Here is a 69,671-nt window from a genome sequence, read left to right on the forward strand (position 1 = left end):
TCCACCGAGTTCAGCAGGTTTTTCCACTGCCTGGCTGATGGCCTCCTCCCAGCAGTAACTTAATTAGCTCTCTGTTTTCCAAACAGGCAGGCGTGACTCAGCACTTTTGCTGGGTCTAAATTTGTCAGGTGTCTTAGCTTGATCCTTGGGGAAATCAGATCACGGGATTAGAATGGGTTCGATGGGATTTCTAGAAGCTCTGGCTCCCAGGTAGGGTGGCAGGTCCCTGTCAGACAGTCCTCTCTCCTGGCCAGGTGGCTACCCTGGAGTCACAGATACTCCAGGGTTCCACCCAGAGTTTTTCCTTCCTCCTGCAGGGGGCGGGGGCTCAATCCCTAGTAGCTGCTGGAAGTTGAAAAGCAAGGTCACCGTTATGACACTATGGATCCAGCATCGGGGTCAGGCCTGAAATGCCCTGTGGAGCTTTGCCTGGGCTATTTGGGGCTTTGGGGCAGCTGTCCCTCTGTCCTGGCTGGGGCTTCACCAAAGAGTAGCCAGGGGTCAGAAGAGACCAGGAGTGCGGCCCCTGCGGCCTCTCCTCCATCAGTCCCTTCCCCTTCTCCCCCCCCCCCCCCCCCCGACTCCCCCTGAGCCAGGCCTTGGGCTGGGGCTGAGGCTGAGGCTGAGGCTGAGGACCTGAGCTGAAGGCCCAGCAGTAACCAACCTCTGGAGGCAAGGTGGAGGGGCCGTGGGGAGGAGCTGGGCCCACCCTCCACCACCCCAGCCCCCAGACTCAGCAGTGAGCCAAGTCCACCAGGGTCCCTCACGTGGGTGGTGTGCTCCAGGGTTGTTTGGATGATGACGGAGATCCCAACAGTAAGACCCGAACCCTGTGCCCCGTCCCCAACACACAGTCGGAGCACCTTCAACCCCTGCTGGTAGGAAGTGGGTGTGCCTCTGGCAGGAGGGGGAGCTCAGGTTTCCCTTCTGTGGGGAGCAGCCAAAGGCAGGGGTCTGAATAGGGGGCATTTTTGTGTCTCTGGACAGAGCCCACCTTCTCTCCCGCTTCCCTCCCCTGCCTCCCTCAATCCATCTCTCTCTGTGACCTCCCCCAGACCCGAGGGGGCAGCTGTAGGAGTATCCTATGGCTGCTGGAAAAAATTACACAATCTTGGTGGCTTAAAACAACACACGTTTATGCTCTTACAGTTCTGGAGGTCAGAAGTAAGTCCTGAAGTCAGTACATCAGCCGGGCTGGTCCCTTCTGGAGGCTGGTCCCCTCTGGAGGCTGGTCCCCTCTGGAGGCTGGCCCCTTCAGGAGGCTGGTCCCCTCTGGGCGGTGTCGTCCCCAGGACTAGAGCCTCACACTCCTGGGCTTGGGTCCTTCCCTCCAGTTTCACAGCAGCAGCGTCTTCTCTCCTCCGAACCTCCTCTGTCCTCACATCTCTCTGGCTCTGACCTCCTGCCTCTCTCTGTAAGGGCCCCTGTGATGGCATTGGGCCCGCCCGCATCGTCCAGGGTCACCTCCCATCTCAGAACCCTTAACTCGGTCACAAAGTCCCTATGGCCGTGTAAGGTCACGTAGTCACAGGTTCCGGGGACTAGGACACGGTGTCTTTGCGGGGCTGTTATTCTGCCCACCAGAGTCACAGGCCCCTCTGTCTGTGTGTGACCCAGCCTGACCCCCATCACCCCAGCTTCCGCGCGGCCTGAAAATAGCACATCTGGGCCCTGACTGACGCCCACCCGGCTGGGGCGCCAAGGCTGATCCTCATTAAGGCCTGAGGCACGTGGCAGCCGTCAGAGAAGCGGGAGGCGCTTTCGTTACTGGTTGCAAAACATAATTACAGATGCAGAATAAATTACATGTTAACACGGGCGATTACACCCTGCTTCTCCCGCCATCATTAAGCAACTAAGTAATGCGGCCAGATGCTCCGAAACGGGCTCCCGACGTCAGCGCCGGCACCGCCGCAGCCGCGATGAGGGACGAATCAGACGGTGACCGAGGCTTGTTGGTGCCCTTGGTCGGAGGTGTCTGGCTTCTTCCACAGGCGTCAGCTGGGGCAGGAGATGCCCACTGGGGTCTTCTGCCAGGGCCCCAGGTTGTCACCGTCCAGGTCTGAGCTCTGCCCTCCCCACCCGCCCCTCCTCACCCTGGTTCCGCCTCCTGAGAAAACCTGTTTGCTGTTGTCCAGAGAAAAAAAGTGGCATTGGTGCCCTCGCTCCTGCTGGCTGCTGCCACAGAGGCCCCAGCGTGAGCCCCTCCCCCTCCCTTCTTGGTTCGCTGCAGGGCAGGGGGGTAGCTGTGCCTGCGTTTGGGACGGCCAGTGCCAGGCCCTGCTGCTTCCCCAGGACAAGTGACATGCTCTGGGGCCCTGAGGCTCGGCGACACGCTGCACCCATGCTGGGGCCGTCCTGTGCCCTCTGGCAGCCCCGAGGACACCTGGACCCACGTCTCTTTCAGTTTAGAAGTGAACCATTTTACAACCGGAAAGGGAGGCCGAGAGTCCTTGTCACGTCCTGTCCCTGATTTATAAACTCAGCGGGCCCGGGAAGCTCTCTGGGCCAGTGTTTTATGCGGCCCTTTTACACGCACAATCCATTTTACAACTTGTGTGAGAAGCGACAGGAAAGTGCATACTTCACCCCAGAAGAGAATCCATGAGCCCAGCATCTCCAATCAATAAAATGATATTCTGCTGACTGAGACAGGCTGGAATGGCATCTTGGGGGGGGAGGCTCCGTCTGTGGGGAGCTGGGCGGGGCCGGCCAAGCAGGAGAGATTTCTCGGCCCCATGGCTGATGTATTGAAAACGGGTCCAAGCTGCACAGAGACAGAGGGTCCGGTGGGCCCGTTGCCTCCCAGCACAGCTGCTGCGGGCCACCCTCACGAAGCTGGGCAGAGGCTGCCCCGAGACTCAGAGTCACACACCACGGGGCTGGGAGGGACTCGGAGGTCACTCCATTGGTCCAGCCCCTCCCTTCATACTGGGGGCTGATCTGCTGACACCCCGCCACTCATTTCTTCCCCTGTGCTTGCATACCGCCAGTGCCGGGAAGCTCACCACCATGGGAAGGCTCTCCCTGCCTCAGCTGAGACCCGCCCCTCCCTGCACCTGCCCCCTTGGTGGTCCCGCCTCTTGAGGTGGAAGGAGGCTCATTTTTTCTTATCCAGGGGTGAGGCCAGTGACTGAGGCCAAGCGGAGACACCTAGCCTGGCCGGCCTCCCCCTTGGCTGCCTCCTTGAATTCTGTGTCCTCGGTGCCCCACTCACCTCTCTCAGGTCCTAGCCCTGTGCCTCGGTTCCCTCTGTCATACCCCACGTGGACTCCCGTGAACTCACCCCCGCCCCTCCCCGATTCTGCTAAGAAGCCCCTGAACCCACAGTTTGCCATGGGAAGATCTGACCCCCATCAGCCAACACCTCAAGGCCGTGGAATTACGGGCCCTCTGTGCAGACATCTGGGGGGAGCAGTCTTCGTGCTCCCCGCGGCTCTGGGTGAGGCCTTCCACGCAGCCCAGCAGGTACCCAGTGACCGGAACCCTGGGACGTCAGAATAGAAGGACCTTAGGGTGCTGAGCACAATGTTAAGGCTGCTCTGAGGGGACAGTGGGGGTGAAAGGCAAGGCCTTGCCCAGGCTCAGCAAGCCTGTCCGAGGAGGGTGACCCTGACCTACACCCCCAGCTCCTGGGCACACCCGTCTCCACATCTCATGCTTGGAGCCCTGGGGAGATTTTCCCAGGCACGAGGGCTGTGCTGCCTTGACGAGTAGAGTCATTGCCCACTTCCCCAGGGCCGGACCCAGTGGCCCTGCTGCCCTTCCGACAGGCTGGGAAAATTCGAGAACCCTGAGGCGTTTGCAGGGTTCGTTTGTTACCTAATGGTTTTAATATCTGTATAATCCCTATGCTCCCAATTTTACCACAGGGGTGCCCCTGACTCAGGGCAAAATGAGCCTTCGAAGCAAAGCATAAATGAGCAACGTCTTTGGGGACAGCCCTAAGCATGCTGCAGACCCCAAGCCAGCGGCACCCCATTAGGGATAATTTTATAGTAATGGGGACTGCATGATCGCAAGCTTGTGGCGATTTGCCTGGAGGCACGTTGCTGAGATCCTGGCTGGGGCCAGAGCAGGAGGGCAGAGGTCACAGCGCTGGCTTTTCCAGGGTCGGGGACATAGTCTGGGTCCAGGGTGGGATGTTCATGAGGGGCTCATGTGGGACAACTGGAAGTATGACTTAATCCAGGGTGATCCACTGGGCACCTATGATGCACCTCGAGGTGTGAGGCCTGGGGACCCGGTGGTGAGTGAGTCACAGGGTCTCTGCCCTCCAGGAGCTCTGGCGGTAAAGTGGGAGGGGGGAGGCGGACCTCAGCCAGCATTCCCAGAAAGCCTGCAGAGCAGCGAGGCCAAACCTTTTTGCAGGAAAACAATTTATGAGTATTGCTCTTGAAACAACTGGTTGTATCCAATGAAGCAATGTTTCCATAACTCACCCCTAATTTGTTTTCGAGATCAACCTGATGAGCGCTCTGGCTGGGATCTGCCGTCCGAGTCTGTCTCCGCACACACTGCCTCCATCCTTCATTTCATATTTCGGCTGCTCTGAATAATTCACACACAGAATTGCTCCTTGTGCCTACTGCCCGGACATTGGAGCAGACACTGCGCTCAGGGAGCCCTGGGGAGTCAGGAGAGGAGCCGGCTGGCTTCCTCCCTCCTTCCCCGGTCGGGGGCCTGGAGCGATTTCAAACAGAGCAAAAGCAAGGAGGATGTGTGACAGGCCCCCACATCCCCTAAGAGCTCAGGGTTTCCTGGGGTCCTCTCCTCCTTTCTGTGTCATGACCCAAATCTTAGTTTTGAGGAGCAGAGAAAAGATAAGCCGAGACTCACCCTGCGCATTACAGAGAATTGCAGCTGGACACCCCAAGGACCCCGGGGCCTGGACCCCAGGGCCCCAGTGCTTAAAGGGCCTCCCCAACGAGACCCATGTGCATGCAGGGGGGGGGAGCGAACACCTCTTCTTGTTCTCAGGGGCTCAGCGCACGGTGGGAACCTCCGAGGGGTCTACAAAGATTTGTGCCATCAGAATGGAGAACTGATTTGCGTTCCGAAGGTCTGTTCCCAGCACAAACCAGTGGTCTCCTCTAGGCTTTCCTGAGACCAGCTACACACGGTCATTCATTTATTCCGGAAATGTTTACTGAGCACCTACTCTGTGCAGGCACAGAGCTGGGCCCAGGGATGCAAGGTGAGCGTCTCCTTCAGAGCTGTCTTCCACAGGGGCCAGGACAGACAGATATTCACAGACGGGTTGATGGACACCCTCCTGTAGACGAGCTGACCAGCACTTGGCGAAGAAATCGGCCAGGCGAACCCCTGGGGCAAACATGCCAGTGCGAGCGTGTGAAGCTTCCGCTGTGTGCCATTGGTGGCAGCACCGGTGGACCCAACATGTACAGTTTCTTCTTGAGTGGGTGGGTGGCCTCGTGGCTCTGCAATGGGGTCATCACTCTGGTCGTCACTCTGTGGGACCTTGAAGCTGGTCCGTCAGCACAGCAAGATGATCGGCGCAGCCAACCGGCCCGCTGGAGGTCCCCTGGCCACTCCTAGCCTGGGCTTCCCAGCCTGTGCAACGGTGATTGCTGTGTTAACAAAATGATGGGGTGGCCTCCAGGGGCTCAGCCAGGAGCCTGGCACAGTGCACTCAGCCAGCAGGAGCCCCGAGGACCAGCTGGCCAGGCCAGGCGGCGCCCAGCACCCACGCTGCACGGCCCGCCATCCCCCCTCTGCGGCCCCCGGCCTCGTGCCCAGGTCTGGCCGCCTGGCCCCGTGCTTTCCATGGCTGGCTCAGGGGTTCCTCATGTGATCCTAGGGTGGGTCCTGTTCATGTCTCATTCTACAGCTTTGATATCAACGCCCCTCCAGGGTCACTGGAGTGACTGTCGCAGCACTGGCCGGTGCAGGAGCAGGGATTTAGCTGGGTCACGCTTACCTTCAGCATCTACCACCCTTCTCATTGTCAGGAGAGCAAGAGAAGGTGAGGGGTGGAGACCGGGGTGTTTCTTACAGAAAGTCACCTTTTAGATCTCTTTCAGCCTGTCTTTCGTGTCCACCTTCTGGAACTGTGTCTGTCTCTGCTGGACAGAGAGCCCCGAGGGCCGGTGTCACCTTTGGCCCTTCATGGACCTGGGCGCACGGTAAACATTTGCAGAACTGAATTGCAAAGCCACCTCCCAGGGCAGCTTTCACGCAGGTCTTTGGGGGACCATTGAGGATGGACATCCTTCTGGGAGGAAGGACAGTGGACGCTCCTGTTCTGGCCGTCGCCAGCCATTCTGAAGCCCCAGGAGTCAGGCCAGGCCTGCAGCTGCGCTGCTGGGCAACTTTAATTGGACGCCTCCTCTCCGGGCCCTGCCCGAGTTAACGGCAGGCAGCTCCTCCGACGGACCTGACTCGGGAGCCCGATTTTCGTCTTTATTACACCTGCCGCAGCCAATTTAGCGGGACAACGCGCCGGCGCGGAGACAAGCAGCGAGCGCTGGTCGGCTAATGAAAGGAGGCGGCTGCAGGGGCGAGGAGCCTGGAGGGGGGCAGGGGCGACGCCTGGGCCGGTGGGCACCTTTTGCTGTAATGTTGCCTAGGGGACCGCCGATGGGGTCTGTGCTCGAGTCGCTGGCGCAGAAGGAGCTTTCAGGAGACGTGGGCGAGCGAGCCATTGATGTCCTTGAAGTGAGAAGCTGCTGGAGAGAGAGGGACGTCCTCCAGGAATAACACAGGAATTCAATAAGCAAAATGAAACAACGAAGCACGCGGGCAACATCATTCTTGGCGACCTTATTTTCAAGCCCTTAGCGGGAAGGAGAAGATCAATAAGGAAATTACTGTTTCTTTTCACCGCGTCAGCTGCTGCTCCCTCCCTCCCTCCCTCCCTCCCTCCCTCCCTCCCTCCCTCCTTCCCTCCCTCCCTCCCTCCTTCCCTCCCTCCCTCCCTCCCGGGCCTGGCTGGGGAAGAAGAAACGCAGGGGTGGGGGAGCCGATCCAACCAGCAATTCTGGAAACTGGCCAAGTAGAAGACAGTTGTGACCATGGTGCCACTTTCTCCAATCAGGCCCTCCGGTCAGCGAGAGCCCTAGGTCCACCACTAACTAGCTGTGCTAACCTGTTCAGGCTTTAACTAGTCTCTCAGGGCCTCTCTGCCCTCACCTGTGGAATGCGGATAGCAATGGCTTTGAGGTGGAGAGAAGGGCCAGGGATCACCGGCTGAGGACACAGGACACCAAGCAGGAGGCTCGAGAGGGCCACAGGGCTCTTCACCTGAGGCTGGAACCCCCGAAGTCGTCCCATGTGAAGCCTGGTGCTCCCGCCAGCCTGGGCAGAGGTGTGGTAGAGCCGTGGCCAACAACGGGGGACATGTACCAGCATCACCGTAATGCGCCCAGCACCCCTCCCACAGGCCCGGGCCAGGGGAGGGAGCTGAGGCCAGGCGGGGAGTGGAGACAGAGTGAGAGCCCACAGCGGTGACTTCACTCCTGACTGTGCCCTGCCTCCCGCTGGGGCCTGGAAGGCCTGGTGGCCCAGGTCCTGCACGGTGAGGCTTTAAAGCAGCAGTCGCCCCTGAAGCAGGCCGGGCGATCACTGCTCCCATTTTGCAGGAAGGAGGCTAAACCCCAAAGGAGCATCGTCTGAGGCCACCTGCCTACCTGCTGCTGCTCTGCGTCTGGTTGGGGGCTTGGATGCAGCCTGTGTGTGCGCGCGTGTGCATGGGTGTGCACGTGTAAATGTGTGCACAGGCGTGTTGCTGCACTGCACTCATGTACGTGTGCACACCCGGCAGCGCAGCGGGATGGAGGGCACCCAGAGGACAGGTCAGCTCCCCCACCCGCCAGCCGCCCCCAGTCAGGGTGGAGCAGGCGCAGGCTCCAGCCCTTGGCCTCCCTCCACCGCCCGCTCAGCGCCCGCATCGGTGACTCACCAGCACCCGGGCTGCAGGACGAGCCCGCCTCCTTGCCGGGCACACCGTTCTAGCACCTTCCGCTGCCTGCTGTGTGATGAATAAGCGCCCGGTGACTCACCAGCTGGAGGACCCGCCGCGCGTGCCAGCAGGCCGGCAAGGCCGGGGAGGGCCGCGTGTGGGCTCAGGGCCGGCCTGCCGCTGACCAGTGGGCCCGGCTGCTGTGGGCCCTCCCCCGTGCACGTCCAGAACTGGGGATGATTTAGCACCGGGGGTCCCCCCGGAGATACCTCAGGGACAGGCCCTCGCCTGGCGAGTCCCTGCGGTCTTAGGGTTTCCGCACTGTTTAGAATAAAGAACTCTTCAGAGACACAGTATCCCCAAACCCCGGTCATCTCTGCTGATCCGACAAAATAGCCCAAAGCCAAAAGCCCACTGGGATTTGGTGGTGATCCCGGGTGAGACTTCACAGCCGTGGGGGAGGTGCCACGAAGGCACCACTGTGCACATGTCTTTTATTAATGAATTAACTGATTTTTAATCCTAGCCCAAGGATATTTTTTCCATTGCTTGTTTTAGAGAGAGAGTGGAAGGGAGAGAGAGAAAGAAACATGGATGCGAGAGAGACGCATAGACTGGCTGCCTCCCGCACATGCCCCGACCAGGGATCGAGCCTGCAACTGGGGTATGTGCCCTTGGACGGAATCGAACCCAGGACCCTTCAGTCTGCAGGCCAATGCCGTCCGAGGAAAAGATAAGACCCCACCCACACTTCACAGGACACGGCCCCGACGGCACTGCCGTCTCAGCAAGAAGGGGGCCCTGCGCGTTCCGAGGAGATGCCTCCTAACTGTCCCGACCACGGCCTGAAAGCCAAGAGCTGCTGGCAGAACCCACGTCTTACCTACCAGACTGGAAAACGCCCAGTGGTTTTCTAACGCTCCGTGGGGAGGCCAGCACGCCTGGAAGCTGCTGGAAGGGAGGCGAACTGATGCAGCCTCTGCGGATGCATTTGCCGAAGACACCTGTCACGTGCAAACACGCGGCGTGACCGCGCAGTTATTCGCTGAGGTTATTCTTAAGATCTGAGTAGTAGAAACAACCCAGATACCCCCAGGGTGGCACTGATGACATACACTCTGCCGCGTCCACACGATGGAATGCCACACAGCCACACAAAGGCGCAAGGCAGAGTCCCGTGTTCCTAATGTCACCCTCAGAGAAAACTGTCACATGAAAACCACAAGATGCAGAGGGTGCCTCTTGTATAAGAAAAGTGGGGTGTGGGCCCCAGTTGATGCCTCTCTTTGCTATTGGGTTTAAAGGGGGCTCCATAACTTATTCTCGTGGCCTGTGAAATTAATCTCTAACAGTGGATTTATTAAAACAGAAGCCCCTTTCAGAAACAACTCACCCACAGGAAATCGATGTGTCTCCACGGGGCCCGTGCCACCTTGTGGACGTGGACCCTCCTTCATGGGCCAGGAGCTCAGCTCCCCTGAGGAAGTTTCTCCATCTGAGGACAGGGAGCCTGGTGCCTCTCTTGCAAGGAAGCGTGAGGTCAAAGGGACACGTGCGGGTGGGAGGATGGTGCTAACACGGCTCTGAGTCTCATCTGTGCTCAAGTTTCCACTGGTGACCTTCAAAGGAATTACGTTAGATGTTGCAATTGATGACAACGTCCTGCCCCGGATCCCGGTGTGTCCTGCTATCTGAAATGACCCGTGGCCCTAAGTTCCTTTCTCACAGAAGGAGCCTGGCACCTGCACGGTGACCCCAGACTTCCCAAGAACCCCAGAGGTGACCGTTCCACCCACACAGCTGCCTCCTCTCCACTCACTTGCAAGAGCTGGGAAGGGAGAAGCCACCTTCTCGCAAACCTTCTATATATTCCACGTGGGTGTCGTGACTCGCAGTTCCCCAGGCGCCTGCGTGGGCTCACCCATCACGGGCTTCCTTGGGGAACAAGGACCCTGTGGAAATTAGGAGAACTCCAGACCCGGCTGCTCCAGAGTTGAGTCTCATGCTCTGTCCTCCAAGCACCCAAACGTGGTTAGGCTTTGATTCCAAGCCAAACTTTTAATAAAGAAAATTCATCTACAGATGTTCTGCCATCAGCCAATATATTCAGCTATTGGAATCTGGGAGATTTAGTGGCAGGCTGGCTGTTTTATTTGCTCGCAGGTGGGACCATTTTTCTTGCGTATTTAATATCCTGGAGGAATATTTTCCCTCGCAAATACTCCATCTGAGACAGTAAATCCATTCCGGACCCATCAGGCCACTATTTTGTCTTCTGGTGACTCGGAACAGGTACTTGTACATTCGTTTTTCCCTCTGTCATTAGGGAAAATGATGAAGTCACCGGCCCATAATTGCAGCTGTAATGATAAGACAGTCCCTCTGGTTGCACTGGGACAGGGGCCTGTCACATCTGTCACGTCGGGAGTAGTCGATGGCCTCTTGGACTGTGACTGAAACCCGGGCTTTTCTAAGAATTGCCTGCTGCCGTCTCTCACAGGGAGGACGCTGCATGCCGTCTCCGTCCAAGATAATTTGTGAACATAAAAGCATGGAAATGCACCTCACTTCTGTACATTTTAATTGCGGGCTGGTCCCACGGTGGTTCGAGGGGACACTTCGCGCTAATGAGGCTCTGAGCGAGGAAGAGGCATCCCCTCCCTCTCCCCTCCTCAATGCCGCTGTCGCCAGCTCCTTGATGTCATGGTTGCCCACAGTGATTAGGAAGCAAGGATCTTTTTGGATTTTTGGTCTTGGGCTTGGTGGATCCCAAAGCATATGTGGGTGCAAGAGAGTCCCAGACACTGGGGAGCAGGGCAGATGAGAGAAGGGTGACGCGGGGAGCCCTTAAAGGAACAAAGGAAGATGCCATGGCTTCTCCTTGGAGATGGGGAATGAGAAGCTGCCGGAAGGCGAGGACCTTTTGTCATTTGAGATGGGGAAGGGGAGGAAGGACGGTGGGGAGAGCACAGCGGAAGGCACCAGAGGGGCTCCAGAGCAGTGTGTCTGGGTGGGCAGAGCAGGGGGTGGGCAGATGGGAAGGGCCAAGGTGCGATGGGGTTGAGAGATGGCCTGTGCCAGGCGAGAGGCGGCACTGTCTCCCTGCCGTGGAGCCCAGGAGCCGGGGGCCGGCATGAGACAGAGGCATGGCCCCGGCCTGGTGGGGAAGTGGCCCCAACACTGAGTCAGAACAATCACTAGCACGTTTCCACAGCCCCCCTGCCCCTCCCACGGTGGTTTAGGGCCCAACATCTTTTCCATGGGTGGGGCAGCCGCCCACGGTCCAAGGAAATGCCCACCCTCCCGGTAGGTGGGACGCAGCCGGCAGCCTTCCTTCTTTAGTTGTGATCCTTGACCAGAGGGGGTGTGTGTGGGGGGGGCCAGGGAGCCTCTGACCTATTTTTCATTCCACATTTCCCCATCTATTGGCCAGGTCCAATCACAAGGTGCCTACTGTGACCAAGCCTAGTATAGTCCCCACCCCCCCAGCTGCCCCTTTCCCTGATTGGCTCCAGCCACCGAGTGGGCACGGGGACGGGCGTCATAGGTTCTTGGGCTTTCTCAGTCCCCGTGAGCACGGAGCACTGTGAACGTCAGCTACGCCCCCACCCAAGTGCCGCCAACAATCCCCCGCCTGGGTTCTGGCCCAGCTGTCTCTCCAGGATGAATGACGGAAACTCAGGAAGACTGGTTTTGGAAACGTGTCAGCTCGTTTGCTCACTGGTTTGCGGGCAGTGCCAGCTGGGCCAGGCTCACGGGGCCGCTGGCATCCCAGGGCAGAGGGGCAGGGAGGCCACAGCACACCTTGGACCTCTAAGCCCGGGTCCCAAACACAGTCTGGTGAAAGGAGCTATGTTCCTTTCTGACCGGCACGAAGCCCAGGGCACTCCAGATGGGCTCGGGACACTGGACGTGGCCTGTCTTCAGGAACCTCAGGACCTGCTCCGAGCCAGGGCCCGACATCGGCATGGCCGATGGTGGCCTGGGCTCCTGGGATGTCCTAAGGTCTCTGTCCCCAAGGCCTGGGGACCCAGACCCCAGAGGGGGCCCGACGCTCCCCTCCTGGACCCACCACAGTCCCTGGTGGGCAAACTGGCCGCTGCGGGCCTGGGGCTCCCTTCATCCGCCCTTCAGCAGGGTCTCTGCCGGTGCCCCCTGCCACATCCAAAGTAAGTGCAGGTCCCAGACTCCTTCCAGCTGAGACCTAGGGGGGAGCCTGGCAGGTGGAGGTGGCAGGGGTGGGGTCGGAGTGGGGTTCCCAGGGGTGGAGGCTTCATTCTGATTCACCCAAAGGGGGAGGGCAACTCCAAGATGACCTCCAGGCTCCAACTTTTGGGGGATGGGTGTTCAGACACCCCAAGGGAACGTGTCCGCTGCCAACTCCCTAAAGCAGGGGCCTCCCCTCCCCTTCTGAGGGGACACTCACCCTCGACTAGGTCTTCGAGGACCTGGAAGAATTCATCATTTAAAAAAACCCCTCAGAAATGACAAGGGAAACACAGACATCTCCTAATATGTTTATTGTTCCTTAGATAGCTGGAGAGTACAAAGTTCCTCTCTTTTTTACTTAAAAAATGTTCTTTCGGCACGATGCCCGCGGGAACACTCCTCTCCCGTCGGAAACCGAAGTCTCCCCCGACGAGCCCTTCTCATCTGTGGCTACAAGGTCTAGATCATTGGACTAGAGGAGAACAGTCCCTTGGATTCTCACGAACTCGGTTATCTCTCTATAAGGGTGAACACTGATTACTATTTTTCTTTTTAGCGACAAGAACCATCCATTTACTGATCCAAACTACGGCATTGCATGACAACATCCACTGCATAAACCGACGCACAGAGTTACCACCTCAAGGAAACAAGACACACGCTGCACAATACACTACGGGCAGGCGTGTGCGCGCGGCGGGCACCGCCACCGGCCGCGCCACGCACGCCGGCCGCCGCGTGGCGGCCACTAGACACGGGGGCACGGGCTACTGGGGTCTCGGCACGTTAATCTAAGACACAACACACGGTCGGGGAGCAGCCGCCGCGATGGGGTACGAGCTAGATGAGCCTGCGTGGACCCCTCCGGGCGCCGGGGGCGACCAGGGCCGGGGGCTCCGGGAGACACACGGCGAGCCCGTCCATCGGCGCCGACCGCGGTCTAAGGAAAGGTCCATGCGATCCTAACGGCGGGCTGTCCTCGGGCGAGAACCGGCCAACAGACATCGCCTGACTTCTTTAGTATGTCATTTGATTTGACCAAAAAAGAGGGGCCGGGGCGGCGAGGGGAGCCCTGGGCTGCAGTTCCAGCTGCAAAGTTGGGGGGGGGGTTTCTTCCCCAATCCGTTGCCCTCCGGCCTGAGCCGGAGAAACGCGGAGGCCGTGGCACGGCGCGACGCGGGACTCCCCGCCGCGGCCGTTTCCCGAGCCGGTGCGATGGGTTTCGTCAGCACCGTCCGGGCCGCCGTGTCACAGGGTTTCCACGCGGGCGAGGACCTGGACCCCGGCGTCCAGGCGGAGGCAACTACAACTCGTCGGACCGGATGACGTGGAAGAGGGTGACGTTGTAGAGGATCTGGTGGCCGTTGTTCCAGGCATACAGGGCGCGGTCCTTGGGGTTGTAGTCCAGCATGGAGATGTGGGAGTACTTGTTCTGGAACGGGATGTCGATGTACTCGTAGGTGGAGGCATTGGTCTGGTAGGCGTAGTGGACCTTGGTGCCCCCCGAGTAGCCGTTGGTGACATAGAGGGTCCCGCAGATGATGAAGGCCTCGCCGGCGCTGCGCTTGGGGTAGCTGGTGTTCCAGGTCTGCAGCACCTGCAGGGACACGGGGTCCAGCTTGCTGATGACGATGTTGCCGGCGTTCTGGTTGGTGGCGTAGACGGCCCACAGCCCGCTCTCGTCCACCATGAGGTCGATGTCCGAGTGGCCGCCCCAGGCGTAGTGGTACATGTTGTTATAGCCGGCGTAGTCCAGGCTGCGCTGCTTGAGGATGCTCTCCGTCTTCAGGTCGAAGCGTATGACAATGTGGCTCTGGAACTTGTTGAAGTAGATGGAGCCGTTGTAGACCACCTGCCCCGTGCCGGACCAGGGGTGCGGCAGGCGGTGGGACGTGAAATTGTCCGTGGTCATGAAGTCGACCATGGATTTGTACTCCCGCACGAAGCGGTTGTTGTGGTAGCCGTCCATGTACCAGACCTGCGGAGAGAGCAGACCGTGAGCGGCTCTGGGGGAGACGGGGTCTCCCCGAGCCGGCTCCTCTCAGACTTGGCCCGAGGAGCCGGGAGGACCAGGAGAGGGTCAAAACGGACAATGCCAGGCCCTCCTCCCAAGCCCTCAGGGCACTTTTCAGAAGGAGACAGGGCTATTTTCCCCCAGACAAAGAAGCGTCCAGTTTGGGGACCTGCCAGGGAGGGGGGTGTGGGAACCGACAGCTCCGGGCACCCGAGTCTCCTGTGGGTGGTAAGGAAAACCACAGCGGCCGCCAGGCCCAGCCCTCTGTTGGGTTGTGGGTCCGCAGGCACACCCGTTGGTTCACTGCTCTTTCCCTGGCCCGGGGCGCACAGTAGGTGCTCATACTTATTTGGGGAAAGAAGAAACTCCATCTGTGTATGAAAACCCAGGCCAGTGAGATAGCGTTGAAAAGGGCACAGCTGCCTGGGTCCTGGACGAAGACACGGCGCTGGGCGGCTCCTGTCTCAGTGTTGACTCATTTTCAAGGTCACCAGCAAGGGCAACCTCCCACACTCTCCCTCCTACCAGGCTGACGGTCGAGCGGCCCGGCATTTGGGACGCGGCAAGTGTCATCACTGTCAATTGGGGGCAAGCTGCCTCTCTGGGAAGAATTCGAGTTTCTCAAGGCCTGACTGTCGAAATCAACCAAGATCACAAACCCAGAAGTGGCTCCAGTTTGGGTTTTCGGAGGAAAAGATTTCCGATTAATGCCAATTGACTCGAAACTGTCTAGACTTTGTACAAAATGCTTTAGTTATTTTCAACCAATATGGGAGCAAATGAGAAAGCTGTGCAGTGAGTCAGGGGGAGCTGGGGGCTGCCGTGGCTGCTGGCACATCTGTGTGGCCACGGGGCAGCTGCTCCACCCGCCACGGGCCACGCTGCAGGAGAGGCTGGGACAGGGCGGCTTTCAGACCCGGCATTACACGTGCATTCAAAATTTAAAAAACCAGAACCTTGTTCCTGAGACATCCATTCAGAGGTGCTTTTTATTTTTAATGAGATTAAAAAAATAACCCTCAACTGGGTCCCATTTGAGGCTTTTAGTATTTTTAGCCTCAGCAGCCCTCAGTGATGTGGTCACAGATGAGGACGAGGGTAGTGCAGGGCCTCGAGGGGCGGGAGGGATGCAGGGTGGTGTGGGAGATCACCCCACCATGTCACCCAAAACTGGCCCTCCTGACTCTTCTTGACTGCCTCCTGAGATGGGGAGCTCCCTGCTTCTTTCAGGACAGTTCAGTGACGTCCCTGCCTGAGCCCTCTCCTCATCTCAGCAAGACGAGCACTTTGCAGATGTGTGCAAATGCCTGCCCCCTACGACTGGGCCTTTGACAGGGGGGCGGGGGTCTGAGGTATCCCTGTAACCCAGGGCCCAGTGCCTCCCTTCTGTGGGCAGAACTGGGTGAAACTGGCATCAAATTACTAAGGATTTTTCAATTGCCTCTTTCTCCTGGAAACTGGGAGAATGGACACAGGGTGCAGCCCTCCTGCTTGAAGGATGGGGGCCCCAGACATAGGAGGGAGAGCTGAGAGCACCCCCTGGGGCTACAAGCCGGAAGGAGAAAGGGCCCCTCAGAGGCCCCACCGTGTGATACTTCTCCGCTGATGGGGGACGGCCACAGCCTCCGCATTCTATGGGCTCAAACAGCCACTGTGGCTGCTGCCACGACAGTTCACTGCAGGCCTGTGTGCCTCGCGAGCGCCTCGCTGTGCAGGCTCCCGTCTGGCCACTGACCACATCGAACAGAATGGCTGCACCTTTCAGGTCATTTGACCTTCAGGAAAAGGGATTCCATGTGACCCTTAGAAATACCTAGAGGCTCTGACACCGTTTAGATGACACGGAGGACTTTTAACAGCTGCTGTTCGTAATCGCATAGTGTCTCAGTGAAGGCTTCCAATATGCCCCTCTAAACCCCCTCTGAACATGCACCCCTGGGGTCCCCTTGATAATGTCGGCGTGGGCAGGGCTGGGGTCCTACGGCAGAAGCAGATCAGATAGGAGGGAAGCGGGTGCTGGACTCTAGAAGGTTCCCGAGTCAGAGCTACGTGTCTCAACGTTGGGGAACAGGGTCCCTGCAGCACACGGGTCTCCTGGGGGAGGAGTACAGCCTGGCAGAGGACAGGGGATGAGCGCCTGGCATTGGGGTGAGAGCTTCCGGGCCCCAGTGCCAACAGGAGCACGTGGGCCGGTCCCCGCCGAAAGAAGGCATTTTCTGGACCTGGTGGAGCAACAGCAGAGCCCCGCACAGTGCCTGGCACACAGCTGGTGCTTAATCGATGAGTCAAGGACGCATGGCTGCCAAGGCAACCCCAGCTAACCCTGTTCTGCAGGCTCAGCACAAAGGCAGTGGGACCTGGCAGCCGGGCTGCCCCCTTAGCTTAGCCGGGCCCCACCAGGGTCTCCGGCAGTCCCCTCGCCCTCAGCCTTTGGCCACACCCCTCTGACCACGCCCGCCCGCCCTCCCTCCGTGGCAGCCTGTACTGCCGCTGACATTGATTTTGTTTTTTTTCCCAAGCGAGTTATTGGTCTCCTGCGTGTGTGCAATCAAAACTGGAGGGGAGAATGGAAAAGATCAAACAAAAGTCTCTTCCAGATCAATGGCAGGACCCAGGGACCTGTCACTTATCCGGCTGGGAGTTGGAGGCCATCGTACTGAGCTCATGGCTCAAAATGGCCCGAGCCGGGCTTGCCAACTGCCCAAGCGCTCCGAGCGGGCCCCGGCGGCCCTGCCAGCCCAGCTCCCTCCTCCCGCCCAGAGCAGCTCTCCTCCCGCCCTCTGTCCATCACCAGGCCGCCTTTCCTGGGGGGTGAGCAAGTCATCAAGCAGAAAATAGATGTCTAATTATCAAACACATCCATCACCACCTCGACAGCCTCGCCAGTCCACGCCCTCGGGTGTGCGGGAGGCACGCGGCGGGCCCCGGAGCCCATGCTTGGTGTCTGAGCACAGATGCTGAGCGCTGAGCCACACCGCCCGGGTAGCGAGCCAGGGGACAGGCCTATCCAGTGCCAGACGTGCTTCCAGCTCCCGAATCCCACCAGGTCTGCCTGGGCTGGCGGGTGTGTGGCGGAGGCGTGGGCAGGTTGCAGGCAAGAGGTGGGGAGAGGGCACTTGTAGGGGGCGGTATCTGGAGGCGCAGCTTGCGACGCCAGTGCCGACGTAGACATCTGTTATTACGACCAGCGGCCAGCTTTTCCTGGAACCAGGGTAAGGCACGCGACCCTCCCGGACTTGGGCTTTCTCATCAGCTCCGTGGAGATGACCGTGATCTCCACGAGGCGGGGTCGCTGGAGGACCGGCCCCAGACAGGCCGCAGTGTGCCCAGCTGAGGGCCCGCATGCGCTGCGTGTGGGCACCGTTACTCTCGCCGGTGCCGGTGGGGTCACGACATACACAACGTGCTTCGGCAGAGCCGGCACAGAGCCCCCAGCCCTCGGCATCTGCCGTCGTCGGCTTTACCTCCGCATCACCACCGTCACCAGCATCTCTGGCAAGGGCACCTCCCTAACCACACACGGAACAGAGGTGGGTTTTCCAGGTGGATGTGGAAAATGAAACAGCCGGGGTAACAATTAGCCAATGAAATTGTTAGAAAATTTGTAAGCACCAGCTATCTGTCACGACGCAGAAAATAAATAAAACAACCACCTTCCCCCGAAACGCCTGGCCCCCATCGTTTCCGGGGTGGGCCGCCGGCCCCCGCAGAGCTTTTCTCTGGGAAACGCTGGGATGAGCATCTAGGAAGATGCTGCTCCCCTGCCCGGTGACACGGGGGTCTCCTCCCAGTCCTTGTCCCCACATCTGTCTTCCCCAGAAGGCGGACGTGTGCCAGAAGGGCAGGTGCCACTTCACGTTTTAAATATACGAGGTCACGCCTTCTAAATGTCCAAATGGGGAAGGGCGTCCAGAGGTTGGAAATCTCAGGAGAGAGGGACCATGACCCATCTGAGCAGCGTCTGGATCTCAGATTTCTCAGTCCCTTTCTCCATCCGGCCCAGAGGAAGAGATGTTTCTTTAAGTGTTTATTTTCTAACTGTCCCACCAGCAGCTGAAGGAAAGGGGCTGATCAACACTCCCACTGTTGGATGTGGGTGACAGCGGTCAGGCTGGTGGACAGGAAAGGACAGTGAAACCCAAAGAGCTTCTCTCCTCCACCGAGAACTTGGGCGGAACCTTCCATTGAAGGAAGGCTCCAAAATGCCATAGTGCCCAGTGGCCGATGGCCAGACGTCCCCAGCTCTCAGCCCACCAGCCCTGTCTCCCCGCTTCCCAAAGGGGCTCCAACAGACCCCAGGCCCTGATCAAGACAAATGCGGGGCTTGTTTCTTTCTTTTTTTTGAATTTTTACCCCCGGGGTGGGGTGGGGAGTCTAGGAAAAAGAACTTGGCCTCTTTCCTAAATCAAAAGGAACGGTTTCCATCAGCCATGAAAGGAGGAGCACATGAAATACAAATGAGATGTCATTAAACAAGAAAGGCCTAATGGACTCTCCTCCCGGGCCAGAGGTGGGTGGGACTGTCTGAAAGGTTTCAGACTCCGTGTGTCCACCCAGCCCCAGGGGCCCACGCCAAGGGAGGGCCCTACCAAGACCCCGCTTCCTCACGGCTGCCATCATCCTCATTTCTGGCCCTTGGTCTGTGACACCCACTCGGGGCACCAAGCTCCACTCAGTTCATAGGCCCTGGCGTGCTTTTCCAGGTAGGTGGGCACATTAGCATCTGCGTGAGGGCCGGAGACCACCCAATCCTATAAGAGCACCCTTGTCCGAACGACCCCCAGAGCCAGGCCCAACGAAGGGGCACTTACCCTGTTATCACCTTCTGGGGCTAGAGGGTCCGTCATCCAGGACCCGAACCTCGAGCCAGAGGTCTTGATGGTCACGGGGTCACTTATGCCGGTCAGCTTGCCGCACGCTGGAAGAGAGCCAGAGCGCAGGAGAGTGAGTCCTACCCGACGGCCAGGGTCCCCGCCGCCTCCCAGTCTGGGAACCATACTAGACAGAGGCTCACACTTTGACTCTTCCTGGTGACACCCTAGCACCAAGGGCCAGAGATGCCACCCCTCCCCAGGACAGAGACCATCTGAGGCCAGGGTAGCGGGGGAGGGAGAGGCAGCCCTCCCGCTGGGCCTCCCTCCCTCCCCCTGGGGCTGTGGGCTGTGCTGGAGCAGCACCTCTGGGTGGGAGGCAGTCAGCCTGCCAAGACTTGGTTTTCTCCTCTGGGAAATGGGGACAGCAGAGCTCAGCCTCCTAAAGCTGCCGGAGAGAATGCACTGGACCCGCCCGGCATGCTGCTGGCAGGCGGTGAGGCTCCATGCAGGACACTGTGAGCCACCATTGGGTTCATGAGGCAAGAACAGGGCCCTTCACTACAGCTCCCTACTCTCGTCCCTTCTGTTGGGCAAAACCAGACCACGGGCCGGGCCGGCTGCCTTCCCACAGGACAACCTTTGAGCTTTCCCTGGATGGTGAACATCTCTCCTGCCTGGAGGAAGAGCCAGAGGCCGGAGAGCTGGGGCTCGGGGGGCACTGACGGATCAGGGAGCACTGGGATGGAGTGGGCCTTGGACGTGACCTCGGGGTCCTCCCATTTCACAGATGGAGGCTGGAGACGAGGCGGGACATTCTCAGGGCCACACCATCACATGGGCACTGCTGCAGCTGGAACCCAGCATTCCTGACTCAGCCCCTGCCCTTCCCACAGCCCGTGTGGGTCTCCCAGGCTGCACCTGAGGCCCCGGCAGCCACCATGCCATGCAAAACCCCATGTGTCCCATGCACACAGCCGCTTAAGTCTTGCTCAGCCTGCCCCCAGGGCAGCGTGTTCCTGAGCCCTAGGAGTGAGTTCTCCCCGTCGAGGTGGGAGGTGGGTGGCCTTGCTGTGGGGACATGTGCTCTCTGTACCACCCTCCCTCCCTCCAGGCCCAGCTGAAGGAGACCAGGAGGCCATACTCTGTCCTCTGCATCACACTCTGACACAGAGATGGGGGGCCGGCACCCCAGCTCAGCTCAGAGGCCTTGCCTGGGGCCCATCTTCCCGCCCCCACACCGTTGCTCTAGCTGTTCCTCCACCTGGAATGCCACCCCCCTTCCCACCTGTCTTCTGTGGCTGGACCCAAACCGGTGCCTCTTCCAGAGACCTCGCCCTCCGAGCCCCACCATCCGTCCTCACTGACCTGCGCTGGTCACCACACGTTTCCTGGGGCCACAGACAAGAGCGTGTGGGTCTCACTGCTACAGGCAAGAAACTTGTTGCTCTCATCTGTCTCCCCAAGACTCAGCCTGGGAGTGGTCCAAAATGAATGAATGAATGAATGAATGAATGAATGAATGAGTGAGTGAATGAGTGAGTGAGTGAATGACTCATCTCTCAGGTACTTAGAGGTGAAATCATTCCTCTCAGAAAGTCCTCGCCAGTCCATTGCTTCACCATCTGTCCCGGTAGAGGGGACCGGAGGCGGGGTGGCGTCGGGACGGCGCCCTTGTCTGCAGTGATGACACCCACCTCCGAGGGTGGCGGCGGGTTGCAGCAGGGAAGCAATGGAGAGCCCGCCGCACGCCTGGCGCGGAACCCCTCCGGGCGGAGGCCGCACGGTTATCATTATCGCGAGTCCAGGCTGAGGGTGTGGAGAAAATGGGGTTCACCTCAGCCAAGTCCAGGTCAGGGGCTGCCATGGACAGCAGCACTGCGTCCTGCCCGGTCCCGCCCGTGCGGGACCTTCGGGTCTGTGGCTGCTCGGAAGGGGAGCCGGCCACTTTGGGAAACAGGTGGCGGGTCCAGCTGTGACCCGCAGCAGTGCCAGCCCCTCTCCGCGCCTGCCAGGCCCCCTTCTCCCTCCTCTCTCAGCGCCCCCAGGAGTCTTGACACCTCAGATGGGAGCGGGCGGGAGGCGGCCGGCGCCCGGGGCCCAGTGCTCCGCCCGGGGCTGGAGGCCGCCCGCCTGAGTCGGGGAGTTATTTTTGGTTCTCCGTCCAGACCGGCTCTGCCAAAACCTCGGGAGCTGACAGGATCGAAAAAGGCACCTCGACAGAGCGGTGCTGGCACGTCGGTCCATGAAAGTGTCCCTCTCTCATCACGAGTGCCCGGGGGGGAGAAGGGGGGAGAGGAGGCTCAGGAGGAGGAGGCTGAGCTCCAGGACGCACGCCCTGTGCACGAGCCCAGGGAGCCCAGACTGTACCCAGGATCCAAGGGACGGGGGGCGGGGAAGGGAGTGCCGCCACCGGGACCTACGTCCTGCCTGCTGGGGACAGCCGTCAGCACCGGTGCCACTGCAGAGGGCTGCCTTCCCCTGGCCCAGCCCGTCGGCAACCTCCTCGCGAGGAGCCGGGCTGCTAAGGCCGTGCCTGCTCGCTGGGACTGAATTAAGCAGCCACAGGCTATTAGCTGGGTCCTTAAGCTACTGAGCTTGAACGGAAGCCTTGGAAGAGGAAGCAGCAGCAGCTGCCAAACCTGTCAGTCTGTCCCTCTATCATCTATCTGTCCATCAGTCTGTTGTCTATAATCTGTCTGTCCTTCTGTTTATCATCTACTGTCTATGAATCATCTATCAACTCTATCTATCATCTGTCTATCTATCTATCTATCTATCTATCTATCTATCTATCTATCTATCTCTATCTATCTATCTATCTATCTATCTATCTATCTATCTATCTATCTATCTATCTATCTATCTATCTATCTCTATCAATCAATCATCTATCATCTGTCTCTACCCACCTACCAACCTACCCCCCCACCTCCTCTGTGCCGGGCACAGTGCGGAGCACGTGATGTAAATGACATCCATGAACTTGCACGTAACCCCAGGGCACAGGGACTCCTCCACTTTCATTTACAGATGAAGAGGGGCTGACACCCAAGCTGGTTAGTCCTTGGGAGAGTCTCACGGGTGCCAGTGGCACTTACTGCCTCCCCCAGGTGGGGTCTCCTAGTTTGGTTCATCTGAATCTACCCGGTGCTGGTTCAACGCGGACCCCCGGGCCCCACCTGCAGACCCTGACTCAGCAGGTCTATCTACACCGTCAAGGTCTTTTGAAGAAAGAATTAACCCAGAGGTGAAATCACGCGGCTGCCCTCCAACAAGAAAGAGGCCTCTGAGGGTCTAGTCGTCCTCTCTTTACTCCCGAATGAGCCTTTAGCAGTCCGAGGGTAGCCACGTGACAGCCCCAAGAGCCTAGGCCGAAAGGTAAACTCATCCAGATTCTAACAACAGACAAGGCCCAGGTGGGCAGACTGCTCATCCCGGGCAGTGGCATCCCCCTGGGCGGTGGCAGCCCCCTCAGAAAGCCCTTAGCTCCTCACCATTTGTAACGTTTTGCTCTGAATTTCTCTTTTGCTTTCGATCCGTTAACTGAAAAATGTAGGGGTTTTATCTTGGTTTCTCCCTGGTATACGGGGCCTGTGTACCAGGGAGGGAAGATGATGCTTTGGGGCAAAAAATAACAAATACCCCCCACTATGGGTTCTTCAGAGGCCAAGAGAGACACCCCCTCCCCCCAAGTGGGAGGGTTTAGAGGGTCTGGAGAGAGAGTGGCGACAGTGAGCTTGGGGTCACTATGGGCAGAAACCCAAAGACCATGCCCAACTGAAATAACCACTTAGCCCCATTGTCATTAACACAGCCCCATAGTCGCTGACATCTCAAACATCACACGCACTCTTGAATGTCAAAATGGAACAGCTGGTAGAGGCCATCCATCCCAGACCCCTCCTGGGACTGTCCTAGGTCACCCAGCCCCTGATACACCAGGACTTGGGCACCATGAACATGTCACTGAAAACACGCAGGAGACACTCACTCATGTGACACAGCCAGAGTGTGCACGTTACATTGATTCATTCTTCACACCAACACCTCTCAGGCTTTTCTCTGGGGCTGGGAGACTAAAAAGTGTGTGCCTCCCCTGGGTACCCAGAGCAGCTTTGAAAATAACCTGGGCGCGGGAACCTGTTCAGAGAAAGGGTTGGCTGACTCGGTTTCCTTGCCTTCTGCGTCTTCTCTCTCTTTCACTGATGACAGCACTAGCGTGGATTCTTTTGGGATGTTTTAAATTTATCATAAGGTACCTGGAGTGTGTCTGTGTGTGTGTGTGGGGAGGGGGGTTGAATAAAAAGGGAATTAAGTTAGAACATCAGATAAAACTAAAGGGAAGAGTCTTCGTACAGCAAAAGTACCCTGGGTTACTCTAAAAAATACACTGCGAAACGAGCAACCTCTGTTTCAAAACCGGGGACGAGCAGGGCCTGCTAATCTTCAGGGAGAAAGCGTAGGCACGGAACCGGGATTTCAAGTGTGCTATTTAAAAGCGGGCTCGGGCACTAACGTGTCCTGTTAAAGCAATTAGTGGGGAGGCTGATAAGGCAGGTGGGTGCTCAATCACAAGAAAGTACTCAGAGGGGCCAAAGTGAGTTCTTAGAAAACGCGACCAGAGCAAGGAGCTCGGGAGCGCACAGGCTCCACCCTCCCGGCCGCTGGGGGGCGCTGCCTCGCTCGCGGGGACCGTAACTCTCCCACCGCGGGGTGGCCCAATTTGCTCTTGGTCTGCGCGGTGCAGAATCTGAGGAGTTTCCGCAGATTCTCAACCTGTGGGGAATCTGAGATGTACGTTTCCAGCCCTAAGCAGCTCGTGTCTTAAGAACTCACCCCAGCGCGCACACACACGCACGCACACACTCTTCAGATGGTTTGTCACATCTAAAATCACCCTATGATTTCCCCGATGTGCAACTCGGCGGGGTCTACAAGCTGGCCTCTGCATGAGGCGGCCCCGCGAGGTGACACTGGCGCAGCCAGCTCAGTCGCCAGGCGGGCGCCGGCCGAGCCGCCCCGCCCGCAGGGTGCCGGGCCTACCTAGCTTTTGCATGCACGCACGAAGCCTCTCTTCAAGATTGGACACTCTGCTCTGCAGTTCATCGTAGTCATAGGCGCCAATTTCCTCTTGCAGCTCGTTAAGCACTGACGTCAGATTCTGGACCTCCTCTTTAAACTGCAAAACCAATTTGGCATCGGCCTTGTACTCTTCCAACACAGGTATCAAAGGCCTAAGTTCATCCATTTTCGCTTTTATTGCCTGCAAGGTTAAAATAAGCTGGGTTCAGTGCGATGCGTGCAAAAACTTGTCACACCCTGCCTTGGCCTGGCTTCTCCCTAGGCAAGGGAGCTGTGCACACTCCCGCCTTAGTTACAGGTTTATTTATCGTCTGGTCCAAAAGAATTAGAAGATCATATTAAACAGTCTTCAGAACACCATCATATTTGGGAAAGGTCTTTATTGTCAGGTAGAATGCAACATCTTAAGGTTACATGCTTTAAGTCACATACACAAAGTTTCTTTTTTTTTTTTTCTTTTTCAAAAAATGCATTGACAAGGGTTCAAAGTATTCATGAAATGCATCTACAGTCGCATGCAAAAGAGGATCGTGGATGGATTCAAGGTTCCTTAGTGAAATGGTGCTAAGTATTGGAAAAGAATAGTAAAAATGCAGGGTGCAAAAAGCTGTCTGGCCCTCTTTCATGGTTACATGGTTACATGCTTCTTCAGTCACTGCGGCATTGAAAAAACGCTTTTAAGTTAGCCCTGCAAGTAAGAAAATGAAATACCGTTGAAGAGCTACCTCACTAGCCTGCCTTAAACACATAGCCATTCATAGACAAATATTTTCACGGTCACTTAAAAAAAAAAAATCACACTTCAGTGCTAGAGTTAGTCCAAACAAACTGCTTTGACACTTACATACATTCCCTCACAACAATTTGTTGCAATTTTAAATGCAATTAAAGCATGGCAAAAGGCAAGGGTTGCTTTTCTTCCCCCAGAGCCACAGTGCCCCAGATTTGGGGACTGGGAGAGATGGCTGTGTGGACAGTGCTTGCAAAGAGGAGCTAGCCCTGGCTGTTGAAGACCCCTCATCTTTAGAGGAATCTGCCTCTACCCCAGAGAAGGGAGTGCTGGCCTTTCAAGGAGAGACACAAACTCTTTATGGTCAGGCAGGTCAAAATCTCTTTCCAGGACAACTCCTGATGACACGGCAGAAGCAAGGACACTATGTCCATCTGCCTCCGACCACTCATTTCTCCTCCACCATGGGATCAGGCCTGCTGCTGTTTTATTTATAATATAGATCTGTAACTTCATTAGCTTGCTATTTCGTCTATAGAATGTACCACTTTTATAAGCAAGTTCCTTCTTGCTTCATGCAGGAGCACATCAAAGGAAAACATTAGCACTGAAAGGACAGAAGTCAGCGTCAGCAATTTCCAGTCAAGCGGGGCTGTGTAATTGACCTGTTCATTTATATCTGGGCTAGAGTTCTAATTAACATGCATGTCTACCTTAATTAAGGTGCACATAATTTCTCAATTTAATAATTTTGAAGCTGCGTTAACTCTAGATGTATATATACATATTCATACATATGTATATATAATTTTAGGTCAAACTCCGGCTTTAAGGTCCAGAGTTAGGAACACTTACCACAAAGTGAGAAAGATGTTGGTGTCTCTCTCTTTCTTCCCTGTGACTCTACAGTGAGCTGTGTCATAGCTAAATTAGGTCAGACGTGAAAAATTGCCCTGAGTGATCCCTGCTCAGAAATGGCTCTAATCAATTAAGCTAATCCTCGGCTAATGTGGTTTACCTGCAGCAGCTGTTGAACGACAGGGACCGATGATGTCCCTTCCCAGCTAATCTGTGACTTGGCTCGAGAAGCTCAGAACCCGGAACCCCTGGCCTCAGAAGCTAATAGGTGCTGGGAACCTCGGCCCAGGCCTCCCCCTTTCAGGGCGAGAGCAGGTTGCCCCTGTGTCCAAGGACAGCAAGGAACAAGCCTTGCTGGGCTCGCACCCCACTCCACCCCCGCCCCGTCTCCTAATTGCTATTTCTAGAGGGAAAGGAAAGCCTGGAGGGAAACAAACCCAGTCTTGGAGGAGCAGAAACACACATACCTTGAACTGCCTGGCCAGATGTTGCTTATGACTCTCCTCCACCTGTTTGAACTTGGACTCCAGTCCTTTCATCTGGTTCTCCATCTTCTCCACATATTGCAAGTCCCTCTGAGTCCGCCGGTCCAGGACCTCTATGGATTGGGACATGTTTTGCACCTGTCAAAAAGGCAACAGGTTCAAGGAAGGAGCTGTGGCAGGTGCCAGCCAATCTTATCCTAATACGTGACAGTGACCTTTCCACATGGCCGACACGCTGGGAACCAGAAGCGGCCGATGCATTATTTACTAGCTAATCACCAGCTTTGGGGATTGTTAGGGCCAAGCGCTCCCCAAACGCAGCAAATTGGTCTCGTAAACATTCCCTCTGCCATCTTCCAGAGCGCGCTCTTACAGCCGGGGTGCAAAGCAGGCCAGGGGCCCCGGGTCCCCACGGGCCACGGCTCTGGGCTTGTGGCTTTGGGTGAGTTTTCCCTTCTTTTTTGGGGAGTGGCTCCTACTCTCTTTACTCAGCAGGATGAAACCAGTTAGGCAGACATAAGCGCCCGCGAAGAGGAATGGCACATGGGGCTTCCCTCACCCAGGCACAGCTTCTCTTGCCCCTTAAATCTCACTGGGTGTCTCCCCGAGAAGGTGGCCGCGAGCGTGCGCAACGAAGGAACAAGAGGCGGCTCTGCCTGATCTGGCATCGGGCCTCCCTCCCCCGCCTCGCAGGCCATCCATCACCCCCAACAATATCATAGGTAGATGACTGCTCTGCAAACATGTACACTCGGGGCCCAGAGTCAGGCATCAATCACCCAGAAAATGAAGGATCGTGTTTTACACCCTTACGGGCAGGTCTGAATTGAGTCTCGCCTCAAGATGGAACTTTAATATTCAACAGGGTTTCAGGGAGCTTACAAGAAAAACAGTTTTAGCACAGCCAGCTGCCAGTGCTTTTTATTTTCAGGAAACTGGCTTGCGATTCTGTGCAAATGCATTTGGGGCGGTGGCACGAGGCTCAGGATTGTCGCAGTGGCGTCGGAGTGCTGGCTCAGAATCGAGTCCAATCGCGAGGGAGGACGGTGCCTCCATAACCACAAATCTTCATTTCTGAGTTTCTGCTGATTTTCAAAATACTCTCCCTTTTAGGAACAAAATCATTTTGGTAGGAGGCTCAGCTTCGCTTGGTCAGTGAAAAGAAGAGACGATAGCATGGTTTTTACGCCTTACTGCACCGCTCTCCCAAATAAAATAAAATAAAAAAGAAAATAAAATAAATCAGCAAAAGGCTTCTCAGTAGGAAAAGACTGGCCTTGTTAATCTTGACATTTAAAAATGCCAGGAATTTTATGACATTATTTGAAAGCACCACACACAAACTGTTGAAAAATTCCAGTTGGTAGAATACAGCATGTGGGTGACTTTGACTCTCTCCAATGCTTTCTCTTTGGATGTTTTATGGGAACTAAAATACATGCGCTCTATCTTCTAAAGTCTCCCTGACCCCCTCACCCGTCTTATTCTGTCACTTTGAATAACTGCAGCACCTCTTTTGAGAAAAGTTGCAATGTTTGGTTTCCTTCACCTTTCAAGGCTCAGCCCAAATGGCACCTCCTCCAGGAAGGCCTCCTTGGTGAGCTAAGCCAGAAGTGGCTGTATATGACTTGGAAACATCACCTTGTTGGCACAATGCCTGCACAGCAGTAACCTGCACACCTGTCTCAACCACCTTGTTGGACAGGAGACTCATGGAGGGAGGGGGACTGGGCCGCCTTCACACCTGTAACCCCAGCACAGGATTCAGCCGCATGTCGCACAGGAGCACCCCTGCAGCCATGTGGCTGGGAGGAAGGGACACAAAAGGTGGTACCAGTCAAGACCCCACCCCCAGCCCAGGGGATAAGATTCCTGATTAAAGGCCGCAGGCTACAATTTGCTGAGCCAACAGGGTGGCTTTGGTCTGATCCTCTAACTGGGGGCTGCACACAGCAAATGGGCTTTTCATTTGCCAAAGAAGCAATGCTTTTAACAAATTAAAAATTTTAAATACTAAGTTTTAAATTTAGAAAACACATTTTAAAGACTCCAAGCTACTCAGCTGCCTTACAACAAAATACACAACCTCCTGGCCTACAGCTCTTCCCCTTGCTGGCCAACTGCAAAGATGACTGGGCCTGAGGTTACAGCCGTGGGATTCTCTCAGGGGAGAAGGTGGAGGTCTGTTGCCCCTTCTCTGAGCGCATCCATTCTCCTCTTACCTGTGGGCGGGTGTGTGTGTGGGTGGGTGTGTGTGCAGGCACACCGGGCCTTGAGGGAGTAACTAACTGCTAATATTTATGGAACAGTTTCAATGTTCCTGGCACGGTGTTGAGCCCGTCATGTTACTTATCTCACTGTGGGAGGTGGACGCTATTTCGAGTCTTATTTCATACCAGGGCTCAGAGACGTTAAGAAACTTGTCTGCCCTCACACAACAGCAGTCAGCCACGATTCAAAGCCTGGCCTGACTCCCAAGCCCACACTTTCAAACTCAGAGCTGTGTGTCTTTAGAGAGCACAGAGCACAGGCCCCAGCCCGCTGGCTGCACTCTGAGGGTCCCCAGTGGTCCTCAACCCTGACCCCAGGTGCCTCCCAGGGACTCCAGGCCAGTGAAAATCAGCGCTTCTGGGTGTGGGGCCCAGGCTCTGCATGGGATGCTCGCAGGTGGAGTGTAACATGGAGCCATCACGCAGAAGTGGAACCAGATGGGATGTGCCCAGCCCCAGTGACAGAGCACGGGGTCAGACAGTGCTGGGGCCCTCCCCCCTGCTCCTGCCCTGTCCAGCCTCACCCTGCCCTGGCCCCTCAGTAAGAAAAGAGGGGAGACAGGGAGCGAAGGGGGTGATTGCCCTGCCCCTTCCTCATGCAGAATGAACTGGGCAGTGAGGCCCCTACAGCAAATGGCTTCTGTGCTCTGAAAGCAGTGCCCACAGGGTATAAACAGGGTTATACATTTTTAAGCAGTAATGCCATGGCCTATAAGCAGGCAGAAAGGAGAGCTCTAAGGGCTGCAGTCCCAGGGCTCCTAGAGCTTTCTAGAACCCTTGCTGGCTTTCTGTCACCTCCTGGGAGCTGGAGGTCCTGGTGTCAGCACCCAGCCCTGCCCCTGGCAGTCCCCAAGGCCCCTCCAAGCTCCACCTCTCTCCTCTACAGTTCTGAATAATTAAAGGCTCAATTAGGCTTTGGTCTAGTTTGGTGTTAATAAATGTCTGTGGAATCTGGTAAGCGCGTTTTGCTTTCATTCTTTTTAAATGACTTACTCAGTGGCTAAAGAACATAGAACACTCTGTCCTTTTAAGGGGAGCAGGCTCCAGGGACAAGCTGCTGCCCAGCCTCCACCCTGCTGGCCTGACCTGGCCTCCCCTCTGCCCGCCACTCCTACCTGAGGAAACAAGGTCCCTCCCATGCCCTCCTGATGGCCAGTGATGAGACGGTCTGGGAAACGGGGTCCAAGAGAGGGACCTGCTCTGCCTGCTGCTGTGCAAGGGTTTGTGGGTGAGCTGGGCTTGACCCGGGCCTCCTGCAGGCTGCTGTGGCCTTTCCGGGGGGAGGCAGCACTGGGAAGGGCCATCCTCCCAGCACAGGACCCCACCCCCCGAAGGTTCCTCTCTTGTCCCCTAACTGAGGGAAAAGCCACGGCTCTACTGCTGTGTGGGTGTGGGTGTATATGCGCGGTGTATGTGGGGTGTGTGTATGTGTTTGTGTGTATGTGAGGCGGGTGTATTTGTGTAGGCAGTGTGTGTGGTGTGTGTATGTGTTTGTGTGTAGGTGTGATGTGCGTATCTGTGTGTGGTGTTTGGTGTGTGTGATGTGTGTATCTGTGTGTGGTGTGCGGTGTGGCCCCACTCTGTCAGGGTGTGAAGGGACGCCTCTCCTTGGGGAGGGCGATGAGTGGAACAGAAGGGCCTACCCACTTCTTCCCTCGGTAACTCCCAGGGGACCCTGACACTCAGGCTCTCCGAGAATCCAGGGTTCTTGGGGTGGGATGTGCCAGGAGCCCAGTGGGCCGTGCCACCAGGAGCAGCGACCTCTGTGGGGCAGAGGCTGCCAGGCCAGGTGGGCAGCTTGCACCTGGAGTGTGAGTGCCAGCCCTCGGCTAATTGGCTGTTTGCGTGGGATGAGTGAGTGTGCCCCTCTCTGGACCCAAATTTCCACTTCTTGAAAAAGCGTGAAAAATCTTATCAATTCACATGGTTCTTGTGAAGATTGAAAATGGGTTGGGTTGAAAATGTTTCTGCGAACTGCTCAGTGCTGTTCCCGCGTGGGTTACAAAGGTGACGATTTAATCTGCTTGTATACCAGGGACACCTCCATGGTGGCCAGGTCCAACCCTCAAAGGCAGGGAGAAAATCCCCTCAGGGAAAATCCAAGTGGCTGTGCATCTCTGGGTCCCAGGAAGCTGCTGGGGACAGAGCCCTGAGGACTGCAGGTGCGGGGCCTCACTGGGGAGACAGCCATGTGGAGGAGCAGGCCCTGCAGTGACAGGGTCTATCCATCTCCTCCTGGGCCACCCTTGGGGAGTCTCCATCCATTCATCCATTTGCAAATATTCTCAATGGGGAAGAGCGAGGCCCTGGTGCTGGGACGGACCCCGTAGGCTGGCCACGCCTTGGTATCGGTGAAGGCACACACGCCTGCGCGCACAGATGCACGCACACCCCGCACAGACTCACCTTCTCCAGTAGCTGCCTCAGCTGTTTCGTGCGGGCATCCCGCGAACACATGGTCTGCTGGGGGGCGACCACCGTGCAGATACACCTGCCCTCGCTGTCCTGGGCGGAGCTGTACACCTGCCAGCTCTCCTCAGGGTTGGTGGGCAACACCTGGAGCGGGCGGGGGATGGGGAGGGAGGGGGGGGAGAGAGTGAGACCATAGGAGGGCGCCAGGGAAGACTGTCCACGGTCAGCCCCCGGGGGAAGCATAAAGAAACGATCTAAAGACATGTTCTGACCGCAGGGAGGGAAGGGGTCCCCGAGAACAAAGACAGTCTCCAGTCAGGGTCTCCAGGGCTGGAAGGGAGTCAGACAGGCTCAGACATCTCTTTAAATTTTTTTAAATTCAAGGGATTTTTAAATTCACGGCATATTGGAGTTTTGGCATCTGACCAAATGGATTCGTTAGGTAGAGGGAGGGGCAACCACAGGCCGAAGCTGAAAGGGGAGGGAGGCAGGAAGGCCAGGCTGGTAGACTCTCAGTGGGCAGTAACTGGGAAATAAGATCTCCCCCCCTTACGGCGAGCTGGGGTGGCTGGTGCAGCCTCTCGCTGCTGCTCCCTGATGCTCGGAGATGAAGCACCCACTGTCATACCATTAATAGCTGGGATCCAACAGCCTATTAGCCCAGAGCTGGGAGGATAGGGAGCCACGAGCCGCAAGCCCCCGCGATCTTCCCGCCTTGCCTGGCGCAGACTGCCCTAGAAAACGCCAGGCTTTCAGCTCTGCGTGAGCTGCCACCCACGAGCCATTTGGTGGATATCACCAAGTTTCAGTGACAGGCTGTGCAGGGGTCACACCCAATCTCAGTCCTGAGTTGTGCCCAAGGGCCACCAAGAAACTAGACCTGTAAATGGCTGGTGTCCCCTTGCAGCCCAGCTCAGGTGATGGTGAGGGCCAGGTACGCAAGGCGGAGGTCTGACACACTCCCCGAGCTCAGCCCCTGCAGCCTGCCTGGGAGCCTCAGGTCACCTCGGGCTATTTTTAGTACGGGGATGGGGAGAAGTTGGGTATTGAGAAACTAGAGTGGGGATACATTTCATTTCATTCATTTCCAACCCCAGAAGCTCAGAAACCAGAGGCGGAGCAAGTCATTAAGAAGGAAACACTGCAGGCAATTCCTGAAACAGCAGGTGAGGCGGTAAGTGTCTTAGGAGGGGGTCACCAGGAGGCCTCCTCCCAGAGCTCTGTGCCCTTGACGGCAAAAAGGGAGCGGAGGAGCCTCGTGTCCTTCACCTCTCCTTTCAGCTGACGGGGAGCCGGGCCTGGGGCGCACCCCTTCCTTGGGCGCCCTGCCCAAGGCTCACGGTGGTTCCAGCTCAGCCTCACTCCAGCTTCTCAGCCAGAGTCTAAGTCAGTCCTGCCCAGAAGCTGCCCGGAGCCCGCCCCCTCCCCCAGGCCTTGAGAAAGAAAGCAGGACCCGGGCAGGGGAGCAAGAAAGGCAAGGGGGTGAGCTTCCCAGCGAGTGGCACCCAGGGGCCTAGCCCCCGCCCCTCTTCACCCTTTTCGGATGGACCTTCGGTTGGGGATGGGAAGCGAAAGGTGCCTTGGGACTTTGGGACGTGCAGGCAGGAGAGGGCACCAGCTCCCCAGCCCAGGCCTGGCCGGTCAAGTCCTGCTTTTCCAAAGTAGGGAGGGCTTCCTCCAGAGTCCTGGGCGGACCCAGCAAGGCTGGGGTTGAGCGGCTGCGTCTCCACCCCTTACTTGCTGGGTGACCTTGGACAAGTCCCCAAGTCCCTGCCTCTGTGTCCTAACCTTATCAGCGAGGGACTTGTTCTTAGTTGAAGGAGGACTCCAAGCCCGAGTCCCTGAGCTGGCATCTTCCACCTTGAGAGGGGACCAGGCACAGCAAGGAAGCGAGGACAGAGGGAGCGCGACGGGAGTGGCCAGGCTGGGGGGCGTGGGGACCAGGGTCACTACCGCAGCGCAGAGGAGCCGCCCCCTGCCCCCTGCCCCCTGCCCGCGCCCCTGCCCCGGTGCCCGCTTCCTCGCAGCGCCTGCCCAGCCCTGGGTTGGGGGTCGGGGGGAGCCAGGGCGGGGGTACCGCGGAGGCAGGCGGCGGGCGCACTTACGCCGGTGCTGCGGTCAAGCGTCCCGCCGCTGGCCGCCGAGAGCTTGGTGGTGTTGAGGCCCACCAGCGAGGGCAGCGTCTGGGACATCCAGTTGGTGATCATGGCCATGGTGCTCAGCACAACCCCGATCTTAAGCAGCGGCACCGACATCGCGCCTCGAGTCGCCTCCTGCGCCCGCGCCGCGCCGGCGCCGGCTCCGCGCCCCGGGCAGCCTTCAGGCGGCGGGCACCGCGGCGGGCAGGGGCGCCCGGCCGTGTCCCCGCGCCCCCTCGGCCCGCCGCCGCCCGCCCGCCGCCGCCGCCGCCCCGCGCGCCCCGGCCATGGTGCGCCGCCTCCGGGCGCAGAGAGAGAGGCTGCCCGCGGCCTCCGCGCGCCCCGCCGCCGTCCGGGTGCGGTGCCGGTGCCGGTGCCGGTGCCGGTGCCGGTGCCGGTGCCGGTGCCGGTGCCGCCGCGTCACTCCGCGCCCTGCCGCCGCCGGGAAGGGCCTCCCGGCTCTGCCTCTGAGCGCCAAGCAGACTGCGCGCGGGGGCCGAGGCCGGGAGGCGGGGACAAGGCCGGGCGACTGCCGACGCAATCTGCCCAGAAAATGGGTGGATTTTTCCTCTCGGCTCCGGCTCCCCGCCGCCCCCTGGCTGCCGGCTGTGAGGTCTGCAAGCCTCAGTCGCTAGGAGTTGGCATGGGGCGACCCGGGAGGAAAGACAGACCCCCGCCGCCTAAATCATAAAAATCCTCCCGCGCGCCCCGGCCGCGCTGCGCCGCCTCCGGGCGCAGAGAGAGAGGCTGCCCGCGGCGCAGAGCCGCTGCCCGGCCGCTGCCCCCTGCCCCCAACGCCGCAGGGCTGAGCGAGGCCCGCGGGCCCTTCAGAGGCCACCCTCGCCCCACCCCGGCCGCTGGGGACGGAGTTCACGGGTGGCTCCAGGCTCCCAGCAGCCGGGAGAGCGAGCGCTCGGTCGGGTCCAAAGCAGCCCTCAGCGGGGTCTCCCGCCCCAGAACTGGGGAAGGGGAACAGGGTGTAAAGGGAAAGGCCCTCCTGGGAGCCCCGGGGAGCCAGGTACTGGAAGGCCTTTGGGAGAAGGGAATTCTTCTGGTGGTTGCGGGCACCCACCAGCGTGGGCTCCTGGGTGCGGGCGTGAGGGGTGTGCAGATACGGAGCAGGAGCTGGGTGTAACCAGGTCTGGGGCTCAGGCATCCAGGCAGGGGCGCTAAAGGGGTCCTGCCCATGAGCGGTGTGGTGGTGGGGCCCTGGGTCTGTGGTTGGGGACAGGGGTGGAGCCACAGTCGGGGTGCCCAGGCAGGGGGCAGGAGAGGCTGGCACCAGGCCCCAGCCCTGGGCCGCTTCAGCTGGAGGACAACAGTGAGTGTCCTCGGGGCCTGGGGCTGACTGGGTCAAACACCTTCATGGGGCTTATTTCTACTAACCCGGGATGAAAGGCTTTTCCTCCAGGCCTCCCATTAAGTGCTCCCAGCAATTTGGGAAGGCCCTTCCCCCATCCCCATCACTCCCTACACTCTGCCTGTGTGAAAATTAATCTCCCTTCCCTGATGGACACTGGGAGGAAGGAGCCAGCCTTCCCTAGGCCCACCTGAGATGGACACCAGCTCACTGCTCCATCCCTATTTGCAGAAGGGGCTCAGTTACAGGCCGGATGGCCTTGGCCTGAGTGCTGGGCGTGAGACCTGCCAGCTGAAGGTGTTTCTGTGATTTGTTTTCCTGATTAATACCTGGGATCTGTGGCAGCTAGCGAGTGGGAAGCCACAGATTCCAACTGTTGGGGAACGGCGCCATCTCCCAGTGCGAGCTGGTACTGCATGGTCTGCTGAGACCCAGCGGGCACCACACAGGGCCCAGGCCCAGTGCCCTCCTCTCTCTCAATGCACATTGAACACAGGTTTAGCGCCACAACCGCTCATACCACTGCCCACTGCAGAAAGGGCAGTGACCTCGTATTTTGTGGGAACCAATCCAGCCCACTCCAACCGACAGAACCCTCAGGCCGTCCATCTCAGAAGCTACAGGTATTTACTACTAAGTGAAGACGTCGGGTACAGTGGGCTGCAGACCCCAGATCAAACCCAAGACAGGGATACAGCATGCCGAACACCAGGACAGAAGTGACAGCCACACCACAGTAGCAGATTCCGGCACCTTCCATGGCCCGACACCATGTGTGAACAAACACTTCCTCACAACCAACCGAGCACGTGCGGAGAAAGGCATCTTGGAACCATCACTCTGCTCTGGGCAGACTGGGGTTGAGCCCTGCCTCTGCTACTTACTGGCGTGAGACCCTGGCCAAGGTAATTAGCCCTTCTGTGCCTCAGTTTCTCCATCTCTAAAATGGGCCTAATAATGGTAACCTACCTCTCCAGTGTTGAGGATTGAGCTGGCGCAGCAGCAGGCGGGATACCCAGTGAGGGTGCCAGTCCTTGTCATCCACACTGTGCACAAGACCAAGCATGCCCAGAGAGGACCCTCAGCCGAGTGACTGGTGCTCAAGCAAGTAGCAGAGGGGAGATTTGAAGCCACCAGGGTCCTTCCCACCTCTCACAGTTGCTTTTGGCTAAAGACCATGGACAAGAGATGAGGTGTATATAGACTTACGCGTGGAGGGGGTATTGTGGGACCTGGAAATACTCCCAAGTACAGCTGGGAAGGCAACACCTCAGACAGGCAGGTGCAATGGGAAAACTCTCCTGGTCTTGGAGAACTTCTGATTTGATTTCATGTCAGGGATGGACTTGCAGTGGGTACTTGAAATTTGAAGAGTGCCACCTTGGCTGGCGTCTCACTTCTCAGAGCAGGAAATCCAGGTGGTTTTAGACACTGAGGCCGAGTGCTGCTCCAAAGAGCGGCTGGAGGACTGGCCTGGGGGCTCTCTCCCACCCTGTAGGGGACAGGCAGTGAGGGCTGGCCTGGAGATCTGAAACTCCCTATCATATCATCCTGAGCTTGCGGTCATGTTGGGGAGCCAGAAAAGGGCTTGTGGCATCCCCTAAGGGCTGCCTGAGAAGCAGCCTTTAAAAAATGTGGCTTGCAGTGGCTCGCACTGGGCTTGTCAGATGTAGCCCAAGCCTGGGAACTCTTCCGCCTCCCTGGGGACTAAGCTGACCGGGGAGGTCAAAGAATCTGAGCGCGATGGGAGAAAAAGCTGACTCACACCCACCCCGATGCCTTTAAATCCTGGTCATCTCTTCATTACTTGTCTCTGTTTACAGAGAACTGAATGGACACACAGTGTCTCCCCCCGCCCCCCTCTGCAGACAGGGACAGTGGATAGGACAGGGCTGCGCAGGGCCGTGGCCAGCACCTGCTGCTCTAAGAGGCACCTGTGCCGCTCCAGTCTGCACCCCAGCTGCCTTAACAAGCTGGGAGGGTCGAGGGGAGTTACTCCCAACTCATCTAATGCCGAGGCAGAGCCCTCCAGTGTCCACAATCTGAGATTCCACAGAAGACACACTGCTTTTAATGCATTTGAAAGGGTCATCAGGAAGCCTCAATGAGTCTAATTTGATTTAGGAGGCTACACAGCATTTCCAAATGCAAACTATGGATTGTTGAAGAATGAAGGCATTTGGATTAAACGATCCATGGCTCCAGCCAACACCAAGTGTGCCTACGGAGGGATTTAAATCCCAGTTTGTACACGGCTTCCCTTGAAGCCAGGGCTCCTTTCTGCAGCTCTGAGTAACCATATTGTACTGACTGCGCAGTGAACTGCACAATGTCCCTTTATCCTTACAGATGCCCGTGGGATGTGCGATTGCCAGCTCCCTGTCACGGTGAGGCTCAGAAAGATGACGAGACCTGTCCAAGGTCACATGATGAGCCCAGCTATTCCCAGGCCAAGCTCTAGCACATGGCCCACCTCTGCCCTTCAGACAGCATGGTGTCTCGGTCAGCTCAGCTGCTGTAACAAAAGGCCACCGGCCGGTGGCTGACAAACAATAGACGTTTATTGCTACAGTCCTGGAGGCTGGAAGGCCGAGATCCAGGTGCCGGCACGGTCACGTAGGGGTCCTCTCCTCATGCGGAGAAGGGCTGAGAGCTCCTGGAGCCCCACTGTAAGGCACTGACCTCATTCAGGAGGCAGACACTCCCAAAGGCCCACCTCTACTGCAACCACCTTTGGGGGTTAGGGTTTCAACATGAATTCTGGGGCCACACAAACATTCACACCATAGCACGTGGCCACTGTGAGGTCGCATGAATCCCGGGAGGAGCGTGACCTGCATGGCCACTGATGCCCCATCACCTAAAGGCTTCCATGGTGCACGGTACCCACCAGACACATTTCTGCCAGAACTTTCTAGGCCCTCATGGGAAGGCCGTGAGTGCCCCCTCCCTGCTGAGTGATTCTGGCCCAGGCCCGTGGTGCTGGGCCACCAGATGTGACGCACCGGATGGCCAGGTTTCCGTCCTCGTTCCAGCTCATCCCAGCCTTGACTTTGGGGGGCTCCGCCCAGGTTCACCAGCATGTGTGCAAACAAGAACGCCAACCTCCACTGCCCTGGGTTTCACAGCCCTCCTCACATCACTGGGGGAGCACCTGCTGCCTAGGGACAGGCACGTGTCGGTGCCAGAGCACAACCTACTGAAGCCCTGTGACAGCTGTGCAGCACCCGAGTGTCTCCAGTCCACAGTCTTGCTCAGGTGCAGCCAGTCCCCCTGCTCCTTGGCAAAGTGACATCCTCAAAGGACAGAGTGTGGATGCTCTTTTTCTGTTTAAAAATATGCATATTTTCCTCAAGCTATTTGCACACAGTGGGGGGGGGGCAGGGAGAGGGAGGGGGAGGATGGTTGCAGAAAGAAGGGGTGGCAGAAAGAGGGGAGAGGAAGGGGCTCATGCGCTGCTCTGCCCCCTTCCACCCTGCGTTTGTCCTTTGCACGCACTGTCTCTGAGGGGAAGAACGTTCTGGGAGCAAGGAGAGCACCGGTCTGGGGCTGGGCACCTTGGGCACCCTCTCTCCAGCAGCCACAGAGAACCAACACAGGCAGTCCGACTCAAACGTCCCCTTCACCCCGCCCCCTCTGTGGCCTCTGGGTCTATGGGGGGCGGACTTGGACTCGGACTCAGACTCGGAGGCAATTGCTCCCATGCCCTTCCAGTAAGAGGATTTTCCTCCCGGCCAACGGCCAGGCGCCTTGCAGGGCCTCCCTGCCCGATGGCATTGGGCTTGGCTGTGTGGCCTGACGTTTTTGGCCAGGGGAAGCTGAGGGGACAGCTGCCACGTCTGAGCAGAAGCCTTCAGAGCCACATGCGCTCCAGCAGAGCTGCTGCTCTCCCGATGCCACGAGGAAGCGTGTCCAGGCGGGGCCGAGAAGGCCCACGGGCCAGCCGGCCGTGGGCAGCGCCTCCCCCAGCCCCTGCCTCGGCCCCCGCCACTGCCCGGAAGGTTCCTTGCTGCTCCCATAACTGCCGCCTGGGGCTGGCCCTGGTCCAGACCTGAGGCCACGGGGCCCATTCTCTTAGTTGCCCAGAAGAAATGGGTCCCTTTCTGGGAGGCACTTTGAAGAGCGTGGACAGGATAATTCAGCAGGCATCTGGCCCTCTGGGCTGACTTCTGGTTTCACTCCTGGTCTCAGGGCCCCACAAATGTTACCAGCTCCGCTTCCCAGGTCAGGGAACTCGCCACAACTGGCTGAGAAGCACAGGCTGCTCTCTATGAATAAGTAATTGACCTCGACATGAATAATTGATCAGCATGCAAAACAGAAAGGGGCGTCCATTATAAAAACATCTGAGAGTCAACGCTGGGGTGCCGCCGGGGATGCAGGAAACACCCAGGATGCAGCATCGGTCCTTAGCAGAGGACTTCGGTGTAGCTCCTGCCCCTAGAGCTCATGCCATCTCACACCCACCAGGACCCCCTGCCTGCTGAGCCGGACTTGGCCTCAGGACTCAGCCACCTTCGCCAAAGGCTGCTGTCTCTGGAGAAATCGCTTGATTTGAAATCCCAGGAGTTGCTCATGGAGCAACTCAATTGATGACACTCACTGACCCCCCTCTCCCTGACTGCCACTATGTTGATAGCACAAGATTCGGCCTTCGGGTGCGTGGGCGGGGCAGGGGCACTGGGACTCACATGTCCCAGAGCACGGCCGTTTGCAAATGACCGGCTCTATCTTTGAGTCCAGACTTACAACCAGCACTCTGGGGTGTTCAGTAAGTTACTTATTATATTTATAAGCACAACTCTGCACTTTCTTCCACCCTCAAACACCCAAAGCATCACTTGAAGCAGGTGGGAGGCACTTTCTTTCCAGACCCCTCCCCACCGATGCGAGCCCCTCTGCACGCTGGAGTAGTGTCTGCCTGAGGTCTGAGCTCTGGAGGGCACCTCCTGTTCTCGCTAAACCTGCAATAGCTGCAATAGCTGAGCGTCTCCAGGGTGACGCTCTTACCTGCACGGCTGGGTGTGGACCAAAGCTGGGGGTTTGGCACCCTCCTGTCTCTCACCTGGACCCTTCAATCCAGACCCTACTCTGTTACAGACCACCAGCCAGATGTTAAATGTACACAGCAGTATACGGTCCAACTTCCTATCTCCCAGATCAGAACGAGCAGAGCCCGCATCTTTCAAACACTGCTGGAGAGCAAAGGCACCGTCCCCCACTGTCACCAAGGCAGCTGTCGTGAGACTTAACCTGGGTACAGAGGAAGGGGGAGACGGTGTTAGGAAGACCTTCCCCGGACTTGGAGCTGTGAGCCAACTACAACGGTGTCCTATTCTTACTTCTCAGATCTCAGTCCCTCAGCGGGGAAGGGACTCGTCCAAGGTCACCCATCCTCAGCGGTAGGAAGGAACCACCATGCTCTGACCCCGCCAAGCACTCCTCCCCGGGCCCTGCTGTTCCCCTGCTAAAAGCCAGGTTTCAAGGTCGGCAGCAGGCGAGCATGTGGCCACACAGCTAGAGAGAGACACAGCTCACCGGGCGCTCGGCACAGCCCTGCAGAGGCCGTCGGGCTCCAGCGGACGGCACCAGGCGCCTCCTTTTCACTGGTTCTCAGACATAGGAACCGTTTCACCGCTTTTCATTTTTCTCTCTTTCTTAACAAGAACATGAACTCGGGTGTCACGGGTGTCAGACAGAGCTGGAACTGCACCTGGGGTCTGTCACCTACTTCTGGGCCACTGGACAGCTTACTCTGCCTCCCCAGGTCTCAGTTTCCTCATTTTGGGGATGAGGGCAACAACAGGGTTGTGGGGACTGTCATGACTTGACCCAGATAAGCGCTGGGCCGGGAGTTTGACGCGTGGTAACACAAAACATGTGAACCCTTGTTACTGGTTCTGCCCCTGGTGTAATGAGCTAAAACAAAGAGGCAGGCGTCTCCCTTCCCGTCTCCCCTCCCTGGCCGCTCCCACATGGGAGGCCTCGTGGCTGCTGGTTTCAGAGTGTGAAGAGCATGCATAGAGCATCTTTTAGGGCCGAAAATTGGCTCCTTCTCATCCCTCGGCTCTTGGCGGCCATGTATCTAATTCAGTTTAGCTGGTAATTAGTTTTGTATTACTTTACACGGTGGTGTTAATACTGATTACAGGGCCTGATAACTTTAGTAATAAATACCACCCAAAGCAGAAAATTACCTTTCTTTTTACTAGGGAAGGCTGAAGTCAGTGGGACTAGAAGCAAATTGCTGCCGGAGACAAAGCAGCTGCCTGGGGTTGAGGATTTATGGCCTAAGTGGGGTGCGCACCCCTCCCATGGACTCCGTTCGTGTGCTCAGGGCCAGCCCCCGGGCAGTGGCAGTGCAAACACGGAGTAAGTTCCATGTGGCCTGAACTGTCTAGTTCAGGAAGAGAGCCCCGTGGCCCCCGAACCCCAGACACCCACTCCTGTCTGGGGCAGGTGGGGGCCCAGAAGCTGGGGCAGGTGGGCAGGAAGTCAGTGGTTCCTCCAGCCCAAGTTCAGAATCCAGCAGGTGACAAAATGTGCTGTTTTATTCTTGTCACATTTGCTCAGGGGTATGGGTCAGAGTCTTTTACTGCAGAAGGAACTGAGTGTGAAGATGCTGGGCACAGAGGGATTCTGAGGGGTAGCTCTGTGCTGGCTCCTCTGTGGCCCCTGCCCTATCTGCCCCAAGGGGAGGCTGGGGTTGGGTCACCTCTCTACTCAGGGTCCTAGACCCCCAAGTAGCGATTCAAACTCGGGGTCTGAGCACACAGCGGTCATCCCGTAAAGCCTGAGGCCACACGACAACCACAGCTGGCACTCAGGAGGCTCTGTGCTCATTTACAGTTGGGACCCCGCCAGGATGTCGGGGACGTTCTGTCGTTAAGAAGGGCCGTGCCCGGCCTGGGGTTAGCCTGGCTAACGAGAAGGGCTCTGCTTCACTCGTACATCGAATTCCTCAACACACTTTACTGAGCCCGTGCTCATGCCGCCCGCCTGGCCTCGCCCGTCTCCCTGCCCCTGCTCACTGCTGGCCCTGGGTGCAAACATTGCCTGCACTGAGGCTTCTCCAGCTCCCGGGGAGAACTCCCTCCTCCCTCCACTCACACCACTTGGTTCAGACTCTCTCGTGCCTCTTAAACAAGTAATTATGGCAGGTCCTTGAGTCTCCCCACAAACTGCGTTGCCCAGATGCCAGATGGCGAGGCTTGGACTCGCTCAGCATCGTAAGCCCAGGTTTGACCATGTTAAACCCAACCAGCTGGCATCCGAGAACTGTGTGTGGAAGGAGGGACCGAGAGTGGCTGAAAGAACAGGGCTGGGGCTCGCAGTATGGAGACTTCCTCTAGAATCATCTAGTGTAACTCTCCTGCTTCCACACGGTGGAAGTCCAGGCTGAGAGGTCAAGAGCCTTTCTCAAGGTCACTGGATAGTGCCTGGTGGGACTGGGATGGCATTAAGGGCAGCTGGGCTAAAGGTCGTTATTTCAGAGCTTCTGAGCCCTTTCAGGCTACCACAGAGAGGGGACATGCTTCTATCTGAATGGCAGCTGAGGTGGGCTGGGAGCTTAGGGCACTGCCGCAGTGCCACCACCCCCTGGGACAGAGAGATCAACTCCTCCCCATCCTGGCTGGGAAACTCCGTACAATGCTTCTCAAGGAGCGTGAGATGCCAGCCCTTTTACTGAAAATCACAAAACAAGACCAAGTCAACCGTCTTTCTGTCTGAGGTCAAAGTTCAACTGGGCCCACAAGCCTGGCGTGTAGTAGGCCATCGATCAATAGCTGGCATTTGATTGAGTGGCTCATTGTAAGTGAACTGTCGGGAGAACAGATGGCCAGCCATGTGCTCCGCTCCCCCGCCCGTCTGCCTGAATCCTTCCAGCAGCATTTATAACGTGCAGGTAAGATCCATACGTTTCTGACTTGCTCTCATTTCCACAAGGGCCAGTCCATAAACACAGCAGCCCTGATCCTTGTACCCCTTGGGAGGGCCCTAAAAGTGAGGTGAGGCTGGGGGAGCTGTTTACCTAAAGTGGGAGAGGAAAAGGGTGGGGGGGAGGCAGACGCCACACAGCTCAGCTGCCAGTGCTCTGCTCTCTGTCTCCTGAAGCCCAGGGGTATTGTGCCCATTTACAAAGGTAAGGAGTGTTGCTCGAGATACCCTGTGCTGGGGCGTCCTAGGGTCGAACCACTTTGGGATCAAGAAAGCAAGATTCTTGGGCATGGATGTCCCCACGTAAATCTCTGATTCAAAGCATCCCAGCCCTGCACCCACACCCACTCCTAGGCCCTAGAGGTCACTGTTAAAGGTGAGAGGAACCTGGCCCAACCCTGACACGGTCCCCCTGGGTGGGAACAGTGCAGCCGGGATCTCTGGAGCTGGTGGCCGAGGCAGCTACTCTCTGATCCCTTCTTGGACTTGAAATGCCTGCAGCAGTTTCAGCCAGCCCTTGCTCTAAAATCCAACCACAATCAAGAATAATGGGCCTATGATGGAAGATTCCCAAAGCAGAACCTCAGGGGCAGGCCCAGGGAGCTGGGGCCATCCTCGCGGGTGGGTGGTGCCTCCTGGCTGGCTGCGCTGAGGGACAGTCCCCTGAGAGACCCCACAGGTCATATTCAGAAAGAGGAACCTTGCAAGGAAAACAGCATTTCTCATCCTGGCCAAGGGGAGGGCTGCGGGCCAGGGAGCTGTCCGGGGTCCTGAAGGGACGGTGGGATGCGGGGTGAGGCTGCAGGTGTCGGGGGGGCCTGGCTGAGGTACAGACAGCTGGCAAACACTCGAACCGCCGAGACAAAGCTTTCAACTGAAGTTGAAACCAAAAGTTTTCCCCAAGAACAGGGGATCTGTACAAAGACGCAAGGAGGGGAAACCGATGGAGGACAACATGCTGAGGTCTGAGAAGAGGGCTTCGAGGACCTGAAAGTGAGAAGGCCGCAAGGCTGGGGGGGCTCAGGGCAGCCACTCCCAGAGCCACCCAGAGCCAGCCAGCTCATCCCTGCGATGTCTGAATAAGGCACATGCCTGTGTGTGCTCCTGTCCGTGGGTGTGAGTGTGTGTGAGCGCACGTGCACATGTGCACACGTGCACCTGTCCGCCCACGGCGTTCAGCCCACCCCTCGGCCAGGCTTTGTCCGCTGCAGGGAGACTTCTCTCCAGGAGACTTCTCTCCAGCACCAGCTTGACCCTCTCCAGGGGACCCGGCCAGTTGTCTGGGGCCTCTGAGGGTAAGAGGGGCCACAAAGCCCTCCAGTGCTGGGGTTGAAGCTGCACTTGCGGGTAGAGCCAGGGAGCAGGCAAGGGCTTCAGGCAAAACCAGGGGAGCCGTTTCAGAGCTTTCTCTCCTGTGACCCACCTTTAACACTCTCTTCTCTCTTTTGTTTTGTCTTTTGTTCTGAGAGGAAGGGAAGCCGAGAGGGAGGGAGGGATGGGGCAGCTGGGGCTCAGGGCCTTAGGGCGAAGGTGCTGGCTGCCCACCCATCTCCTGGACTTGCCACTCCAAAGGGCCAGCGCCTCAGCTCGGAGTGTGGCACAGTGGCACCATCCAAAGGGCATTTTAATGTCACTGCCAAGCAGCCTGGCTCCTGAAGCTAGCAGGCTCTTCCCAGCACCCCGGTGCCAGAGCAACACTGCCAGCACGGTGCTCACAGACAGCTCTCCTCCTGCCAGACCTACCAGCTCCGAAATGCATCTTTAAAAATGGAGAACACCAGCCGGAGACGGGCTCTCTGTGGATACATTGTTTGGGGGATGGCAAGCCCACTTGGAATGCCCAGCGACCCCCACCCCCACTCACACCCCGCCTTGCAACACACACTTCCTGCCGAGCATGTGGCCACAACCCCCCCCCCCCAGCCCTCCACATGGAGCCCACCAGGCACCCCAGCCCAGCACACACCGCCTGCCCTTCCCGGGGCTGGTCTTAGAGGCACAATCACCACCACAGGCTTGGGGAGCCCCAAGGGCAGCGTTGTAACCAAAGGCAGGGATGCTCCAGAGGAGCGGAGTGTGTGTGTTTGGGGGGGGGGGGGGTTAGGTCAGCTCTGCCTCTGCAAATGCCAGAGGCTCTGACATCCAGCTTCGCCTCCCACCAGATAATAGCAAATGACCCCCCTCACGCTGACCTCTGAACTTCTCAGCAGGGAGTGGGGCCCCCACGGTGCAGCCCAGCTGGGCCAGGGCTGCGGTCCCGGGAACCTCGGGAGAGCCTCGGTCAGCCTGCAGCCCTCCCTCCACCCCGAGCGCGGCCGGGCGGGAGGCGCCTGCTGCGCGGAGCTGCTCCCCGACTTCGCCGGGCTCCCGGGGGGTGCGCGGGCGGGCGCCTCGCGTGCGGGGAGGAAAATGGCGTTGGATGCACGTACTTGAGTGAGTTCGGTGCCCATCAGGATGAGGAACAGGAGGCTCAGGAGCTTCCGGGCCGGTTGCATGTCTCGCCGCCACCGCCGACGTCCTGGCGCGCAGGAGCCTGGTGCCCGCCGGCCGCCGCTGCGTGGCCCTGGACGCGCTGCCGGCTGTGCTGGCTCCGCCGCGGCGCCCGGCCGTGTCCCCGCGCCTTCAGCACCCCGAGCCGGCGGCGCGCGGGTTCTGCTGCGCGGAGCGGCCGCTCTGCATATTGATCGGAGCGGGCTCGGCGGCCCGGGCGGGCGGGCGGGGCGGGGCGGGCCGGCGGGCGGGGCGGGCGGGGCGGCGGCTCCTCGGCCCCTCCCCCGGCGGCTCGGGGCGCCCGGCTGGGAGGCGCGGCGCGGCGGCGGTGCCGAAAGTTTGCAGGGAAGGGGCGGGGGCGCGTGGCGCAGAGGGACCCGGCGCCACGCTCGCCGCGGGAGTGGGGAGGGCGGCGGCCGGCGGCCGGCGGGGAAGCAGGCTGGGACAGGATGTGACATCAAAAAGGCGGGGGAATTCAACTCGGAAAGAAACTCCGTGCGGCTGGGGCGCAGCCGCGGGGGGTGAGGGTGGGGGCCCCAGGCCCCTGGGATTTGGGATCCAGACGCCAGGGCGGCCAACGCCTGGGACCCGGGCCCTCCAGGTGCAAGGAGTGGACCGCACAGTGCAGAGGGGCCAGCGGCAGCTGGGGTGCTGGCCTAGGGTGAAAGGGCCTGCATCTCTCGGAGGCTGGAACAGAAAAGCAGAGCATGCCCTCAGAGGCCGCCTTTGCTGAGAGCCACTGAGGCTCTGACCCAGGAAGGATGCTCCAGGACCCGGGCGGGGGATGGGCCAATGGGCGGATGGGCGCAGAGCGAGCAGGCAGGTCATCTGGCCCAGACAGGGCTGTTTCCTGCCCTCTTGGGGTGGGAACGGGCATTTTGAACGGGAGCTTCGGTCCCATGCAGGGTGCATGGGCGAGGGCCTGTCCTTGTGTTCCTGGCTTGTGTGCGCACAGGGGGGTGGGAATGCACAGGCATGTAGGGGTCCCTGTGGATTTGCTTTGGGTTGTGTGCAGATGTGTTTGGATGAAACGGAGGACATGGCTCTGCCTCCCCAACAAGCCTGGCCTGAAGCGGGGACCTAGGAGAGGTGCTAGCCAGCCGTGGGCTTCCAGACCCCTGAGGGCTCGGTGACCCCAAGGCCTGGGCCACCGTCCAGCTGTGGAGACAGACTTCCTCTCCTCCTCCCTCTCCCTGTCACCCCATGCTGTCCTGTCAAATGAACTCCCAGCCAGAGATCCAGGTCTCCAGCCACAGGAGCTTGTTCTGGGGAGCACATTGTCCATTTAAATTCTTCATTCTAGGGGAGAAATCCACAACCACTTTTATTTTCTGAGAAGATAAGGTGGCAACAGGATTTAGAAGCATCCCTCTTGTGTCTGTTCTGTTGTTTAATGTTTAGTCTTTGGGAAATATACTCTATAAAGAAAATACAGCCAGAGACGCCAGACCCAATAGGCACAGAATGCACAGCTGGGAGGGCGATGTGGTCCAGCCGTCTTCTGTGACAGGTGGGGAAAGGAGCCCCGTGGGGCAGGGGAAGGGACTCACATGGGGCCACCCAGGGAGTTCCAGATCGAGGAGCAGCTGCCAACGCCTGCCCTATCTCTGTGACATCCAGCACTGGCGGAGGCTCCACCTTGCCGTTGGGTGAAGGAGCTGAGCGTAGGTACCTTGAGAGAGCAGGCGATGGGGGCTGCCACACCTCCTCTCTCTGAGGGCTCTGCCACAGGGAAACCCTGTTCTCTGAGTCGGGAAGGCAGAGCTCCAAGCAGGCGGCGGGTCAGGGAAGCCGAGGTGGGCTGGACTTCAAGGGGCCAGGTTCCAGGCCCTAGAGGCAGGGTGGGGGGTCCTGGTGGTGTGCCCTCAGGGTGGACCCTGAGCTCCTGAGATGAGACAGGTGGGAAAAATGAAAGCCGGGCTGTGGGAGTTCTGTCTCTCTGCCCTCGCCTCTGTTTTATTTACCCCAGTGTTCTCTCGCCCATCGAGCGGAAGAAAGCTGTCTGTAAGCCGCTTGGCCTCCAGGAGAGACGCGGGGCTGGAGAGAGTCCTGCATTGGGAGCTGGAGGGCTGTGTCTTGTCCGTCCTAGTCTGGGGGAATGTAATTATTGCCACTGAATTGTACACTTAAAATGTTGAAAATGTTACTATATATATATATAATTTGCAACCACAATAGAAAGACATAATGATGTATGATACCAAAAACCATTGACTGGTACACTTTAAATGGGCAGATTGTAAGGTATGTGCGTTATATCTTAATAAAGCTGTTTGTGTGTTTTTGAAATGGCAGAACTCATTACTGTATTGCTTTAAGAGTACAGTAACCAACAGCCAGAACGGCCAGGGTCATCCCTGGGTGGTGACCATGGGATGTCCTCTAAACCCAAATCCCCTCCTATGACCCTGGGCAAGTCCCCCCTCCCCCCCCACCGCTGGCTGGTGCCCGAGCCTCCTGCCAGTGGGCTTGACGCGGGCAGCTCCTCCCTGCCAGCTGCATGGGGTGAGTGAGCCACAGCCGTGGGGCAGGGCCTCACGTGCTTTGTGACTTAGAAATCCTAGATTGTGCTTGATCTTGACTGAAGGATGGGAAAAGAAAGCAAACCTGAAGGAGTTGCGCATCTTGCTCATCTTCAGTGCACGAGGTGTCACCTCCTAGGAGCACCTTCTACTACGGAGGACAAAAGTCCACGTAGACCATTCACTGTGGACTCTGATGTGTTTCTATCCCCCATTCCCATCTTGTCCACATTGGCCGCATCTTGGTCAGAAAGATGCGTGATTTTCATGTCCCCTTCCTTTGGCCTCCCGTTTTCTGTCTCTGCATTTTTAGTGCTTATGCCGTTTTCACCTTGTCAGGGTTTACAATGTTTGTGTTTGCTCCTGCCACCACCATCCCTGGTCGCTGGGCCTGGCTCGTCCGCCAGCAGGCTCCCCGGGGTTCTTTGCTTCCATTCACCACTTTGGGTTGTCTGAAGTCCAGGCGCAAGGTGGCCACAGCCTCTTGCCACACCTCTCGTCTGACCCGTTTAGATTCTTGTTTTCCTTCTTAGCTGCCAGCTTCTCCATCTGGGAAACCATGGAGTGCCTCACAGTGGTGGCTCCGTGTCGAGGTGGGCTCGGGGCCCAGGTCCGAGGGTTTGGCCTATTGGGGCAGCAGCCCTGTCCCTTCACGCCACCCCTGAGCCCCTGAGCTGTGCTAGGATGCGGCCCAATGGGTACTGAGCCATTGGGCACCACTTTGCTCATCAGCTGGTACAGCAGGTCCAGGGGCACCCCCACCCCACCCCCTCTCCTGCTGTCCTCCTGCTGGTGGAACTCGGGCCAGAGTGCTGGGAGGGAGCCCAGTTCCTGCTGACTCGGGGAGCCGGCAATCGATAGGCTTCGTGCTCCTTTAAGAAAAGCCTCCTTCCACTGCCAGCCTCATTATAATGTGACAGAGCGGTTGCCAAGGCAACGGCACTAACTCTCCCCTCTCCTCTCTGCAAATTTCCTAGCAAATGGGGCCGAACCCATGCTAGGTGTCCAGACTGTGCTGGGAGCAGCAGGCTGACCGGCCTCACCCTCCTCAGGACCCTCAGCTGAGCACCCCACAGGGTCCCCTCCCTGCCTGGCTCTTCCTTCCCAACCTCCCCGGCCCGACGGTCCTTGTTAAACTGAGGCTCCTGAATTGAGAACCTACTGTGTGACAGGCCCGACCAGACAGAGAGCCGAGCGAGGCCTGGCAGCCTGGGCCTCTCTCAGAATCTGGAAGCCATGAGAAGCAATGACAGTGGGACTAGCACAGGCATAGGATCAAAAGGCAAGCTTAGAATCCTAGAATGTTCCAGCAGGAAGGGATGGACAGGTGACCTATTTCCACCCTTGCTTTGAATCATTGGGAGCCTGAGACTCAGGCAGGAATGAACCCAAGTCACACAGCCAGAGGTGAGATTTAAATGCAAGAACTCCAGCTCCTAGGTCATGGGCTATCTGGGGATCAGAACTTATGAGGCCAGTAGCCAATCATCATTGGGGTCATTGGGTGCTGCTGTTTTACAGAAGGAAGCCTGGGCGTCAGGGGAGTGGCTGTCCCCCCATAACCCTGGCAGTGTGGCCCCAGGAGAAGGACCATGCTTCTGCCCCTGGAGTTGCAACAGCCGTGTCTACCCTAGTGCTCAAGGCTGTGGGCACGCCTCCCAGGAGCCCCGTTTTCTGAACATGCAGGGCAAGAGGGCATGCTTCAGGGGGCGGCCTCACCTACAGAGCCTCTGTCTTCCCTTTGCTGTGGCCGTTAGGTGAGGTCAGCCTGCCGCCCTGGTTGGCAGGCCTTCTCTGTAGGCTATTCAGTGTCTGCTGTGTGGCTGGTTTGTTCTGAAATTTCCATTTGGGTGCCTTTTACATTTTCATTTCTCTGCTTGATTTTTTTTTTTATCTTTCCACTCATTTGAAGGGATTTTGCCTTTCCTCATGAACACAGTTTAAAATGACTGTTCTAGCCCGGCCAGCGTGGTTCAGCGGTTGAGCATCGACTTGTGATTCAGAAGATTGAGGTTCGATTCCCGGTCAGGGCACAGGCCTGGGTTGGGGACTCGGTCCCCAGCAGGGGACATGCAGGAGGCAGCCGATCAATGACCCTCTCTCATCACTGATGTTTCTATCTCTCTCTCTCCCTTTCTCACTTCCTCTCTCTGAAATCAATAAAGACATATATAAAAAATAAATTAATAAAATAAAATAAATAAAATGGCTGTTCTAGCCCTGGCTGATGTGCTCAGTGGTTAGAGCGTCAGCCCTTGTCGGGGTGTATGTGGGAGACAACCAGTCGATGTGTCTCTCTCACACTGATATTTCTCTCGCTCCCCCTCCTTCCCTCAACCCCTTCCACTCACTCTAAAAAACCAATGGAAAAAATATCCTTGGTTGAGCATTAACTAAAAAGTAAATAAATAAATAAATAAAATGGCTGTCCTTGTTTTTACGTGATTCCAACATTTGGTCCATCTCAGGGTCTTTTTCCTGGAAATGTGTCCATTTTCCGGACTCCTCAGTGGTTGAACAGCTTTGGAGCCTGTTACTGCTTTGTGGAGACTCTGCGTTCTGGGCATCGATCCAGAGGGCTGGCGCCAACAGGCGGTTGATGTGGGTAGATCCAAACTGCAACCTCTGTCCTGCTCGTGACGCCAGGACCAGATCTCAGCCCCGCCTGCTTCTCTTTGGCTCCACGCACGTGAGCTCTGGAGTTCGGCCAGAGTCCCAGGCAGTCTTCAGAGTTTACACAGAATGTGGGTCCCCTTCTTGGCTCTCCTCTGCCGGGTCCCCTCGCCTGCAGCAGCCTCACCTGCCCAGGTGCCCTCCTGTATTTCTCCAGCCAGAAGGATGGCAGGTTTTGCCATCGGAGTTCCCTTGGCCGGGCCAGCCCCGGGCACAGCTGTGGAAATGTGAAGCTCACCCCACGCGCACTCTTACCCCCTCCAATGCCTGCCTGCTCAGGCCCACGCCCCAGAGCCTCAGCGAACCCTTCTTTTTCTTTACCCAGTGTTTATAGTTTTCTGTGAGAGTCTCAGTTTGTGGGTTTTTCTGCACTGGAAGTGAACCCGAGAAGCCATTTCTCTGCAAGTCCATTGCCACCCGCAGGGGCGGGAAACAAGGCCGTTTCATCTCAGTGCGGCGGCCCTGGTCCCTTTACAGCGCGCCCGCTTTACCGTCCCTCCCCCGGCGCTTCATGGGCACAGCAGCCAGGCGGCGCTCAGAAGAGTCAGCCTGAGCACTGCTTATGCCCATTGAGGTGATTTGTGATCTCCCACGAAACCACAAGCAACAGTGGCACCGAACTTTCTGCACCGGCATGACGGGGCACCATGCCCAATGGCATTCACTGACCTTCCTTTAAACTGCCTTTGTCACTTCCGTGAGGCCTCTTGTGCCCACTGACACTCTCACGCACGTTCGTCTTGACCATAGTCTCCTCGGTGCTTCCTCAGCTTCTTCTCACCAGCTGGTCCCTAAGCCAACGTTGTGTGTTTCAGGTTTTGTTTGTGGCAGCACCTCTTTCCAGGAGCCACGCTCCGCTCCCGTAACTGTCACACACAGTAAGCCACCCCCAACTTAGTGCTGACACACAGTGATTTCCTTTGCTCACAAGTCTGCCATTTTATCGGGGCTCAGAAGGGACAGTGTCAGCGGGGGTGACCTCAAGGCTGCGGCTGCTCATCGCTTGCAGGCCTGGCCAGTGACGCTGGCTGTGAGCTGGGACCACAGCTGGGCCGCCGGCCGGAACACCTACACGCGGCTCGGCCACGTGGCTGCTTGGCTGCCTCCGGGGATGACACTGTGTGCCAAGGGAAGCCTTGCAACCGGAGAACCTAGAAGCAAGTGCGCGGCATTATCCTCACCTGGCACCACTTCCTCTGTCTCCTACTGGTTGAGGCAAGAAAAATCTGTCCAGGTTCAAGGACACAGATGAGAGGGGGCCACCGTCGTAGTGGAGAGAGCCCGGGAGGTGCCATATATCAGGATGGCTGCATTTGGAAACCGCCACTGGGAGTAGTATCTCACGAACGACTGAATGGTCACAATTATTATAAATAAGCAGCTATTGTGTCTTCTGCTTCAAAAGGCTCAGAATGGATTGTCCAAACCAGTCATTTATTTATTTTTTACCCTCTCCCAAGGATGTTAATTGATTTTGGAGAGAGAGGAAGAGAGAGAAACATTGATGTGAGAGGGAAACATCTATCAGTTGTCTTCTGTATATGCTGTCCCGACCAGGGATCGAACTCACAACCTTGGTTTTTTTTTGGTGTACGGGATGGGACACCTGGCTGGGGCCAAACCGGCTATTTTTTTTAGATACTAGTTCCATTTGCACTTTTCCTAGTTGCTAGTCAAGATTCCCCGTCTGCGACTGAGAGTAATAACTACTGCTATTATATGAGACAATGCCCACGTGGTAGTTATCATGTGCCAGTGGCTTTCGAAGGGCTTATGGGGCATTAACTCATTTAGCTCCGTGGTGCCAGTTGCCTGTGAGAAACATGAACAGCGATTCTGGTTACGAACTTGAAACTCGTGCCTCGGATTGAAAGATGCCCCCCAGACCCACAGAATCATTTTCTCCCATCACTGTCTCCCTCGACTTGTTCTGTTTGTCCCACTGTCTGAGTATCGGGTCCCCTGGGTGGTCTGACAACCCTAAGCACTTAGGGCGCAGAACTGTCATAAGATCAATCCTGTCTTAAATTTGTGACTTGCGGGGAGAAGGCTCAGAGTGGGCAGATCAAGGGCCAGTGGGAAGGCGGAGCAGGGGTCTGTGGGTCATTTAGCTGAAAATATCTGGATGATTCTTGTCAGCTCTGGGCTGCTGCTCTGAATTAGACTGTCATTCTCTCTCCGGTGTTAAATCTGGTCTGCTGCTCTGTGTCACACTAGAAGTGGCCCTTCTCGTATACTGGTTTGCAAATACTGTTCTTGGCCTTGTTCACAGTGTCTACAAGCCAGGGGTCAATGTCCACATGCAGCACCTGACCCCTGGCCCCCCTGCCTTGTGATGAATGGAAGGGGCCCCTTCCCCTGTTAGTCACTGGCCCCTTGTCCAAATCTGCCTGGATCGCCTCCAGCGCAGGGCTGCTGCTCCCAGGAGGAAGCCTTGTTTTCTGGTCACAGGGATTTCTCACCCTTCACATGAACCAGAAATAGGGGGTACTGGCTATGGTGGGGCCGGTGGGGGCCTGCAGTCAGGCCAGGCAGTGTCCGCAAGCATTTTTTTCCTGTTACGGAGTCAGTGTAGAGGAGAGGTTTTGGACTCAAACTGGTTTCATTCCTGGAAATGGGGGTGAAGTTAGCATGAACCACCCCGGAGTCCGCTGGGCCGAGCCGGGTTCCAACACGGGGACGGCCAAGTCTCCCTCGGCAAACGCCGCTGCGGGCCAGCGTCCCGCTGCATCTCCCCGGACCGGTTGGGAGTCCACCTTCGGGGAGCAATGATTGATTTAGATAATAGACTGTGTTTTGTCACAGAGGAAGAGTATCGATCGAACGGCTCGATTCTCTCAGCAGGAGCAGGTCTCTCTGTCCCCATTTGCGGCAACACAGAGAACTCATTCTTTTCACGACAGGGTGCTCCGCGGGCCCGCGCCACTTGGGAGCGGCGCTGGAGGACGCGGGCCGGCTTGCGTTTTGCAGGTCAGCAGCTCTCTCCCTGTCCCGCCCTCAGCACCTCTCCTCTTCAGGCTCCTCCGCCTTCCAAACCGCAGAGGCACGCAGCACCATTCATCACCCGCCCGGGCAAATCGTCCGTGAATTACTCACCCAGCCAGAGGTCCCGGGAGGGTGAAGGAAGGCAGGAGGTGAAGCGAAAGCCTTAGTCCCGCTCGGATGGAGTTTCAGACCCTCGCATGGAATCCGTAGCTGTGGAGATGCAGGTGGCGGGTGATGGGGACAGAATTGGGGTGCCTGGGTCCCGCTCAGCTGGCTTCTGGGCAGCTGCACTTCTCAGGGTGGGTCTGTGTGCAGGCATCTTCCAGGGCCAGTGGGTGCTCTGCCCGGCGTGGCCCGCACACATCACCCCCTGCTGCGCCTCGCTCCTGCACGACCCTGTCCGGAGCTGCGGTGGCGCAAAGAGGGCCATGTCATCTTCGCTGGCCTCTAGAGACAGGTGGCACCCTACCTACCCTCACACAGTGTCTCTCCGGGCCCAGCAGGGCCAGGCGGGCGGGCAGAGCTGATGAGCTGCAGACACTGCAGGGTAGCCGGGCAACGCTCTCCAGGCAGATGGAGGCAAAGGGGTCTGCGGATCTAGGTCAACAGATTTATTGATCAAAGAGCTGCCACCTACTTTCCCCCCCGCCACAGAGCCTTCTCTTTCTTTGTCCCCAAAATGAGCTCTTGATCATTTCAGAAGCAGCGATGAGGAGAGCGGGTGACCTGTGCCGCCAGCTCCGGGAAGGCTGCCAGGCAGGCCCCGAGGAGCACGTGCGAGTGGGAAACACACCCACGATTCTGCCAAAACCACTTGGAGAAATAAATTTCTGTTTCTTGTCCTCCTCATTCACACACTTCACATGGGCCAAATAAAGATTCTGACGTGTGATGACCCAGTTCTCAGGTGGCCTTTTTACAGGGACCTGTCCCTTTGTGGCCCAGATTTCACCCCAAGAAATGGCACTTGCCGCCCCCGTCTCCCTCATTAATTCGCTCAGCAGACATGGCCTGATTGTGCGTGGCCCCTACGCCACACCCGGGCCATCTCAGGAGCTCTCGCACTGCAGGACCAAGAGCCGGGTGGTCCAGCAGGGGCACCTGGCATCACCGTCGCTCACCTTCAGACGGTCCTCGAGATGTCTCTCCATTCGGCTGAAGGCTTGTGTTCTCAGTGGGAGCCATGCATCCCTGCTCACCTTTTGTGCCCCACAATTTCCAAAGCGCTGTTGCCTCCCTGCCCTGCATCCCCGAATGGAAGCCTAGCCCCTTCAAGCTATAAAAATCTATGCTAGTGAATGCTCAGCAAACTTCTGAGGCCAGGGGGGTGAGGAAAGGAGATAAAGTACCTTGCCATCTACAAGGGAGGGTAGTGGCCCTCCGAAAAAGGTGACAATGCTCACAGGCTGGAGGGGGGCAGACACCCCAAGGAACTGCAACCAGCTGTCCCCATAAATGCCGTGACGCAGTGTGTGTGGCAGGATCAGGGGCAGTGGCGAAGGCCTCATCCATCAGGTGGGGGACAACCCTGCCTGGGCCCAGGAAATGGTGAGCCCAGCAGCCTGCAGCCCAGCCAGGAGGGATGCCCGTGGTGGGACAGGGTCTAGGCCTCTGTGGGGACAGAACACCCACGCCTCTCTGAGTCCCCCCACCCCACCCCTGCCCACCGCGAGCAGGTCTGCTGATTTCCGAGATGGAGAATTCAACTGGCTGCTGCCTGGCCCGTGAACCGGCTGCCCCGAGCAGTGCAGATCCAGCAGGAGGGCTGTGGAGGAGAGAACCAGGGAGCTTCCGGCAGAACAGGTTAAGATGATGCGAGCCGTGACTCTCTGCAAGAGGCAGATCGGCTCCAGTGGCCCGAATCAGAGTGGCAGGTGCAGGTCCTTGGAACCAAAGCACATCAAAGTGGGGACAGTGTGGGGAGACAGTAGAGGGACCCAGGGGACCCGGGAGCACTAGTGTCTGTGCTGGGTGAGGGTGAAGGCCTCACCAGGAGAGGGCTGGAATGCAGGAGGCAGGGTGCACACTCATGCCAGGCCTGAGGGCAGGGCGAGGGCTGGGCTGGCTCCCTGGAGGTCAGAGCAGCAGAGCTGAGTCTGCGGACAGAGCAGCCTCAGGGTTCAGGCCCTGCCAAGTCTATGCTTCTCCTGCTGGGTCAGAAGGTGCAACAGGAACCTGGGCCTGAGGGTGGGGATGGGAGAAAGGGCTTCAGGTCTCTCAGACCCAGCTCCGCCTGGATCCTGGCCCCTCAGCCCTCTCGGCGCCCCGCCTGAGTATAGTTTTGTATACACACATTCTTTAAAGGCACCGGTATGGGTTTGGGAAGAGACCGCTCTTGGGGCCTTGGTGCCCACAGCCCCATTATCCAGCCCCTTCTTGTTGGGCATTTAGGCCGTTCAACCTGTAACACGAAGGCGGTGAGGGATGGTGTTGTGCCTGGGTGTGTGAGCACGACCACTGTCACGTGCTGAGGCCACACTCCTGGACGCAGGACCGGCGTGGACAGGGGTCCTCCCAGGACTTTCCCTCAAACACCCGGTCTGGGTCTGGGCCTCCTCCTCAGAACCAGCGTCTGTGGGAGAAGGGAAGTGCTGAGGCCACAGGAGCCTCGGTTCTCTAATTTGAGATGGCCCCCAAAGGTCCATGGCCCCTAAAAGGGTGGTCAGGTGGGTCTGCAGTGCCCAGCACCCCACCAGGTGCCCTGAGCCCACGGGCCCGGCGCTCCCCCTGCCCTGGGCAGGCCGCCTGCTCTCTGGGGAGCTGCAAGGGTGACTGAGGCAGCCCAGGCTGCATATTCATGAGGGGAGCGCGGGATCCACCGCTCCGTTCTGGTTGTCATATTTCATCATCATCGGCAGCACTGAGTCTCCTGCAGTCTGCTGAACGCTCTGCGGAAAATGCCCCGGACAAGTGCGGCTGGCCGCGCCTGGCCCTGGCTGGAGGGTGTGGGCACAGCAGGGTGGCACTGGGCCCCACACAATCACCTCTGCCTTCTCCTGCCAGTCAGGTGCTCGGGCTGCACCCTGCCTGCTGCCCTCCTGGATGCCAGGTAAGGTGTCCTCTCCTCTCCAACTTGTCAGAGCTCTCCCAACCTGGAGAAGATCTTGTCCTGCCTTTCAAAGCTCACAGCCCCACCCATTTGCCACGGGTGACTCTCCCAGAGAGAAAGTGGGTGGGGACACCTCATTTCTGCTGCCCCAGGGGCGCAGCATTGAGGGTGTGGGATGAGGCGGATCCAGCCACAGTCACATCCAAACATAGTGTCTTTTTGTTCAAATCCCATCAAGGCAAGAGTGTGGGGCCGGCAGACACCCTGCTGTTCTCCCAGGTCTGCAGGACTTGGCAAGCTGTGAAGGACACGCTAGGGTGGCTGGGACTCCGAAGGGGCATTTCCCGGATGAGGCTGCCTGGGCCCGTGCCTGAGGGTTCTGGCAGCTGCCCCCCGGATGGAGACGCCACACCGGCTCACCACGTGGCCTCATCTCCGTGACCCATGTGCTCTTGCTGACCAGTGACCGAGGGCCCACCAAGTGCCCTGCTCCGCCTGGCCCTACACTGTGGGACTTCAGGGCCCCAGAGCGGCGGCAGCCAGCAGCTATGAGGCCCTGGGGCAGGGACAGGCCCCGTCCTTTTCAGAAAGAAGTCACGGTGCAGCCGCATGTGCAGGAGCGGGAGTGGGCGCGGAGCAGCTGCGGCGTCGTTGGGATTCTGCGGGAGACGCGGCTCCTTCCCGCTATTGATTGACAGTCCCCTCCCCATCAGCGCGCACTCATGCATGTGCCCGGTGTTCTTTGAGGAAGAGCTCGGCGCTGCTTCATTTTCTTGCTCAATCATTCACCTTTGGCCACTGGGAGCTCTTTTAGGTCTGCCCTGTGTCCCCTTGACGGGCCCCCATCACCGTGCGTGCGTGTGAGTGTATATGAGTGTCAGAGCAAGTGCGCATGTGTGTGTGTGAGTGCATGAGTGTGTGAGTTGTGTAAGAATGTGAGTGTGTATGAGTGTGAATATGTGTGAGCGCTGAGCACCCCCTCGCTTCCCGGTACTACGGATGCTGCAGTCTCGTCTTGCCCGGCCCTAGACCAGGCGTTTCCCCAGGAGCCCTGGTGTCTGATGGGAAATGGTGTTAGAGACCAAGGTCTGGGCACATATGTGTTTGCTGCCCTGAGGATGCCACTGCATCCAGGCCCTCAGCAAGGAGACGTGCATGTGCACTAACCCACGTGCACATAGGCCTGTAAACATTTCTAGACGTGGTCATCTGTGTTCTGACGGCAGTCGGGAACCACAGCAGTGAACCTAGTAAAATGAGGGCCCTGGAAGCCAGGTAGAGCATGGACCTGGAGAGTGAGGTGGGAGCCGGGGAGACCAGTGAGGACGTGGTGACCTTCCCCTGGGGGAGAAAGGAGGTGGCCTGATGTCCTCAGTTAGGATGGGGGAGGCAGGACGTGGCAGGGCAGTCAGGGATGGGGAGCTGTCCAGGGTGATCCTGGGGGGCTCTGGGTGCCTTCATGAAGGGAGTCAGCGCCTCTCTCTAAACTGAGGATGAGTTCAGCTGGGCTCACACGGGTCCAAGATGCTAGGTGAGGAGGGCCCCCTGGGTGAGCAGCAGGGGGCAGGGCACAGGAGTCTCTGAGTATGTGAGGAGGGCCTGCGCAGGGCTGTGTGGCCTCGGGCAATACACAGCCTGTTCCCTCTCAGTCCTGTAGACTCTGGGGGTTTTGACACATGCATAGTCCTGTATCCACCAGCACGGAACCATCCGGGACAGTACCAGCCCTCGGGAACCCCCTCTGCTGCCCTTCTGTAGTCACCTCTCCCTCCCTGCCCGTCAGCCCCTGGCAACCGCTGATCCTTTCTTGCATCCCTATAGTTTGGTGTTTTTCCAGAATTTTACATAAGGATGTTATGGATGCAGTAACCTCTGTGTCCCTGGGCTCCCAGTGCACGCCGGCTGGCCACAGACCAGCACCTGGCTCACCCCACTGCCCTGGGAATGGGAGGCAGACCACCCACAGGGACCCCACCCCAGGCTGGTGCTCCTCCCAGTGCAGCCACCATCTCTGGGTGACTGTTGGATACAGATTCCCAGGCCCCACGCAGTCCCTCTAAATGAGACTGTGGAAACTGCGCTCATTTTATTTTGCGAACCCCAGCTGCAGATGTCCTAAGCTCACCAAGTGGAGGCAGGTAGTCTTTACTGAGCTACGTGAGGCTTGGCCAGGACAGGGTCGGTGCCAGGGGACCTAGATCTCTGGATGGACGCCCTGCTGTCACTTCCAGTCCCCACAGCTCTGTTCACAGGCCGTCTGAGTCAGTGTGGGGACCTCAGCCTCTCTCCAGCTCCTTCTCTCAGTTCCTGCCTCTGTCCCCCACTGGGACATTTCCTGCTGGAAGAGGCTGCCCTCCCCAGCCTCTCCCAGGAACGCTCTGTCCCCAGTTCACCTTTAAAGGGGGACCCAGGACCCAGCCCCACCACAGACCCTGTGCTCAGCTTCCTCAGACTCTCTGGGCCAGAGGTGGCTGTTCCGTAAAATGCTTGTTGGCTGCATGAGTGCTAAGATGAGACGGTGACATGGATTTGTCAGAGATTCTGGAGACAAATGCCCTTCACGTTTCTTAAAAATGGCAAAGCCACTGACAGGGAAGGCGGCTCCAGGAACAGCATCTCAGCGCTTCTTTGAGGCATGTAGGTCGATATTTCCATTTCAAGGAGGCAGCCGTCAGCTTTTGCCGGGTGAGTGGGGGGCTTGCAGAGCAGATCTCAGGCAGGGCAGAGGTGTCCTTTTGGAAACAGTACTGAACACTCAGCAGGAGCAGCGGAGAGCTGCCTGCAAACAGGAGGGCGAGGGACAGGCCAGGCTCCTGGGGGGGGGGGGGGTGCTCTCAGGAATCCACCCGCAGGACCAAGGAGAGGCAGCGACATCCTGGCCCTGGGAGGGGGAAGCGGGCGCTCTCAGACGCACCCAGCCAGAACCCAGGCAGGCGGGCGTTGCCTCTGGGTTTCAAGTGGCTTATTGTCTTCCAGATTATGAAATAACATGTCACCCTGACAGAACATTAGAAAACAGCCGTAAAGACAACAAGGAGAGCCGCACCTTCACCTCGCAGTCACCACTGCAGCGCCTGTGGATGGAGGTGTGCGCTCTGCTGGGCTCCCAGGTAGCATCTCCCAGACCCCCAAGACCCTACAAGGCCTCCTTAGCCTTCTTAGCCCCGCTGTGCCAGTGAGGGGACCTGGAGCCAGGCAGGTGGACTGCCCCGTCCATGATCACGCACCTCAGAACATGTGTGGAGACCCGGATAGCATCCCGAGCGAGCCTGGCGCCTCCACCACCGCGGCCCAGGCCGCCTCTCTGCCGCCTCGCAGGGCTGCTGCTCTCGGAGCTCCATGAACTCTGCCCGGTCCTTGTGCATGCGTGTGTGCGTGTGCGTGTGTGCGTGTGCGTGTGTGCGTGTGCGTGTGTGGTAGAGCTGAGGTCGCATTGCCTATATTAAATGTGTGTCTTTTGTTCGCCATGGAATATCCTAACATCCGTGTGTCCTCCCAGAATGCGCTGGGCAACCCCCCAGGAGCTGCGGGCAAGGGGTTCTGGTACTGAATTGCTCCTTGTGACTTCTGCCCGGCCCTGAGGGCCCGCTGCGACTCCACAGGCTCTGAGGCTCCCTGGCCCTCTTCCTGCACAGGTACAGGTGCTCCTGGCGAGTGCAATACAGAGATGAGACGGGCTATTCTCCAGGGCCTCGTGCACCAGGCAACCAGCTTTGGGAAGCACTTCATGAAGGGGCTCCCAGCTTCTGCCTCCGACCCCTCCTTCCAGAAATGTCTGCACTTGGAGAGAGCAATGCTAAACCCCAAGACCCACGGGCATCACGAGCGTGGGTTGGGCGGCAGGGAGGGCTCCTGACTGGGGAGAAATCCATTGCTTTCAGGGTGCAGAGAGGAAGGCCTCTGAGGGTCTCCAGATAGGACACGTGGTCACCATGAGATCCGTGATCCAGAATGGAAGTCCAGCCGTCCCCAGCACTAGGAAGCGGGAGCTTCTCTGGGTCCCAGGCTCTCCAGGCAGAGAACGAGTGAGCACCGGCTGTATCCACAGGGTCTGTGGAGTTGGCTTTGCCCTGGGAGGGCAGGACGTAGGAGGAAAAGGCACAAGCTGAGGATCCCTCTTTCTTGGGCAGCCCCCTCTAATGGCCTCAGCCCTGGGAGGAGCAGGGCGCCCCCACCCCCAGTGAAAAAGGGGCCTTCAGACAGCAATGTCATTGGGGCACAGCCTTCAGAACCGCAACAGCTCAGCTGGGAGCACCCCAGGCCGGGGGTGAGGGGGAGGTCGGACGGCATGTCAGTGGGTCTGTGAGTCTGTCTGCCCCTCAGTTTCCTCAAATCTAAACAAGGTGACTTCCAGGGTGCTTTTGGCTGTGACCCAAAGGCTGACACCACTGGAATGGGGGCGCCGAGGCCTCTGGGGATGCAGCTTCCACCTCCTTGCCCAGCGGTCTTCAGGGCATTGAGGGAAGCAGCTGGGGCTCCCAGGCAGAGGCTGAGCAGCAATAGTCAGAGATGTGGGCTGAGGACCCGGGAGGGGTGGAGGGTTCTGGAAGGGAGGGAACGTGCCTGGGTCCCTGGTTCGGTGGACATCATGCCAGCCGAGGCATCCAAAGACCAGCGCCCCAGCCTGGGCATCGCAGCAGCCCGTCTCTCCGCCTCTGTGGTTTCACGCCTCATCTTTGCAGTGGAAGCTTGGTGGCCTCTCCCGCCTGCCATCCGTCTCTGGGGTCTTTTCTGGATGAAGCGAGATGAAAGATGGGCCAGTGCTCTGTAAGCCAGAAAGCACCACACAGACACAAACTAATATTATTATGATTATTGCTGTAATTACTGTTATCACAAGTATACAACGATGACGGATAGTCTGCCGGGAGAGTCCAATCTGCCTAGAAATCCTCATATTTCAGCCTGAAAATGCTTTGAAATCCATGGAGGAAAGTGGCTTAGAATGGAAGGCATTTGACTATCATAGTGTTTGAGGCAACGCACACAAGACCTGACTCCGTACAGAAAAAAGGCATCCACAAAAAATTAAGCCTGGCTTTCCTCCCATCCCTGGCTGCTCCACACACTCTGGGACGTAAGAGAGAAAATGCAGAATCCAATCAGGAGGAGGCTTTCTGGAAATTCTGGCCCAGCAGGTGGCCAGCAGGCCAAGGTTCCCCCTAATAGGATGGAGCTCAGGGGCAGGTAGGTGCGAATTACTGTGTAATGCAGAGCCCATGGGCTGCTCATGGGAGACTAGCAAAGCTGGTTAGGTCAGACCCCCCCGGCCCTGTGACCGCTGGTGCTTTGTGCTAGGGTCAGAGGTCCTGGCAGGCCTGGCAGGGCCACCCCACACAGCTGGGAACCCCTGAGTGTCTGCCTCTCCGGGCTGAGAGTCCAGCCAGGGTGCCCTGCTGGCCCACTGTATCTGCTCAGCAAACACGTGCTGAGGGAATGTGCCCAAGTGCCACATGAGAGACCACAGTGGGTCCTTAGATGGGCACTTGGGGCCACAAGAAACCCCTTTGGCCTGGGGCAGCTACTTGCTAACATCGCCCACTCCCAGGAGGAGGAGTGTGCGGAGCATGTTACTGGGGTCAAGCAGCTGCCATGTGGTTGTCCACATAACCTGCACAGCTCCTCAGCTCCACCGGCCCTGGGTGTCACTCCCTGTCCCGGAGCTGGGCTCTGATCTGCTCCCTGTGTCCAACTGCCCCCATCACAAGGCCCCCCCATGCTTCCAAGGAAAGCGGGAGCTCTTTCTGGACACGTGGGAGGCGACTAAAGGACGGGCCAGCTCAAGGCACTGTGACCCACCCGTGCAGGACACAATGGCTGAGGGGCATCCCTGGTAACTAGACACCCAGTGAGCTCCCTGATCCCCACTGAAGTCACAAAACTTGGGGACAGCTGGTGAAACGGGACAGTAGGAGAGACCAAAGACTTGAAGGGTCTGGCCCAGAGAGGGGCAGCCCCTGGTGTGGCAGAATCTAAGGCCCTGGCCCAGACCAGGGCTCAGCAATGACGGCGACCGAGGGGCAGGTGGTGGCGGTCCACCCACGTGTTCCAGGTCGTGCCTCGGTAAGGCCGGGGGTGTGAGAAATGGAAGCTCCGCGCTGTAGTCATTTTTCAGGAATTTATCATCCAAACAACGCAGTTTGACGAGCACAGGGTTTGGGGTGAAGCAGACTTGGTTTGGCCTCAGGCTCTGTCACCGACGCACTCACACTTCAGCAGGTGGCCTCACTTCTCTAAACACGTGTTACCGAAGTGCCCCTTGAGGGCCACGGCGGATCCCAGCTGCGGGGTGATTCCTGAATCCAGGGCTCAGCGGGACTGGCGCTGGCTGCTCGCCGCCCCCCCCCCCCCCCCTCTGATTAAGGGCCACAGGGGAGAGAACTGTTCCCTCCGTAAGTCAGCCGGCCCCCTCCGTTGTCAGTTTAATTAAAGCTGGGCCGGGCCAGGCTTAGACAGACGCCAGTATTGGCAGTAAATCAAGCGCCTATTGTAAGACACAGGCCCCTTGAAAGTGAAGGAAGGCAGGATTGGTAAACAAATGTCTGAAAGAGCAGAGAAGCCATGAAATCGCAGCCTGGGCTTCATTCACCTGGGGCTTGAGCTCTGCGTGTCTCCATTGGTGCCCCTGACGCCTGTCACCGCAGGCCGGCCAGCAGGGAAAGGCGGCCCAAAAGAGACCTGCTGGGGGCAGGGGGCTCGGGAACCCGACGCCCTGCCTACTTTCATTGCTTTCTTTTTTTGGGAGGGGGGCCATAGACCGTTCTCAGGACTGTCATAGATGGTCCTGGACTGGCAATCTCGTGAGAAGGTAACAGGTGATAAATGAGTCACCTGTGACATCTCAGGAGACTCCATCCAGGGCCCGGGGGAGGGACCTGGGGAGTCTGTGCCTGTAGGAAGCACTAAGAATAAAACAGACCTATTTGGAAAAATGAAAGTAATTTCACGGAGGGGAAACCTGACAAAACGACCTCAGCCAGGTGACCAAGGCCGACTGAACAGTGACGAGTCAGGTGACAGCAGGTACCGCTGATACCGTGGGATGAGAAGGACCCCTCACCCCCGGTCTTTCCCTCAAAACCCATCACTCCTGTCCAATCTGGAAGCTGACCCAGGAAAGGTTGTTCCCAAGCCCCGGACGTGACCTCTGTATTGGGGACCTAAACCTCTCATTTATCACCCAGCTTTTCTTAGCTTTTAAAGTCAGCGCTCGGACTTGTACTTATTTGCTCCTGATCATATCACGCGCGTCTCGTCAAACTTGTACACGGGACCTGGAGATCCTTTTTTTTTTTTTTTTTAATGAATAAATTTAATTAAATGCCTACAAAGTGGAACATTATGTCAACTTCATTAATTGAAACATTTAGAACTTATAAAAATTTCATTATTTGCCTTTGAAAAATGAAAGTAACATTTCTTCCTTTGCAAGAATTCTTTTTAAAAATTTATAGCTGATTCTTTTTTATGTGTTAATTTTTTTCTTTCTTTTTTTAAATTTTAATTCACATTCCTCTCCCCTTCCCCTTTGGCAACCATGAGCTTGTTCTCTGTGGGTCTGTTTGGTTTTGTTTTTTCAGAGTCCAAGCATGAGATCATACAGTAGTTGTCTTTCCCTGTTTGACTTATTTTACTTAGCATAATGCCCTTTAGGACCATCTCGTCACAGATTGCAAGATTCCCTTCTTTTTTATGGCCGAGTAATATTCCATCGTTGCAACCTGCCAGTCGCTGTGGCTACCACGTGTGCTCTGCGCCGGTCCCGCACTTAACGCTCATGAGGCCGGTGCTAATGTTATTCCCAGTTCACAAGCGAGCACGCGGAGGCACGGTGTCCAGGGCCTGCTCCAGGTGGAGCACTGGGAGCCCTTTCACCTCTGGGTGGGTATGCCGGGGGCTGAGACCTGTGATGGAAAGGCCACAGGGATGGGTGGAGAGGCCAGGCCCTCAGCTTTGAGGGACAGGGACATGGAATAAAATGACAATGGATGACCTCAGGTCAGACCTGCAAACCCTAGCCCGCCCAGCCCTCTGAACCAGAACCTGGGGCTCAGGAACCTGCACGTCTAGGGGACTCCCGAGGGGTCCTCACACCTGCCTACACCAGCTGCGAGTCACCTACCAGCTGGATTCGGTCTCATTGTCTGCTGGGGACATTTCTGTCCAGTTTGAGTGCCTGAGGTGGACATCGTTCCCCATGTCTGTCCCCCTCCCTCAACATGTGAGGCACTGTCTCTGCCTGCACAGAGTGGGAAGGACATTTGGGGGTGGTGGGTTTGATTGACTTGTGTGTCATCCCTACCAGCCCTGTCCTGGTGAGATCCCAGAGCCACTTGCCCCAGAGAGACCAGTCCCCGCAGCCCTCCCACCCAAGGAGAAGTCCCCCTCTCCTCACCCCCCCCCATGTACCCCAGGAGAGCTCACCCCAGCCGCATCTCTAAGGTTTCCGTATCTGCCAGGTTTTGGGTGCACCAGTTTCAAGGAGGGCATCTAGAATCTGAGGGGACTCAGCTATGGTCCCAGCCTGAATGAGGGCCCCGTGAGCCGCTCGCTTCCTGGAGCCCTCAAAGTTGTCCCCCACCCCCCCATCCCTCAGTCCTCTCTGTGTCCCGGTGTCAGAGCCCCGCAGCCCCCCTGCCAGCAGGCAGGAACCGGCGCTCTCATGCTGAGCATGGTGCTCTGTGTCCAGACCCCTCGGGCCGTGTTGAGTGGACACAGAAGCGAGGGGACCGTGGATCTGGTCAGGAGGAGGGCATCGTCTGTTGCCACCTCTCTTTTTGCTGCCAGGGGATGCTAGCCTCTGACCCAGGGGAGGCTGCCCCGAGGCCCAGGGACACCTGCGCCCAGAGAGAGGATATGTCAGCGTCCCCCGGATGCTAGCCAGGAGCTGGAAACAACAGACGTTTGCCTCTCTCCGCCTGGAGGCCAGAGTCCCAAACCAAGGTGGCGGAGGCCCCAGGGGAGGACCTGTTCCCTGCATCTTTCGGTTGTCACTCCAGCTGCGGCCTCCATCGTCACCAGGGTGTCTTCCCTGGGTGTCTGCTGTCATCCCAAGGCTTTCTCCGCCTCCTGTGTCTTCTCTTCTTAACCGGCCACAGTGGATTGAAACCCACCCCACCCCAGTATGACCTCGTTTTAACCAATCGCATCTGTGATGACCCCATTTCCAAATAAGGTCACCTTCGGAGGTCCTGGGGGCTAGGGCAGGCGTGTGAGTTTGGGAGGAGGGGATGCACCCCACACAGCTCGGGAAATCCAGGCTGGAGCCTCGAGCTGCTGAAATCTTTCCCAGCTTTGTCACAGAGAAGCCGTCTCTTCTTTCCTGGGTCCCGGCAACACCGCAGGGCTGGGTTTCGCTTCCTCTGCTACCCTGCAGGTTCTTTGCTGCTTGGGGGAGGGGCCCGAGTGCGCCCAGCTCCCTGCTCAGGCATCCTGACCCCTCAGCCCCCAGCACGCACCCGGTTCCACTCCACGGGAGCCTGTCCTTGTCACATAGCGCTTCCCGAAGTGACAGGGGCAGCCAAGGCTGCGAGGCCCAGCCTCCGTGCTCAGTGGAAGATATTCTCAGCCAAGCAAAAAATACCTTTGTGAGGAGGAATCTTTCCGATCCCCGAGGAAAATAATAGCAGCACACCGCGTGTGTTATTAAGTCTGTTTCTGGAGGACTTTCCTGCTGCTGTTAATCCCACCTTAACTATCGGTTATAAAAAGTGAGGCTCATTTGCACCTGCAAAGCCGAAACCCCAGCGAGCGCCTGGGTCTGACTTATCTATTCAGAGCGAGGGAGCTCTGATGTGACAGAGAAAGACCATTAAGTCTCGGGACCGGGAGAGTGGCCTTAACACATGCCGAGGGTGACAGCTGTCTTCAGTCTAAGTGCCCGAGACAGGCAGCCCAGGGAGACAGTGTTGTGGGGCCAGGAGGGGAGGCACCGCGGGCCCGACCCCCGTAGGGGCGGTCTGCATCCTGGGTGTGGGCTGCCGGGATGAGGGTCACCTCGGCTGCCCCCGGCAGGTGCAGACCACAGCCAAGAAGACGCCTGGGGGTAGCAGGGTGACACATGGCACTCGACATTTCTCCCCTGGCCCAAGGAGGAAGGGCTGGGCTGAATGCGGGCGCCCGGTCGAGGTTCACTTGAGGGCGGCCTCCGTGGTCGTCTGTCAGCGCTCCTCGCCCTGGCTTCATGTTCGCACCCCTGGAGCTTTGAGAGGCTGGCACCCCACCCGATTCCAAAGGGGTGCCAGGCACCGGGCTTTCTCCAAGGCCCCTGGGTGATGCCAAAGCGCCACCAGGTTGAGGGCCTGGGAGGGCAAGGATGGTATCCTCCCCTCCCTGGACGCTCTGCTGAAATCTCAGACCCACCGTATCCAGAATATTTCTCAGGTGGGGTGAGAGCGGGCAAGACTCAGGCAGGGGGCTGTTCTGTCCCCTGTTCCCTACTGACCCGCACTTTGGGCTAAGCCCCTCCCGGCCACGGCCACGTCCATGTCCGTGTCCGAGCCGCGTCACGGCCTCGGGCAGCCGTCTCTGCCAAGCCCGGCTGCCTGCCCACAGCCCGCCTTCCAGCCGGAACTCTTCCTGGGGACCAATGATTTCTCCAACAGCCTTTAATTGTTGGTTTCCCGGGGCTCGTAAAAATCCACAAACAAACGTGAATTTGCAAGGCGCTTCTTGCTGTTTGCCTTGCAGTTAATTACTGTATCTGTCGTCTCGAAGCAGAGCTGGGGCCGCAGGAGACGGGGTCTGGGATTGTCCTCAAAAGGCCCAGAGAGAGGTCGCTCCTCTGTCCACAGAAGCCTGACGGTGAGAGGATCTGGGAAGCAGGACAGGGCGGAGCACTGGGGTCGCTGCCCACGGAAATCAGCCCGAGCCTGGCACAGCCCTGCAAACGCCTGCGCGCCCCGCCGGTGCTATCTGGGGCATGAGGGACCCACGTGGTGGCCGCGGCTCCTTCTGCCAGCTTCACAGGACCCCCGGGGCTGCTGCAGGGACTTGGGATCTTTCCTGCAGCAATTTTCAGCCTCTGCATCAGAAGCTCACAGGGTACATGGAGAAAACCACCGGTGCCTTCCCTTCCCCCGCCCCTCCCCACAGGTGCTGCGACCTGATCTAGCAAATAAAATCACAGGATGCCCAGTCAAAATTTGATTTTTTGATAAACAACAAATAATTTTTTAATAGAAGCATGCCCCATATAATATTTAAGATATACTTATACTAAACAATTAAGGTTATCTGACAAAATAATCAAAGTTAATTAGGAGTTCTGTGTACCCAGCATGCTCTCTGTGGCACCCCGGGGCCACCTCCACAGAGCTCTCAGGAGCCTCACAGCACGGCTGGGATCAAAGCCCTGTCCTCTCTGGACCAGCCACCCAAGTGGGGAAGCAATGCTAGAGTCTGATTGACCTTTCAAGAGTCAAATAGCCAGTTGGTGGCAGACAAATAACTAAGCCAGGTCTCCTGACCTACCTACTACCCATCCGTCCATCCATCCATCCATCCATCCATCCATCCATCCATCCATCCATCAATATATCCATCCTCTGCCTATCCATCCACCATCCACCCACCCATCCATCCATGCACCACCCAGATACCAGCAGAAGCTGTGACTATCAGGATTATTTCTGGACGTTGCTAGTGTCCCTCGAGGGGCAAAATTGCCCCAGCTGAGAGCTGCTGCGTTAGACCTTGGAAAGGCACAGATGAAGCGTACAGCCCTTTCTTTCAAGGAGGTTGTGCTTTTTCCAGAAAGTCCGCTGTGAAGTTGGCAGGAGGTGGGGGAGGTGATTGGAGGAAAATCCATTTCCACACTCCTTCCAGCGTGACAGCCTTTAAAATTTTCTAAACCACAAGCCTGCACCTTGGAAATGTAAAACGTCGCGAGGAGTTAACAACGTGAATGAGACTGCTGCTCTTAAACATATATATCAACACTATCTACCCACGTGTGTGTAAACAGTCCACGTATTACATTTTTTCACATTGTTTATCTCGCATAATTTGCAGTCGGACTGTATTTGATTAAACACCACCATCTTTTATGTGCAAGTTACATAAGTAAATAGAAAAATCATTTACAGTCCAATGCCCCATGAAAAATTAATCTTGGGTCTGTCCTGCACGCGCACTCTGGGTTGTTGGGGGGACGCGTGGCTAATTGAACGCGGGGAGGGGACGGGGTGCCGTCGGAGGACCGCCTCGAGCCTCATTTCTCCATTTTAATAAGTTGGAAGCTTCAAGAATTCTCTGCAAATGTGTGGATTAAAAAACACTGTCGATGGTTTTTTTAATCAAATAAATCTTGCAGGAGCTTCGAAATAGCAAATTATTTCGTGCACTGTAGACAAGAGGCTTCTCTGGGGAAATTATTTTCTTAGTTACAACATTACAATCCTCTGCGTGGTGCCGGCTCACCCCATGGGCTCCTGCTCGGAGTCAGCGCCGCTCTGGCCTCAGCCCTAGGAGGGGTGCCCTGTGAGCCTCGGCCCGTCGCTGGGGCCCGGAGCCCCCTCTGTGCTGGCATTGCCCCCACCCTCCCCGAGGTCAGTCCAGGCCCCCACACACCTGCCTGGTGACCCAGGTCTGAGCCCAGAGCCACGTGGTCCCGGCAGGGTGGTGGACAGAGAGAAGCCAAGTGCTCCTCTTTCCAGGAACTTACAGGGAAGGGACCATCACTGCCTCCAACATCGGGGTCCTGAGTGCTCGGGGGACGTGATCGCTGCAGTTCACTCCTCTGGGCCAGTGTCCTGGGGCCATCGTGACTGGTGACTTACAACAACAGGGTCTATTCTCCCCTGGTTCTGGAGGCCAGACGTCCTAAATCCAGGTGTCCCAGGGCTGTGCTCCCTCCGGAGGCTCCAGGGGAGGGACCTTCCTGCCTCTCCCAGCTCCTGGGGGCTCAGGCAGGCCTTGACTAGAAAATGTCACTGACGCTGAGCCTGAGCTCACACCGCCTCCTCTGGGAAGTCCTCCCAGTCTCTTGCAGGTGGAGTTTGCCCCTCACAGGTCCAGATCTTGAGGCTCCTCCCTCTGTGCCCCTGGGAATCCAATGCCAGGCCTCCACTTGCAAGGCACAGCACTGCCAGTCGGGGCTGGGGTCACCAAGTTCCCACCCCCCTCAGGGCAGCTCCTGTCTTAAGCATGAGGCTCAGATTCAGCAATAGCTGCAGTAGGTTCCAGACACAGCCTCTGGCTTCTGCCCTGCAGCCATTCTCTGAGCGGTCTCCAGCCTCGGAGCCCCGGCCCCGCCCATGCCACCCTGTAAACCCGGGTCATCCTCTCCCACTGCCAACATCGTCCGTCCCCTAACCTGTCAGCCCTTCTCCAGGGTGCATCCCGTGCCACCCTCCTTTCCCTGCCTCCGCCGGCGTCTCACCAGGCCAGCGTCGGGGACAGCACCTCGGCGGCCAGGACGGAGCTGGGCTGTCCTTGTCCAGCCCCCATAGCCCAGTCCCCACAGAACAGGCAGACCGAGGGGGACCATGCCCAGCCTCCCAAAGGCTCCGACTCAGCTCAGGAAAACCCAGCTTCTTAAGGCTCCCGCCCCCCGCAATTCCCAGGCCCCGCCTGACACTCCTCCGCTCAGCTCCTCTGCGGGCCCCTGACTTGTGCTAAGCCCTCCACTCCCACCACCTCTTCAGACACCACCCCCCCCAGCTAGGCATTTTCATCTCAACCTCATATGCTGTCTTCTCGGCTCTTAATGCCCTGGAAAT

General features: G+C 57.7%; 1 protein-coding gene across 2 annotated transcripts; it reads right to left on the reverse strand.

The window, feature by feature from the left end:
* Positions 1 to 12,426: 12,426 nt before the first annotated feature.
* On the reverse strand, positions 12,427 to 44,821 carry OLFM1 (olfactomedin 1). Of its 2 annotated transcripts, none has more exons than XM_016211045.2 (6): positions 44,661 to 44,821; positions 30,790 to 30,939; positions 26,096 to 26,251; positions 24,002 to 24,221; positions 18,956 to 19,062; positions 12,427 to 14,108 (listed from the first exon to the last, which is right to left on the reverse strand). In XM_016211045.2, exons 1-6 carry the CDS (start codon positions 44,724 to 44,726, stop codon positions 13,434 to 13,436), a joined length of 1,374 nt encoding a protein of 457 aa, XP_016066531.2. In that variant the 5' UTR covers positions 44,727 to 44,821; the 3' UTR covers positions 12,427 to 13,433. The 2 variants fall into 2 exon arrangements, with proteins under 2 accessions (XP_016066531.2, XP_087679370.1); XM_087823244.1 differs by lacking the exon at positions 44,661 to 44,821 and adding an exon at positions 32,901 to 33,101.
* Positions 44,822 to 69,671: the final 24,850 nt, after the last annotated feature.

Source organism: Miniopterus natalensis, chromosome 12 (assembly GCF_054644295.1).
Source record: "Miniopterus natalensis isolate mMinNat1 chromosome 12, mMinNat1.hap1, whole genome shotgun sequence".
Taxonomy (NCBI): Eukaryota; Metazoa; Chordata; class Mammalia; order Chiroptera; family Miniopteridae; genus Miniopterus; species Miniopterus natalensis.

Excerpts from the sequence above, each read along its gene's own strand:
- OLFM1 (XM_087823244.1), bottom strand. The coding sequence starts at position 33,050 with ATGTCGGTGCCGCTGCTTAAGATCGGGGTTGTGCTGAGCACCATGGCC. Across the intron at positions 19,063-24,001 it reads TGCGTGCATGCAAAAGCTAG|CGTGCGGCAAGCTGACCGGC; the intron begins GTAGGCCCGGCA and ends GCTCTCTTCCAG. Across the intron at positions 14,109-18,955 it reads CCCCAGAAGGTGATAACAGG|GTCTGGTACATGGACGGCTA; the intron begins GTAAGTGCCCCT and ends CTCTCTCCGCAG.